This window comes from Lonchura striata, chromosome 1 (genome assembly GCF_050655825.1).
Source record: "Lonchura striata isolate lonStrDom1 chromosome 1, ASM5065582v1, whole genome shotgun sequence".
NCBI lineage: Eukaryota > Metazoa > Chordata > Aves > Passeriformes > Estrildidae > Lonchura > Lonchura striata.
Window position 1 is genome coordinate 46,794,019 of NC_140703.1, and position 72,089 is coordinate 46,866,107.

General features: G+C 34.6%; 1 protein-coding gene across 50 annotated transcripts; it reads right to left on the reverse strand.

Moving 5' to 3' along the window:
* Positions 1-3,428: 3,428 nt before the first annotated feature.
* Positions 3,429-43,149, reverse strand: LOC144248885 (uncharacterized). Of its 50 annotated transcripts, none has more exons than XR_014954110.1 (6): positions 42,501-43,139; positions 39,560-39,688; positions 31,922-35,785; positions 25,738-31,803; positions 21,365-21,547; positions 9,845-13,004 (listed from the first exon to the last, which is right to left on the reverse strand). XR_014954110.1 is itself a non-coding variant. In XM_085576152.1 (6 exons), the coding sequence occupies exons 3-5, from the start codon at positions 27,194-27,196 to the stop codon at positions 21,480-21,482; spliced, it is 276 nt and encodes a 91-aa protein (XP_085432278.1). In that variant the 5' UTR covers positions 27,197-27,239; positions 31,707-31,768; positions 42,501-42,804; the 3' UTR covers positions 9,845-13,004; positions 21,365-21,479. The 50 variants fall into 50 exon arrangements, 10 of the variants coding, with proteins under 10 accessions (XP_085432278.1, XP_085432270.1, XP_085432261.1 ...); XR_014954127.1 differs by having other exon boundaries at positions 31,922-34,286; positions 42,501-43,136; XM_085576152.1 differs by lacking the exons at positions 31,922-35,785; positions 39,560-39,688 and having other exon boundaries at positions 25,738-25,870; positions 27,122-27,239; positions 31,707-31,768; positions 42,501-42,804.
* Between the last annotated feature and the right edge of the window lie 28,940 nt (positions 43,150-72,089).

Genomic DNA, 72,089 nt, shown 5'->3' on the forward strand with positions numbered 1-72,089 from the left:
GCACATGGAGCTACTTAATTTTTAATGATCTCTTCACCTGAAGTTACCATGAATATGAAAATTTCATGTATCTGCTTCACTTCCTTATATGGGCCTTGAAAATATCTTCTTCATTCATCTCAATGTCTACAACTGGAGTCAACACTTCAGTTATGTCATTCTCTGTCTGGAAAGTTTTCCAACACTTACAACTCTTCAGAAAAGTTGAACCAATATTTTTTCCCCTAGCTTCATTCAACTCAGTGTCCCAAAGCCTTACAGATGACAGTGTCACTCTCCTTGAAGCCCTATAGTACAGTTATAAGAACAAACAGGGGTAAGCTGACAGACTAGTCAGTCTGTCTCAGTTTCCTAATGTAGATTATGTATCTTGAACTATGCTGCTAAGACTCCCACATGGCCAAGAGACTCCCACAATGTCTCCATGACTATTCTGTTTTCTGGAAAAAAATGGAGAAAAAGAATGACTACTTTTACATTAATTACTCAGGGTAATTAATCATTTTTTATGTTTCACTTTAAACATAAACCAGACTGAGAACACAATGTTTATTAGGTTCTTATGTGATCATGAGCAACATGGTGGTTTCCCTAGAAATAAACATGCCAAGTTTGGCCTTTCCTTACTTAAAGGAAAATCTAATATCAGTTTAAAATATTGAGGAAGGGAAAAAAAAAAAAACAAACACAAAAAAAAAACCCAAACCAAAAACCACACAAAACCCCCCAAAAAATGTATCAGGGGAGGGGGCAACCCCCCAGAAATTTTGCAAACGAAAGATTTAGCTGAGAAATAGTTCAATTCCTGAAATAAGAAGTTGGTTGAGGCTGAGGCTCTAAAGTTTAACATCTGGTTCAGCATATTATAACAATAAATTCTAGAGAGGATATAAATGCCTAAACTAGCTTCCAAAATTCCAGAAGTTTATCCTACCTTTTGGGTGAAATCTTAATCTGTACAACAACTATAACAACAATTATATATACACAGCTTCTTTGCAGCATAGCAACCTCAAAGTATATGAAATTAAAATCAAAAGATAACTTGAATGAAATATAACCCTGTGTCTAGAATTTTAAAAAGTCAGTTATTTCTATTTCTCTACAGATAATGGCAGAGATAAGCAGCAATGTAAAAAGTGTACTAGAGAGATGTATACAAGAGCTAAAATTGGGATTAAATAATTGCGGACAATAAAATTTAAAAAACACATGAATATAAAATCTAATTGAATTCAAATAACTTAAAATCTCAACAGTTCAGATGACAGATCTCTTGAGCTGTACTTTTTTGCATTACAATTCAAATGACTTCATTTAGTAATGTAATTTTCAGGTGATTGAACTTGTTTGCTTTAGAAAACTGAGTTTGTGACTGAAGGACACATCTTTAGAGTTTTGTGTTAACTGAGTATAATAAAGATGACAGAAACTGTAATCATGAAGGAAGGAAAAAGAAAGAGAGTTTATGATTGACATTGATAGTATTTGGATCTGGAATGAAAATATTTATATCTGTAAACCCTTGTGGCTGGCTAGGTTTTTGTCAGAAGTAAACAGCAGAGTGCAAATTTTTTAATGAATATGAAAAATGGTGCCAGAAATTGTAAAAAATTAGAAACAGAGTAAATAATGTATGATCTAAACTCTCTCTGCTCTGTTTTGCCCCAGTAAATTTCAGGAGTTGCTTACACCTGTTGTCTTGTATTTCAGAACTCCTTATTTCCTGCTCTAGATATAAGAAGTATGTATGCCTACAGAACTGATTCCTGTTTTCATAAATCTCTCTGACCCTGTGATGTATGACTGAATTGTGATACTCCTCTTTACTGCTATAGCCAATACAGTAAATACATAGCTGGGGAAACTTGTTTTTCTATGTACTTAAAGTCTCAAAGGTAAAGTCCTTTCATTACCACACCCACATTGTGCAATGCACTTTGTATAGTTCCAGGGAACCATTGACATAACAAAAGGACATGTACAGAACCTGGTTAGGATTGCAGCTAAGTGAATTCCATTAGAAACCTTTTTGCCTGACTCACATCCTTAATGTACAATTCCTCTATTGTACACTATTTTCAACATTTATATTTTATGATGACTATGGGTGCTACTAACTTTTGCTCGTAATAAAATATTTAGTCATTCAAGAAGCTGAAGAATTGAAGCAAATAGTTTTCATAGCATGTCACTATTTTTTTATTTTTGGTGGTGAAGACTAATATATATATATCTATAAAGTTTCTATTTATGTTTCAGCTGTGGATAAGTGTTGCTTGTGTATGTAGCAAGCAGCAGTAAGTGAGCTGTACTTTTTATTCTACAGATGGAGGGCAGAAAACAGATGAGAAAATAAATACTACATAAATAAAAATAAATAGAAAACACAGCAGTGGTGTATTTTTTACATTTTCTTGCCTCTTGGTTCTTTCTTTTGTGGAAAGTACAGTCACTTTAATGAGCAAGATCAAAGCTTGTAGTAGGGATTTTCTACAATGTTTAAATTCAGTCTAATGATTTAAGACTGAGCAATTATGGTGAGAAGGGGGATTTCAGGGAGTTTCCTTTTAAGGAATTAAACTGCTAAAACTTTCAGAAGAGAAATTTAAAGCACGCAAAAATACAAAATCAGAATGAAATCTGCTGATCGCAACCTTATTTCTAAAGAAGACCATTTAGGCCAGCATCCATGGTTACCATGAATGACAGCTTTTAGACTGCAATGCAGGTATCTTAAAATTATTTTCTAAGTGTAAAGATTAATATTTTTACTTTCATAAGAAAAAGACAGAAATTCTAATAGAACTACTCTTCTGAACTGTTCCTGACCATGTGTAAAATCCCTTGTTCTGTAAGACAAACATGGATCTGCGGTGTCAATTTTTTCAAGCTGTATACCCCTTAGCAAGTTACCATTACAGCATAAAATAACATTTTAATTCAGGGAAATGAGTGCCCTGTCTTTTGGCCAATACTAAAATGATAAGGAAATACAAAAGTTCTTTATCATCTTGTTTGTTCAGTAGCAGAGATTTTGTACCATGTTGCCGCACTTTCAGGTTTACACTAGACTTTCACAATTGCATTGTGTCAGGGACACCATGGAACCTTTCTCTGGACTTGAATGGTGTGGTCTCAGCTAGAATTGATGATTTTGCAGCCAGTGGTAAAAAAAACTTAGACATGGGTGCATCACAGCAGTGCCTGCATGTAAGCCAGGCATTTAAACAGGATTTATGCATATGTAAGGTAGACGCTCAGGCATTTAAATCAGATGACTCCTAATTAAATGCATTATATGAATCTAATTTTTTTGTTTGTTTGATTTTTTTTTAGTTTGTTTCTGAGAATGAATGAGAAGATTCTGAGCAAGATAGGTAGCATTCCTGTTTGCATTTCTGAGTGTCCCACTTGGAGTATGCACATTCACCATCTATTCACTGTCAGGAAAACATGACCACTGAAGTTTGTAATAAAAGTATTTTTAGGGGAACAAAAGCCTCAAGGAAGTTCATGAACTGCCAACTTAGATATTCTTTATTTTCACACCAGAACTGAAGTACTTAAGGGTTCGTTTTAAAGCTTCACAATCAAGTGACTCTTTAAACTTAGAAGATCCAATTCATTAACTAGCACATATTAAGAGGATTTTTGTTCTCTAAGTGGGTGACCTCTATTAAAGCCTATAAATACTATAATGAAAGAAACAACAGAGGTCGAACTACAATCTGAATATTAAGTTGCATGTCTTCCTGAAACTGACTTTTTGAAGATGTTTAACTGGAGGATCTTGTAGAAATATATATGTAGCTAAGAGATTTGCATTTCACAGTCACAGACTAGTCTGAGTTGGAAGGGGCCCACAAGGATCATGAAGTCCTGCTTTAAAGTGAATGGTCCGTACAGGCATCAAACTCACAAACATGGCATTATTAGTAGCATACTCTGGCCAACTGGGCAAATCTCAGGGTTTCTTCATGTTCTTGTGGCAGTGCTAAAGCAGAGTGAATAAGAGAGTGATTTTTTTCATTCATCAATCCTGCAAAAAAAAAAAAATAAAAGTCAAATAAAAAAATAGATTAAATTAGAGGAATGCTAAATGAGTAACCTATGCAAGGCAAACAAGCAATCCCCACCCAGAAAATCCTCTCTGCTGTTTTGAGACTTTTCCAAGATATTATTTTTAGATATCTCTCTCAATTCAATAATATTTCAAAATATTTGTAAATACACTTTTTAAAAAAAAACACTTTTTTGAATAAATGAGGAAAGAAATCTGAATGTGACAGTGACTCCCTTCAAGTCTGAAAACAAGATGAGTTGTAGTGCTTCTATAATTCCAACCTGGCTATTTTCCATAGAAGTAGCTGACATTCCTTCAAGTCATTCCAGATAAAAAATAGTTGATTGTGACAGCTCATGCTGACATCCATTGATTAATGTATTTGGACACAGTTAGACCTTTGTGACTTTGTTTTCCATCAGATTGAGATGGAATAAAACAATTAGCACTTAAGTGCTCACAAAGGACAAAAGAACCTAGACTCATCCTAAAGAGATGCAACTTCCCAAAGATGTTGAAATCCTAAACAATGTTTTAAAATGATAGCTTCTATAAAGACTACTGGCAAATTTTCCTTAGATAAAGAACATCCCAGGGTCAGATTTCATCAGATATTATTCCAAGTACCAAAAAGATGGTACAGGGTCATCATTCTCTAAAAAGACACAAAGGATAGAATTTTCTCCATCAAATTAATAAACACAACTCTATTGCTGGCTTCTCTTAATTCCAAGAGCATTTTATCTTTTCAGGAAAAATGAATGGCAATTATTTCAAAGATTATGTGTTAAGGAAGATATTGTGTTGAATAAGATGTTGATTACATGGAATTAGCTTTAGAAAGGACTCCTGTGAGCTGTGGCCATAGATAATGACAATTATATCATCTTTCCAGATAGAGATGTTCTGTTATGAAGAATGATTTATGTTTTCATTCTCCAAATTCCACCATTTGTGCATTCCTTCCAGATCCCAGGTTTAAACTTGGAATTAAGGTCTAAAAATGTAGACATATTCAGTAAATTGATTGATTGCTAAAGCCTCCTGAATGCTTCCCTCAGGATCTAGGCATTAATGCAAAGTAAAATTTATAAATGTCTAGATTCTAATACTATGGCAAAGTGTTTGCAGGGATTTAAATTTGGGCCATATACTTCTGACTCAAATTTTCTAGAAATCAGTCAATAAAGAAGAAAATATTGATTTAATAAGTCCTAAAAAGATGTTTACATGATTTCCAATTTCTACTAATTTTTATTTTTAAATAATCATTGAGTTCTAGTGATAAGGCAAGTTTAATCTAGAAAAAGAAAAAGGGAAGTAAGGAAGAAGATAGCCAAGATGATACATCGGAACGAACATTATAGAGAATTTAACAAGAGCAGTGATTTAATGGTAAGGAATAGATGGATGCTACCTCACTTGAATATCCTGAAATGCTGAAGTACATTAAACAGCAGAAAGCTGCATTGCTTTTGATTTTCCTTTTTCTTTCTTTTTTGTTTTAATGACCAGAGTTTTGGGTGACAGATTGCAAGCTTGAAGATATTGCAAATATTATGTGATGTGGCTGTCACAAAATGCATTATAAATGCTGTTGGTGACTGCAGGGAATGGTAGCTGCTGGAGAAGGTGCAAGCACACAAACTGGATAGTTTCCTGATATGTGACAATTTCCAAGATAATATTCATGCCATATGAAATTGTTCTTCAAACTGATGAAGGTGAAAACAGCCTAAACAAAATGCATGTTCTAAAGATACTAAGGAATGGAATAGAATCCTTTTTTGTGTCTAGATACACTCCAATAGCGTGTCTATGGTTTCCTACATTAATTTATGAGTTTAGCTAGGATGTTGTAGAGATATGATGGTAGATGTGATGGTAGCTAGAAAGAACTATTTTTTCTGTCAATGTAATTTTGGGTACAGAATTTGATTGTACAGTAAATATCAATTACCAGATGTACCAAATAAATCTTTCATTATAAAACATCTTTTGTATTTGATTTGATATGATGTAACTGCAGCAAAATCATAAGATTACATTATTTCACTGTTAAATAGCTTTGTTTTATACTTCTGGGAATAAAGTTATGTGGTAAGACTATCTTACTGATGTACTTTAAAATGTTTGTCACAAGAAAAAGTAATTTTATTAAGAAAGGGAGAATGGCAGCTTGAGAGGGGGAAAACTAAAACTGTACAAGTCATTCTTATGCCATAAGATCTATCAAAAAGAAAAAGTTTCTGAAAGCTGATGTCTGAAAACTGAAAAAGCTTTTTTTGAGTTTGAAAGTAGCACCATGCAGCTTTAGAAAGGTTTCAATTTTGGAAGAGAAACAGAAAATGATTTCCCCTTCTCATGATAAAATATAGAAAACAGAATCTTTGTCCACTGAAAAATTAATTTGCCTTTTATCTGAAGTAAGTGAAGCTGAGTCCAAAGTTCATTACAACAACCACCATTAATATATACTAGTGCTGATATGATAATTCCAAAAATTATGATTTCTGGAAGTAAGATGGTGTGAAGTATACAACTTTGCCTCATACATACAGGATTATGTCTTGCAATGGCAGGGGGAAAATGTCCTTGAGGAAAAAATGTACTCTGTCTATCTCAAGATCATTTGTCAGCCAATGATTAATATAAAATTCTAGGCCTTGTTTTTATTAGTTTGAGAACTCCTTTTCACTGTGCTGGTCATGACCTCTGCTAACATTGGTAAAATTATAACACATCATGCCACATTCTCCTCTGCATATCGCAAGCATTTTTTAAATTGATTTATCTATTTCCAATAGTTTTTAGAGAAACATACAGAATTGGAACAAAGCAGAAATTTTCTGGCCTGTGGTAATTAAAAATAAAATACATGTATCTCAGGCCCCAGGTAAATATGTTTGAATATTTTCACCTTGATTAACACCTTTGCAGAGGGATGTAATAAACTGTGGAATTTGGAATAATGTATTGCAATTTTGCTTTTTCAGTTCAGAGAAAATTACTATAAAATTCAATCTTTCTCAATAGGAAATTTAACACATTGCAATTGACAAACTTTAAAGAAAAGTCCAAGACATTAAAAAAAAAAAAACCCACAAAATTTACCTGTAATAATTTTAAGTAAAACATACTACTAAGTTAAATGATATGTTATTTTTGAGGTTTAAACTATATTTGAATAATATTAATATCCAGCTATACTCTTCCTATTGCTGCTACTGCATCTAGGAATAAGTGACCAGGAATCATGTCTCATGCAAGTAAAATATCCAGACCTTTATCTTGTATATGCCTCTTTTTATTCTGAAATTTGTATGACAGAGTAAAAAAGTCTGTGAAAGCAAAGAGAGTAATTGATTTTCTAACTTTGTATTTATATAAAAACTAGGGTGGTTTGACTAAGTTATGGAAAGACCGTATTTGCTGAGGTATAATGGATGTTTTTTTTCTGAGATATGGGTCTCTAATGCTTTTTAGGAGTTGTATATTAGTCCATGCCTGTCATTCACTCTTACGTCTTATGGAGAAGAAGCAGTGTCCTTGCTGGATCTCAGGAAGGAAGATACAGGACCAAACAGTGCAAACAGTAAAAAAGAAAAACAAAAAAAACAAACAAACAAAAAAAAAAAACCAAAAAACCACAAACCAACAAAAACACAAACAAACAAACAAACAAAGGCTTTAACAATAAGACAGGAAGAGGAAGAAAAATATGGAGAGCAAATAAATTTTACCAAGTTTTACCTCCCTTCAGATTCTGAGAACTTGACTTTGTGCAGCATCAGATGGACACCGGACCAATCCTCTTGAAGCATACTGTGCATAGCCTATCCATGAAGATGTTTACCTTCACCCCTGCCATGTCTCCTTACATCTGATGTAAGTAAAATTTATGCATCTTGTCTTGACAGGAAGAAATCTGGTCTTTTCTATGCCTATTAGAACATGTCTAGCTACACATATATAAGAAATTCACACAGGAACAACAGTTCAGGATGTCCCAGCACATTCCCTTACTGTTTTATATAGGAGGAGTTGTACTCTGGTCACACATGGTTGTGCAGGCTTTTCAAGCTCTAAGTACAAGCCCCAATAGACCAGATATGGGTTGCTCAAGGTCACTAATTCCTCAAATATAGTAACTTCCTCAAGACTTTTAATACAGTCTCATTGATGGTTTTATAAAGATAAGGACTTGTAGACTTATATTCAAAGTGTCAACTCCACTGTTTAACTCCACTGGTTTTGAAGACTTGTAGTTCTTTTAATGCTCAATTTGGGGATGAATGGTTGTCCTAATATGAATTTTTGGTTAGCAAAATCAGTGAGCCTGATCAGTCAGAAAAGTAGAACTGTCCTTCATTTGTAAGTCCCATGAAATGCCAGTGTGCCTGAAAGTGGAAAAAAGTTTTACTAAAAAAATGAAACAGTATTGATGCCCAGTTCTGCTCATGTCTCTCTGCTTAATGATTCAATTGCTATTCTTGTTCTTCTATGAACAATGAAATAATAAATCTGTCCACATAATGAAATCCAGACAAACCAACTTCTGTTCTAAGAAATGTTAAGACTTTGTTAACTTCTGACCATTTTCAGGCATCTGCTTACTATTTGTGATTCTGTCAATGAAAAAACGGGAACTGGTAGATGTCTGAGTCTCTTTTTTGTTGTTGTTGTGGTTTGGGGTTTTGGCGGTGGAGTTTGTTTGGGTTTTTTTGGGTGGATTTGTTTTGATTTTTTGTTTGCTATGTTTTGTTCATAAAGAATCATAGAAAGAAAGGCAATGTAGAGCAACTTCCCACTCATATGGGAACTACTGCCATTACAGGACCAGTTCAGCTTTAGCTTTGTCTAATTGACTCCTGAAAACTTCCAAGGATCAATGTTCTGCAACTTCTTTGGGCAACATGCTCAGATTTCATCCAAAGTCTTAGTACAAAAGTCCCTTTCTACTGTCCAAATGTCCCAAGCTGGAATCTGTAGGTGTTATCTATCATTATATCATGTGCTACCAAGAAGAGTTTGCTTGCATTATCTTGGCAGCTCTTTCAAATTGTGGTAGGAAACTATTAAATTATTTTGAACCTCCAGTGCCTGAAAAATATGTCAGGTATTCAAGTCCCCTGACAGTGTGCATGATCTGCTGACGATAACCACTGAAATGTGGCCCAATCTGTGGTTTGCCATATTCCCAATTAGAATGTTTTACTGCTTTATAGTTAATGTGTTGTGCTTAGTGACAGGACTAAGGGCAATGGTTTGAAACTGAAGGACAGCAGGTTTAGATTAGATATTAAGAAGAAATTCTTCACTCAGAGTGGGGTAAAGCACTGGAACAAATTGCCTAGAGAAGTTGCAGATGTCCCATCCTTGGAAGTTCAAAGCCAGGACGGGACTGAGGAAATTGTTCTAGTGACCGGCATCCCTGTCCATGGCAGGAGAATTTAAAATAGATGATCTTTAAGGTCTCTTTCAAACCATTCTGTGATTCTGTAATATTTTTATAGAAATAAATTCTAGTGGTGAATTATTTTCTTGAAACAGATTTATACACATAGAATATAAAAATTAACATTTCAGTAGTACTAATGTCTGAAACCAAAATTAAACTTTATCTAGCAGTGTAAGATAGCTTGGCAGTGTTCTGTGGCTCTTCATGTCAACACAAGAACGAGCCTGTAAGATTTCTTTGGTATATTTATACAGGTTTTAATGTATTTCTTCATACAATAGTGCAAAGGTTAGTAACACACTGGCATTCAAAATAAAGTCAAAATTTTAGTAGAATTTAATAACATTATTTAGTTACTTTAATTTAAATCACAAATGTACAGTACATCTCTGTATCAGATGTCTTTTTCTATTAGACTTTTTCTATGTCTAGAGAATGTACAACTGAAAAAAACCCAAAAAACCCAACAGATATTTGTTCAAAAGAAACATTATTTTTTAAACCACTCAAAATGTTTTAGAAGATTGATCTTGGTTTGTGACCTTTCAGCATCATGAACAAAGTCCAGGTTTATGGCATTTGATTTCTGCTAAATTGCTTCATACTATCCTAACAGCCAAATAATAAAGTGTGTATTCTGGCAAGGTTTTTGTTTCAATGTTTGCTCTCATTTAAAGTGAAATACATGTACTCAAGGAAGCTCCCTGAATGCAAAGGATCTGGAAAACATTAAACTAAAACAAATATTTTATGAACAGTTTTTAACGAAATATTTAATTGAACAAGTATTACCATGAGTGATAGCAGTAAGATGTAGTTTTAATAAGTATGTATTTTTGACTTCTGTATACATTTGATGAACTCACTGAAAAGCTGATAAATGCAGTCTTGATAAGAAGTGCACCTCATTTCACACACTTGACCCTGTCAGCCTACTCTCCTGTTTCTGCACATTAATTACCCATCTGCGAAAGAGAAAGAATAAAATATCTTTAGCTTCTAGGTCATCAAGTACATTAATATTAAAATGATTTATATTATGTTTTTCTGATATAGAGTACAGCAATATTAGGAATTTAGATGGACTATATAATATATTTGAAATCTAAGAAGCTGTCATGATTTATGATTGTTGAAGGGCTGGTGGCATTTATCATTTCTTTTTTTTTAAGAGTGGGTGCAGTAAAACTTCTGACATTGATGAATGATATTGAATTAGGTGTAATGTCAATTCTAGATAAGAAGGTGCAATACAGTACAAAGAAACCTGCAAGCACGATATCATGGTCAAACCTAAGTGCTCTTTGAATGTCCACTTCAATTAAAGTCCATTAAAATAAATAATTTTTAAAAGAGTCTTTAAGTATTTATTGCAGTAAACTCAAAATCTATTTGTGGGGGAAAAGAACACATCATTTCTATGGACCCAAGAATTTATTGACAGGCCAATATATATTTTAACAGGATGATAAAAATGCTGCAATTATTATAAACCCTGTAACAATAACACTATCCTATTCACAGTCCTAATCAATATAGAAAAGGTATAAAAATAATACTCTAATATTATTATAAACACTAATATCAAGTGCCAGATTCGGCCAAGGTAAGTTTGGGAAAGCCCCGAGTGCCTGCAGTATCAGGTCAATACAAAACTCATGTTTTTTTGATTGTTAATGGTGGACTTACTTGCCTGTATATAACAAGATCTATGTGGACCTATTTTTATACCAGTCCTTGCAAGCTTGTTTACTTCCTCATGTGTCTGGGCAATCACCTATCCAATTTTAATGTTCAGATGCCCATTTTTGCTGATATATTCAGCTTTCTTTCAGCAGAATTTGCATCTCATGTCTTTATTTATTAATAGTAAAGTCAAGTTTAGATGAAAAAAATTGGAGAGAAATCTAATTATTTTGAAAGAAAAAGAACTCTAGGGGAAGTTGAAAGACAGCAACATTTCAGCAATGCAAAGGATTATAAATAATTTTGTTGTTTAGAGAATTAATTTTGACAGAGCACGTAGACTGTTTTCCCCTGTACAAGTCAATAATATCATACTCCTTTACAAGAAACTCTCTGCTAGACTTTTTGGCACAGACTGTAATGAAGAAAACAGCCTGGTATTATTTTAGGAAGACATAATCTCTACACAAACTTCCCCAACTTGTCTTCCTTAAGATACCAAACAACTGACCCAGGAAAGGAGTCTTTTCACTGTTAAATCTTTCTCTTTGCTAATGAGAATCTCATCTATTTTCAACAACTGTAGTTCTAATGTAATTTTTAATGGAAAAAGACCCCCAAACATTCAAGAAACCTCTTTTATATAAGTGAGTAGCAAGCAGCTGCACTGTCAGGTTTATCCGTGCATTAGCCCTACTTTTGTCTTGGTTTAGAATATGAAACTGAACAAGCTTTGCACATGCTGTTCAAGAATATAGTTCAGGAACAGGCTCATCTGTTTTCTTAGGCAGGTTTCTCTCTCTCTATGTATTCTTATTGAACTTGTTCTACAGTTTATGGCCAGCTGAGCACTAGCTGGATAAGACATGAACCTGTTTCTGAGCACATGACTGAGACCTTTAACAAAAAGCTACAGAATTGGTGCTTTTCCTAGACTATTTCTAGTGATATGAAAATTTAATTAAATAACTGGAGCAGAGCCAAGGTCACAGTCCTAGTTTTTTGCACTGAAAATTTAAAAGGACATTTTACCAGTTTATAGGAAGCCTTAATTCATTATAAAATGAAGAACAAATAAGTGGGGTCCTTCTTTGGCCAATATTCAAAATAAGTAAACATACATTTTACATAATAGTGTCTGAGACTGGTAGAGTGAGATCATACATTGCCTGATGCTTTTTAACATTTAGGATGTATATATTGAAAAGTTTATTTCCTAACTAATGCAAGAAATATATTCTTATGGCAAAGAACTCAAATCCAAAGATCTATTTGTGCCATCAAAGACCTTAGGTCCCCCTCCCCAGATCACCTTATTTTTCATATTCTGTGAATGCTAATTTAATCCCAGACTACATATTTAAGCTAAAGAACAGGTTTCTATTTGGAAAAAAAAACCAAAAACCAAACCAAAAGCATAAACAAAAAAACCCAACCAAAACCAAAAACCAACCAACCAAAACAAATCCAAAGCAATTCTGTATTATTCTTATGACTGGAACTCTACATATTCCTTAAATCTACACAATCCTCCAGTGCCCTTCTAGTCATCCTGGCACCCTTAAACACACTTTACCGTATATGTGTTTAATTTTCTGCTACGAAAACAACACTTGTGTTTACTCAGTACTATTATTTCAGACATTCTGCAGTGAGAGAAATCCATAAGACATTATCATTACATCTGAGACTTGTAGCACACCACTGTAACATAGATGTGGCCTGTTTCCTCCAGAAGATTCTGGCCTTTGTCTTGCAGGTGTGAAGAAATAGCCAGTAGAGTTCATGCACCTGAAAGTGTAATTTAACATTTTAATTCAATTTAAGAAAGAAATCTGGCCAATTAGCAGACATTTAAATGAGGAAAGAAGTGCAGGCATCCTTATATGCAAAAGTATGTAACTGACACTAATTTCAGTATCTTAACTGGTCAAATATTTGCCAAAATATTTACAGAACAAGACACCAAATGATCAAACCCATTTCAGGGATAATGCTGCAGATTCTTTGATGGATGTTTGTGTTTATGGAGTGATTCCCCTGTGACTTGACTGCCAGTGTTAGTAAATCCAATCATTTATTTCAGAAATTATATCAAAGACTTCCAGGTCCATTTGAGCTCAATTGAATGTGCAGCCTCTAATTTATTGATTTATTCCTTGATTTTTTCCTAATTTTTAAAGGTCTCTTTGATTTGAGCTAAACTGTCCCCAGGTGCAGTTTGGGAAATTTTATTCCTTTATCTTGTCTTTCAAATTTTGGTTAGTTGGTGTTTTTTTGGCTTGTTTTTTTTTTTTTTCTTTTTGTAGTTGTTGCTGTTTTTGTTTGTTTGTTTAGTTTTTTTATTTAGTTTAGTTTAGTTTTGTTTTTAGGGGTTTTTTGGGTATTGTTTGGTTTTTTTTTGAGGGTTTCTTTTTATTTGTTTGTTTGTTTGTTTTTCCTTTTTCATTGGCAGCATGTTTGCTTCAGCTTTTTTTTCCCTTTCTATTAATGATGGTGAAATTATAATGTCAACTAAAAGACTGCTCAGCTTTTAAAGAATGTGAACCACTGGTCATTAAAATGATTTTTCAAGTTTTTAAATTTAAAAAGAATTTTAATGCACTTAGAACTTTTCTGTTTGTAACCTTTTGCTCTGAATATGGACTGCTCCTCAAACAAAATATTCTCTTTCATTTTAATATTCCAGAGAAGACCAGGAAAATGCTGGACATTCCAAATTTCTTAATTGCACTTTTTACAATGACAGGATCTTAAAGGGGCCATGATTTACCTTCCCATATTTCTTATTCTTTTTTTAGTTCATCAGATCCAGAAGAATGTAACCAAAAATAACAAAAACTAAAAAGAAACAACAGGTTTCTAAACTTTTTTACATTCTTCTTTTTTTTTTTAATTTTCACACCATTTTATTAATATTTAGCATATTTGGCACAAAGGTACTTCCTTGATATAAGAAAGCAGCATGTTTTTGTAACCAAAGATTATAGGAATTTTTGTGTGTTTGCTTGCTTGTTTACTTTTTTTTACATTGCATAAACCAACATAAGACTATTGATTGATGTGTTTATGTTTAATACTTTTAGGAGGAATGCTTGAGAAGTTCACGAAATCAGACCTTATTAATGAAAGGAAATGGTATAACTTTTGCAGTTTCACTCCTCTCCATAGTATCATTTATTTAAATTTATCAGCAGTTTATAACAGCTGCCCTTGAACTTGTAAGTAGGTCATAAAGTGACAGACCACATGTTGAAGACTGCGTTCATCACTGCACCTTGCTCTATCTGTTCTGTTGGAAAGAATAATTTTCCAGCATTATGATTCAAAGCGTTCACAAGTATTATATTGATTTTTGAAAGAAAATCAGTAATGAAATACTGAGCTACAACTCCAACACAGAAATCTCAGAGCACAGAATTAAAGTTTGAATATGTGCGCTTGATTGCCAGAAACCTGAAATAAACTTTTTTAATTACAATCATTCATGTATGCTGATATTTTTACATAAGGGCTAATCCATAAATCAACATATTCAATTCAATATATGCTTATTGTCTTTATCTAACACTATAGCAATATCCACATTATACAACTTTTAATTAAAAGGCACAAATATGTGAACATATGTAGAAGGGAGGTTTCAGTAAAGCAACTAGAGATGAACTTTTCAATTATTATTAGTCATCTTTTTAGTCCTACATTTTTCTAGAAAAAGCATTAGAAACACTGAAGAAAAAATTGATTTTACTTATTTATTTAGAAAGATGAATTTTAAAATACACCAATATAACTTTTCTATGAAGAGAAGCGTGTTGTGGTTTAACTGAGTTGTCTAAATTTAAAATATAGTTGCCTCAAGCATCTTTCTTTTCCACAGACTACACTTTTAAAGCATCTATCTTGATTTTGAAGATAGGTACTTCAAATTTTAAAAAATATTTTTTCGATGGTTGCAGATAGCTGAAATGAGTTCTTCCTGCCCTGTGTCAGTATCAGTATTCATGAGGTAAATAAGAAAACTCATGATGTGTAAACACATGATTGTGAAGCACAGTAAAAATAAAGAGATTGAATTCTGTGATAGAGATTTGCTCTCATTTATGAAGTAATTTTGATATTTTTAAATAGAACTTCAATATAATTGATTTTCATGATCTGAAAAACATAGCGAAGAAACCTTAAGCGATGATCAAGGTTTAAAAGTTGTGTAAAACCTGGACATGGACGGCACAGAGATATCCCGTGTCCTTCAGGAGCTTGTGTTTGAAACAGATTGAATGTTCTAGCTACAAATCCAAGATTCCTTAACACCTTTACTTTGGAAAAATGGATTTTCAACATACTTTTAAGCAACAAAAATTACATTTTCATTGTGCAAATAGAATAGAAACCTGAGTCCCAGTTTATAGTTACCTAAATTTGGATATGTGTAAAGCTGTACCAAATGATTAAAACACAAAGTAAGTTAAATTATAGTGTATCAAAACTACTGATAAGTAAGTTTCATTTCAACAAAATGATAACATTTTGTGGTAAATTAATGCTGTATTTGAAGGTAATGGAAACTTAGATGGAAGAAAGCAGAAACAATGCAAATCTTAAAAAGTAACTTGAAATGCAAGTCTTTCTTTTCTATCCATAGAATGAAAAACTTAATTTTTATACTCAAACTCACTTAATTCAAGACACATGTATATCCTGTCTCTGTACACTAGCTACTACATTACCTAAGTCATATTTCACTGGTACTTCAGAAGCACTTTCATAGTCTTCTTTCTCCTAGTGTGATTTTTGAAGAATTTCACAAGTATAACAACCACACTTCATCAGCAATTCAACAGGAAAAGGGCTGAGGTTTGCAAGTTTTTTCTATTTTTATTATTTTTAAATCTTCCATATCCTGTCACATTAGAAATACTTAGATGCTGAAAATTGTAGCCTGTGGCCCTACTTGTGAGTCTATTATGGATTGAATTTTCCAATTATTCATACTGCAGAAACAATTAATCAAAAACACACCAGTGTAAGAGATTAATTTCCTTCTGAGTAAACAGAAAGTGGCAAAAAAAAAAAAAAACCAACAAAAAAAGAAATTGTGACTTCACACTGTAATGGGTTTTACTATCCCAATCATTTGTTCTCTATTACTGCAAAAGAATTTTATTCCTACCAGTCAAAAAACCCATTTTATCTTTAAAGTTTCAATGTTACAAATCAGTTGGTCAGTAGCTATAATATCATTTCCCCATTATATTATTTTCCCATTGCTAGCATTAATTAATAGTTTTCCAATATTATATTTTATACTCTAAAATATGCAAATTCATTGGGTATATCCACTTTCTATAATATTCCCAGACTTGTATAACCTCTACTAATCTGCCTCATTTATTAATAATAATAGGAAACAGATCCCTTCTACCTCAGGTCTCAGCTGCCTGGGAGAACTGAGAACATTAGGAACATTCACAACAGGCATGTGCTGTAATCCATCTGCCACAAGCTCATGCTGTCAGTGCTAGATGAGAGGGATGTGACACATTATATTAGCTTCCAACAATTTCTCAGTCACTGTGGTAATGGGGAAAAAATAAAGTGGAGTGCATAGCCTCTTCTAGATGTATTCACCACCTTAAAAATGCAGCATCATCTGTTTTGTATGATTTCACTTTCAGAGTTAAAATCAACTTGGAAAAAAAAGAGTGTAAAAGTTTAATTGCTCTTCTAATTTTTCATGATTTCTAATTGCTTTGTGTATTCCTATATTTGAAATAAAAAAGTTGAAAATTCATGCTTTTCTGAATTACCTAACCTAATATCCATTATTTGCACAACGCAATGTGAAGATGGACTTCTATGGTTAAATTTATGCACTGTGGAAAAGGTCTTCTAAATTATGTGTCCTGGGAAAAGTTTTATGCCAGTGAGGTTTTATAAAACTTTTTAAGGTATCTTTTAGGATAAGAGCTTGCATCCATTGTAATAAATCTCCTTATATTGTTTTCAAGTGCAATTACAATACACACAGCACAGATATCTGTGTGTGAATTTGTGTGTGTGTGTGTGCACATGAAAGCATGTCAATAGCAATAGTATCTGAAAAGTATTTTTTCTCAGGTGGTAATTTACCTAGTAGATAGCATGGGACTTATTTTTATAATTTGAACTTAACATTATTGTTATATTCAAGTAAAAAAAATATAAAGTGTTAAATCATAATTTAATTAATAGATTTAAAAATGAACTTTATGTAATTCTAATTAACTGGAAACTCATGAAAAATACTTTAGCAAGTAGCAAGCACTACACAACACACAAGCACACTGAACAGTTGATGTACATCTGCTTCTGTGCTTAACTTTCACCTGCTGGGGCAAAAAGTTTAGATCATGTAATAAGAGTACAATTTTGATGTAAGAGAAAATAGTCAATTCACATATTGAAGTTTTTTTGTTTTTAAATATAAATAGCAGATAGGCAGTAAATTGGATTTCATTCTCTTCCTTTGAATTTTCTGTTAATAGTATGAACTCCACCTCCTTTCATTATTTTTATTTTTTTCAAATATAAAAAAAATTTTTAGTCTGCTGGTGTGATTCTGATTTAAAGATCACCTACATAATTTTTACATGTAACTTCATAATGCTTTGCAAATTATTTGTAGAAATTAAAGCCTTACCAGCTTCAAAAGTAAAAAATATGTAATTTCAAGTGACATTTGACTTTTTAATTGCTCTTTTACTAAGTCATACTGTGTGAAAAATATTAACTTAAGGTGCAAATCCACAGATAAGACTGAAACTCAAATTTGTTGCCTCTCACTTTTCATCCCTTCACAACACATTTAGCAAGTGTGATGGAGATGATTTTGATGTGACATATCCTGGCAGAAGTGTTAGATAATAAAGGTCCCCTTTCATTTATAAACCTGACTTTATGTATTTTTCCATTGTGAAATTGTCTGGCAATTGTGAAGAGTATGACATTGATACTTGTTCAATTATAACATATTCCATATTTCCCAGTTTAGGTATTTAATTTACATTTGCCTCTTGACATTTGCAATTGCAGATTCCTCATGTTTAGCTCATGAGCATGAAAAAAATTATATCAGAGAAGCAGACTATTTTTAAAGCCCATGCATATAAAAGAATAAAACTATTATGGAGTTAAAGTAAAATCAAACAAATTGCATCATTCCTATGTGTCGCACATGCATACAACTGGGATTATATTGTTTGCTCAGTACTTTACCTGCCTAATATTTTAAGGCATCATTTAATAAATTGAATATTTTCAGTAAGTATTTTAGCCATTTTTTGAGATAGAAAATTAATTACATTTCTTTTGAACTTCAGTATTCCAAAAGGAATTTTAAAGTTTTTGATGAGAGTGGGGCACAGGCAGTGTGTGGCCATTGGCCTCTTCATCCTAGTCCCTCTCTCTAAGACAACTTCTTGTTTCAAAAAGGTCCAAATGAATGAGCCAGTCCTAGTCATTGATTCAAATTTTCTGCACTTATAAATAAGTATGCTACAGTAGGGCCCTTATGACTTGTACCAGATAACTGGATCTCTTTTGCCTCTTTTATCCTTGTTCTTCCCATTTCCACAAATGCCTGAAAAGCACTATCATGATCTTGTGGATGAGTTCTTAACATTTATACTGATAAGTGTTAAAAACTGAGTTTATGCACCAAAGCAAATACCTAACATCGTGACTAATACCTTCTCACTTCTTGTTTTTCTGAATGAGACTTCTTATATCAGTCTGCAGTTTCTTTTATATTTACCTTGTGAAATGTCTGTGGGAAAAGTTCACCTTTTTATTCAGTGTTTGTACAGCTCAAGGGAGACTTAGACTGTGACAAGGGCCCCTAGGCAACACAGCTGTATAAAAGGCAATTCAGGAAAGGGAGCATATTTCAATATGACACTTCTAAGAAAATGGAAATTCTACAAAATAATAGAGGAGACATCACTACCAATAAAATTGTGAAGTCTTCAGGGAATAGAGAAACTCAGTTCACGTCAATTATGAGTACTGCACACCATGGATGTAGGCAGAACCTTGTGTCAGCATAACTGAGTCTCACACCTTTCTATTAAAGGTGTATATACATGAGTATTGGTGACATTTATATTTTGCCTAAATCTTATTGTCACAGATGACTCGAGGTGACAGGTAAGTCCCCACACAGCTGCCTGATTACTCCCCCCAGTTTATTGCTGGGCATGATGTTATGTGCTGTGAGAGATCTTTTTGGTCATTTGGGGTCAGGTGGCTCAGCTCAGTTCCTGCCCATCTTCTTGCCAACCCACAGTTCAGTTTTTGGAGGCACAGGGAGACCTTAACCCTATGTAGGCACTGTTCAATAGAGGCTAAAATGATCATTGTAAAACTACATCTAATCACTATCCTAAATATTCTGTCCCTTTTCTAATTCTACCAAAAGGTCTACAAATTAAGTATATGTTTTATGGTCACCTTTCTTATAAACTTTTTGTAAAGGGTGTTTTACAGCACATTTTAAAAATTACTTTATCTAAAATTCTCTTACTGTTCATTAAGTTCATGGCTGAAGTGAAATTATTAGGGGGAAATTATCTTCAAACCAGACTATTGATAAACTGTGATCTATAATTATTTTGGGATCATTTTATGTATATGAAAGTGAGTTTTTTTCACATAGATATTTAGTTAATGGACCTGCTCTTCTGTGAATTATTTTATTTATTCTGAATGTGCAATAGGTTTCAAACAGTAATTATTTTGTCAGCAAACACTTCTGCATTAAAAAAAAGCAAACTCTAATAACATTTTGCTGTGTTTTGCTAGAAAGATAAGGAAATAAGCAAACTAATACATAGCAAATTACATCCAGTTACACATTTCCTATTCTCACTGCTTAAAAAATAGGATTTTTTTTCAAATACAGATACATTTTTTTATATTTATATTGAAGATTTCCATATATTTTGTTTCAGAAAATGCTAGTTTTATGTTGTCACTCACATATATAAAATCCCACCTGTCTGAGAAAATTCAAGATATGATGACAGACATTTTGAAATACCAGCCTGAAGTATGTGTATGCCAAAGCATACAGCAAAAAGAAAACTATTTAATACATCTTAGAAGTGAAAGTCTAAGTTCAGTCTCTTACAAAGGTACTTAATACCAGGATAAGAAACCATCTGGATGTAAGAAATGCCCACATTAAAGCTATAAAATAGTAAATAATACAGAGAATGATACGTAGAGAACATGTGGTGAGAGATCATTGAGGAGAAGTTTTAGTTACACTTCAGTAGAGTCTAACAATTGCACAGCAAATGATTCCTGGCCTTTGTTAAAGCAAATAGACTGGACTCCTTTATTTATCAAAGAATGTAAATAGAGAAGTCCATTGGACAGATGGAAATCCTGCAGCGTTTGAAAGACTGGAAAATTCTATAGGGCTTTTAGTGATATACCTGATAATATTAATGGGCCTGGCACTGAGATACAAAATAGCCTGAGTGAAAGAAATTCTAACTCTTCTTGGTCCCTTAGACAACAATAAGGTTGAAAGTGTTTGTAGATACGTCCAGCACTAGGAGCACAATAATTTAGAAAGAGATCCATACACCAGTTTTGTGTCTGTATGACACAGCCAATGCAGGAGATATGGAAGAGCAGCATGGGTCAGCTTACTTGCAAAGGACCACTTTTAGCATGTCACAGTTATAAGGTGTCAGGGAATATCAAAACAGTATCACTTAATATGTTACTGGAGCTGTTTCCTTCTTTTTATCTTTTCACTTCATGAATTTTCAAAAGTATGCTTTTTGCTATTCAGATTATCACAGTTTAAACCTCCGCATTTAAAACAAATTAAAAAGATGTATACTGCTTTGAGGGGTACCACATATCTCTGATTAGGATTAATCATAAATGCAAGCTCACCCAAATTTCTGAGCAAGATCATTTAGAAGTTTCAGGCTCTGAAAAACCTTTTATTTTTAACTCAATGTTATACGTGCCTATCCTTTAAAACAGACAAACCCTTTAAATTTCATCCCTAAACTTTCATTTAGTTCTAAAAGTAAAATAGCCAGTTATTTTTAATTAAGTAGAAGTATAACAGTAATTACAGCACAAATTACATTTTCTTCTAGCACTTTTTCTTCACTCCATCCATTTGTTTTCCCTTGTCTTTACCAATATCGCCTGCTTTCAGTTCTATGGTACATTAGGTTCTTGCATCTCAAGTTCTGTCACTTATCTTCCTGTTTCACACACTGCCAAACTCCTGAGGCTTGCAAAACCAATGGAAAATTCCTTATTTTCTAAAAAAGAAGTAAGCAGAAGTAAAAATAACATATCAAATTTCATTTGAGCAGTGGTTCAAAGGGAAACTTTGAAATCAGATTCAATTCTGACATAAAAAATAGAAAATATTTTCCTTTTTCATAGTACTATTTATAAAAATATAATATTTTTTCAATATTTACCTTTACAATAAGATTCTTGTGAATTAAAGTCTTTATGCTAGCTGCCTATACTTTATCTAGTATTAATAGAGACAATAACTTCCAGAATTTTGTTATTCTTATTTGCAGAGAGGTGCTTAACATATCTATTTTAGTGTATGAAAAACACATTAAAAAATTGTTCTTTAGTGATAGTAGAAATATGGAATAACAATAATTTAAGCCATACTTTATTAAAAGTCACAGGCTGGACTGTGCTAAGATTCTCATGGATGTATATTTTTGTTCCTTAGAAAACAATTTTGTTGTAATTAATCTTTGCTTTTATTTTTGCTTTTTTCTTGCATAATAATTCCAAAGGCATATTCATATTTGCCATAAATTTTTTTTCAAAAACTATAAATTCAGTTCCTTTTCTGCAGGGGTGCATGCTTTTTGTACCCAAAAAACTGTTTCATATTCTGCAGTTTGCAAAATGACTGTGTGCTTGCTAAAAAGTCTTATACTAAGCCCTCTACAAGATAAAATAGTGCCTTTTTAACTTTTAAGACCTTCAACAGTAGTTGTCTGAAGAATTTAGATATTAATCCAAATTTTATAGCAATTTTGTGTAACTGTTCAGCAGCAAGCAGTAAATATCAGTCACTAGCAACATCTGAATTTAGGATACTTTGGGTTATTGTTATTGACAATTGTAAATAAATATATTATCCATAATCTATACCACCAACAAATCCAGTTAATGTGCTTTATCTTACTGTTATAGATGCCTCAACCAGAAGCAGAATTTTAAAAATGTTAACAAATTCTTACTATTTCTAAGGAATCTGAAAACAGTGATACAACATCTTTATTACAATGAAGAGATGAAAGGTTAGGATAGCAATCATAAGATCCAGAAGTAGAAAAATTAGTAATACAGACTTTGAAATAAAGAGTAGGAGATACTTCAAAGACCAAACCATTAGTTTTCATTCCTTTTCTCCTTTCTTGCTTGACTAAGTCCTGCTTCCAGTCAGGAACATAAACTCAGATTAATTTCTGTCTTTGACAGAATACATTTGTAATCTACAGATTACATGATCCAGTTTAGGAGCTATGGCAGTGTCCTGGTTTGTAAAATAAGCTTGTATTCTATTTGCCATCTGTTGGAGGTTGGGCAGGTTTGTTACCTCTCCCAAGAACAATGGTTTGCTCCAAAGAGGTAATGGTTTGTTAATGGGCCATTGACTGACTCACTGCAGGGCTGGTAAGGTAACGCCATCCCATTGTGAGATGCTCCACCCAGAGGGGGAAGCCAAGCACTCTTTTATTGTATAAAGTGGTACCTTTTGGGAGACAAAGCAGCTCTCTCTTTGTGGGATTCCCAGAGAAGCAGCTCCTTCGGCAGGACTCCCGAGAGAAGCGGCCGGAGCGCGGTGAGGCGGCGGCGGAGGAGCTCGGAGGCAACCCCAGCGCAGAGGAAGACCAGCCCAACTGCCACCAGATCTTCAGAGAAAACTATACCCTTTTAAAGATCACCACTTCAGCTGCAATTCATCAGCCACTGCAAGAGGAGCAGCTGTCATTTCAACTGGACTGCTACCAACACCCCGACTCCTCAGGGTGTCAGGTTGTGGACTTTATCACTAGTTTTGTTTGTACCAATTGCATTTGCCTTTTAAAATTGTTATTTAGTTTCTCCTAGTAAAGAATTGTTACTCCCATTCCCATATCTTTGCCTGAGAGCCTTTTAATTTAAAGATCCTGGTAATTCGGAGGGAGGGGGTTTACCTTCTCCATTGCACAGGAGGCTTTAGCCCTCCTTCGCAGACTCCTGTCTTGTCAAACCAAGACAGGCAGTCTGCATTCTGTTTCTTTCAAAACTTAATTTGCACCTATATTTTCAATATCTAGGATGAACTATGAAAAAAATGAATAAGCCAAACTCTTTTTGTGTCTGGCAGAGAGCAAACCAGCGTGTCTAGGGTTCCTGAACCAATAGACTCCCAGCAAACACAGAGATAGTCTTCAGCTCTCTAGAATAATTTCAGATTTGGTGAATACCCTTCCTGGTCTCCAGCTTCTCCACTCCAGATGAATGTATGTCTCCAAGTCTTCTGTCCAGTCTGCAGTTCTATGCAGATGATTTGGTGTTCTAGAACATCTAATGGCTGTTCCTCCTCCTGTGCAGCTTGGAACTTGAGTTCATGTCTCTTCAGGGGCTCTGTAAGGATCCCGTCCACTTCATTTTCATTTCTCCTGGTGCTCCAGTCTGTCCATCTCCTCCAGAAGTTTTTTTGCTTGTGGGTTTTTTGTTTATTTGTTTTTTCTTTTTTGTTTGGTTTTTTTTTTGTTTTGTTTTTGTTTGTTTGTTTGTTTTTGGTTTTGTTTTTGGGGTTTTTTGGGTGGTTTTTTTTTGTTTGCTTGGTTTTTTTAGTTGTTGGTTTTTTTTTTTTTTTTTTGGCTAGGCGGTCCAGCTTTTCAGCCAGAACACAGATGCAGGCATGTGGACCATTTTCACTTGATTCAGTGGGAGACCCCTGGGCGCCCTGGAGCTCGGGCTTTGAGTGGAAGTCTCCAAAGTGCAGGGATGGTAGGTGCTGTTGAAGCTTGTGCTTTGTGCCCTGTTGCACATTACAACATGTTGAGCAGTCCTGTGCTGTCCTCATTTGCTGCTGGATCCCTTCCATATGCCCTTTGCACAAACTTCTGTACAAACTACTGCATTTGTATTTGCTGTGCTCCTATTTGTTGGTCACCCTCACTTTAGCCTGCAGGGGTATTGGCCAAGTGTGCTAGGGATGCAGATTTTGCTTTGGCTAGGTTTATCAGTTTATGAATAGCAAAACATCAGGCAGAGAAAAAAGCACTCAGAAACTACTGCAGACAAAGATATTTCTATTTTTTTAAGTAAAAATTACATGTTAGTGTTCGCTTTTAACATGCTGGCACAGATCAGCATATTTGTTTTATGTTTAGCTCTGCTATCTAATCCCTCATTGCTTAACATCTGATTTGGAGATTTCAGATTTCCCCTTTGGAACCAACTCAGACTTGCCAAACCTCAGAAAAATCTTTTTGAATATCTGACTGCAGAGGGAGACACCATGGAGTGCTTGAAACTTCAGAATCACAGAATCATAGAATTATTGTTGGTGGGATAGGCCATCTGCAAATCATGCAGTCTGATCCCCTCTTCCCAGAGCAGGGTAAATACTGCAGGTGGCCAAAGGCCCTTCCCTGTTGGGTTTCAAGGGACAGAGACTCCACAACATCTTGAGGCACCTTATTCAGTCTTTGACCACCCTTGTGGTAAAAGTGTTCTTATGTTGAAATGCAATTTCATTTATTTCAGTTTGTGTCCCTTGACTCATCCTGTCACCTGTCAGAAGAGTCTGGCTTTAACTTCTTTGTTGCCCCTCATCAAATGTTTTTGCAGACTGAGTCTCTTTTGCAGACTTCTCTCCAGGCTGAACACTTCCAGCTCTCTTTTCTTGACTATGGCTAAATCCTCCATCAACCAGCTCTAGGATGTTCATGTCTCTCTTGGGTTGGACAGCCTGGACCTGGACTCAGGACACTAAATGCAACTTCAGCATGGGGAAGGAGCACCTCCTCCCTCACAGGACGTGATGAATTGCTGCCTCAACCTGCTGAAAGTGCTTCTCCTAATGCAGGCCAGAAGGCTTTTTGCCACAAGACCATTTTTCCATGATTCCATTGCCATCAGATTGGATAAAGAAGTTAGCCCCTGGAAGAGCTCTGGTGGGCATAAATCTTGTTTTCAGTCTTTGTTGTCAGGAAATATATATTGTGAGCCTATGGGAGGGAGATGAAGAAGAAAGAGAGCACCCATAATCTGGTATCTGCTATCCCTGCATAACACAAGCAGGGTGGAGGGACAATTCCAAGAGTGATTCCCCACCTGACAATGTGGTTACTGTGGTTACTTTAAATCCCCTAGGTGTGCTCTACGTGCCATGTGAGACAGAGAAGGAGAGGTTCATTGCACAACGTGCTGAGGAGTCATACTGGTGCATGAGTAAAATGAGTAGGGTCCTTACCGTGTTGGGGCTTGTGCCACATGGCGTGCAGACAGAATATAAGTGTGGCAGGGTAAATTGCCAGCCTAGGCACAAGCTGCACCATGTCACCTGGTTCCAGTGCCAGGCATTTAGTGAACTCATGTAGATGTGTCTGTAGAAACAAAATTCAAGTGAGCATTCAAAACATTTTATCATTACCATCTTCCATTTAGTTGTATGTTTCTTCAAAGAGTGAGCAGGTCCTAACATAACTTTCAAGGTTTAGTCAACAGAAAGAGTTTTCTCTAAAAATATGAGCATAATTTATTTTAGATGCCATCACAAGTTTCTGAATGGAAAGACAAAAATATTTATTGTAGATAAGATTACTATTATATTGAATTAAGTGATTTGCTGTACCCTGTGGTACCAAATAAAAGAAATTTCTTTTAGGTAAAACCCATTTCTTTAAATGGAAAAAAAAATCACAGTGAGTTATAAGAAACATTCTTCTATGGAAGGTGGTCAGTAGGCAGAATATCTAAGAAGCAAACATAAAAAACCATTTTCAGATAACCAATTAATACACTCATTTTGGATGAAGGGTACTGGTAAGCTGGAAAAGCTCGAGTTTGTTTATAGTCAGTCATGCTAGCTAAATGCCAGAAGGGAATTCCTAACTGAGCATACGAATTTCTTCCTATATTTGCTATGATTTATATCTTATAGAATTGTGAGGGTTTTTGTTTGTTTGTTTCCACATAAACAAGCAATGAATAATTGTTCTTTTTTTATTTTTAAATTTCAGTCCCTATGGATTGATGTGGCTAAATTACTTGGCAAGTATCCCATTGCCAATTCAACATGGCTGTGTATTGTACTATTGTTTCTGCTTATGAAAACAGAAAACAGATCTCATGTCAAAAACATGCAATATTTAGACAAGATGTAAACAACCAACTGTGATTTATTGGAAATGCCTTTCACAAGAATAATCTCAGGCATCCCATATGTAGGTGATTAGAGAGAATATTCATCTGGCTATATTACTCTTAAGTTTATGTATTTAATGTGTATTTTTCCACAAGAATTTTCCCACAGCCAGTTCCTACGTATGCATTCAGTCTAAGGTGAAGGGCTAGGCATTTCATACAGATATTACAGTGTATGAAAATTCACATTAGTATGTATTAGTAAAATGTAGTCTCCATTTGAAGTCAGAAGGAAGAGATCTGCAGGACTACATTTATTTTTGACTAGTCTGAATCTATGATCAACTTGGCAATATACATTAATGTCAGCTTCTGACCTTGTGCATGCTGATGGCTGTTCTTATTGTGCATCAGTCCTGCCTGCTATGTGAGAATACTGAAGATGGATCACTTTTTTTTTCCAAGTGACTAAAGCACCTTTGGTGGAGTACCTCTTTCATGCTGGCTTGTCCACTTAGTGATGTGTCTTCAAAGTGCTTTTTAGCACAGCTGGAGATGTAGTCCATGTTAACACAATTTCTCTGGTTTTTGAAATGTGGGACAACCTATCTGAAAAAATAGATCAGAACCCTTCAACATTTTTAAAAGCATGTTTCAGGAGCTGGGAAGGAGTCTGTAGAGGTGAAAAAGACTTTGATTAAGCTGATTGCCTATTTTTTGATATTTCTTATAAAGCAGCTCTTATGTATTTACAGTAGCATTTTCAGTTCTACAAATAAAAATTATCTAATAACTTTATAAGCCAGACAATTGTTTGTGAGGATGTAAAAATCCTGTCATCTTTAATGAAATGTTAACTGATGAAATAAATATTACATGCTAATGGGCTAGAGGGGAAAAAAGCAAGATCCTTCCCAAAGCAAAAAAATGTCTTTGGCACATTTTTTTAAAATTGGAGTTAAAAAGCAACTCACATATGTATTTGAGCATCTGAATGTTCACATTAGTATACTATATAGTTATATTTTGCAGTATTGTTTTTTCATAATTAAGAATATATAAGTATAACAAAACCAAATATTGCATAATTGGAGACACATCAAGGCTTATGATGCATAATTAGTTCTTGGTGCATTTCTAACTATTTTAAAAAGCTAATAGGATTACATGGACTGGAAATTCTTCTTAAAAATTGATCCATATAATGTTTCTAGTCTATGCCAGATGTGTAGGTTGTCTCTATAATTATTTCAATAAGAAATCTGAGGGAATAATTTGTCTTTATGAGACATATACATCTTTAGACAGATGTTCAATTTTACATGACTAAATCTAAGTAAGATACAATTTTATCTTTTTTAAAAAATATATTATTAACTCCAGCCCTTCCCACTCCCCAGAAGTTAATTTCTTCACAGAGCAAAATAGTGTTCAAAAAGGAATTTTAGTGTCATAGGGAAGAAATTATTTCTAAGTATGATTTCTGTCTCACTTACTGAAGAAGTTGTATTTGCAGTAGCAAATATGGTAGGGGACTACCAGGAGAAAATAAAAAGTACTTACAATTTCAGGTTTGACAAGCGAATTAGCAGTTTGCTTGGAAAGAAGCAAATTCCAAGAACCAAAATGTGTTCAACACAGAAAACTTGTTCCTACCACCTCAATATAAGCACTATTTGATCATCTCTCTAGATTGCACTGCTTGCCTTACTGGAAGGCTCATTGCTGCTACCAGTGCAGGCAGTGCATATTATGTGAGGCTTGGCAGATATTTAGTGTTATTGACACAACACATATTCTTTGCCTGGTTCAGGAGTATTACTCCACACTTGGTGGGATCTTAGCCCAGGAACTGGAAACCTCTGCAGCTGAAGCACAACAGTGTCCCTCTTAAGGCATGTCTTCTGAGTCAGGGTATTTAAGAGGGATCCAGTTGATGATTCCTGAGACTACTGCAAAATGGCCAAATGAACAGAAAGACTAGTAAAGAGGAAGATTTGCTTTGGTGCCTTAAGAGAATTCAAATGCTCAAATGAATATCAGGCTCTTATCGTGTGCTGCGTGGTCAATTTGGAGGGTGGGACTGAAAAATAGTGGAAAATTGAAATGTTTGGAAGTAATTATATACAGTTCTATTAGCATATCAAAATAGTTTCAAGTTGGCCTACCAAAATTGTTTGATAATTTTAACCTTGTTTTCTCTGTTATTAGCAACTAAAGAAAGCAATTAGGTATAGTAATACCTCTTGGGCTGACCAGGCAGTATTGAGTTATACATGAGTAATTTATAAAGGAATTTTTGTGTTTAATTATAATATAAAAATTTAAACATTTTGATATCTTATAACTTAGTCATGGGATCAAAAGCAGGACAAATTTTTGCTATCAAACTTGAAATTAAAGTACAACAAACATTTAAAAATCCTGTGTAAGAATCTCTGATCCTGTTGAAGCAAAGATTTGCATTTGTTGGGTTGAGAATGTACAGAGAATAATTTCACTAAAGAGTATATAATCATCTACCAGATATAGAAAGAAGAGCACAGTGATCTGAATTTTCTTTTTGTTTAAAGTTTTTGCTCTCCTAACAGGGTTATTATCTAAGCAGCTGACAGAGTTTCAATTCATGTTTTATGCTTTTTCTATACTGTTTCTTTATTTACTAGCAAACATGTATATATTTTTATATATATACTACATTACCTGCTTAGAAATATAGACACAGATGTTCAGAAACAATATTTAAAAATGACTGATATTATTTTGGTTGATTAGGCTATGTGCAGGCATTTTGTAATATGATTACAAAGATAATTACAGAATAATTTTCTTTTTAACTATAATTAGCCTGTATTTCAAGTTAATCATGATACATCTTGCAGAATGTTTACATTGTAAAAAACATACACTGATAAGCTTCAGATCTAGGAAAATAGCTAATTAACCTGTACAAAAAATATGAAAAGTTTCTGTGTTCTTGTTCTTTAATTATAGTATCTTTTTTATTTTTGTTTTCCTGTGAATTGCTGTAGATACTTTCCCCTGGAGGCAAGTGAACAGTTAAAAAGCTTTGAACTCAGTGTTTTTAAGGCTTTTAATAGGATTTTCCAAATATCCAAAATTAATATGTGCAAAGCAGGCTTACCAGGCAAATTCTCTGCAACCCCTGGCAAAAACTCTCAGGGGTTTTGTGTACATTTTGTAAACTGGTGTAGACTAAAAAAAGATCAACCACTTGACATTCTTTGACTGTACAGCAAATTATTCTGCAAGAGTTCTCTTGTCACTCAATGTAAAACGCTATCAATTCAATAAATTTTCTTCAGTTTCTCTAGATGCAAAAAATCTCAAAAAAATTGTTTGCAGATTCAGGAAGGGGTTTCTGGTGAAAGCTTATGTTTGCAAAGAATACAGCCCATTTCCTCAGTAAAAAAATTCCTGAAACTTGTCTCAAGTGATTATTTTGCCTGGTTTTCTTTTGCAATCATAAAGAAAAGGAAATTGTCAGGTTTACATATTTCCCATAAATGTATGGAATGCCAAAAATACTGAAAATCGGCAGTTTTGATTCTGTGATACCAAACCATGGTTTGTTACCATGATTTTGAAGTCAAACAGAACAACTGAATACAAATTATTCATACTACTCTGCAGCAATGTTCAGGAGGAAGAGAGCAGCAGGCATCACATATGAATGCACAGGCACGGCTCCAAAAAAGGCAAAAACTGTTTCAGAATCAGAGCTGATGTCTTTTCTAAACAGGAGGCTGCTGTGGTTAACTTGGCTATTACCTAATTTAAACTGTGAGTCATAGAAGGTACATGGCCTTTACATGCTTCTTGCTGTTGCAATGGATCACTCATGCCTGGCTGTATGCCACCAAAAAGTGGTATCAGCAGGAAGAGTTACTCACTGGCATTCAGCTCTTCCTTCTTCCCTCTGTTATGATGCCTGAGCTCTATGGCAGCACTGCATAGGAGCCAACAAGTTTGAAATAAAACAAAGACTGATTTTACAAAGCCCATGAATCTACAACCCTTATTACCATGGAGCAGAGCCATGAGTTTCCCCTCTATTTTGAATAAGGTTATAATAGGGAATAAGACCCTTCTTTTTCAAATAGAGGAAAGATGATTCAATTGCCTGGTTGACAGATCTAAGCATAATTGTCTCCTGATAAATTCTGTACTCCTTCATCTGTCAATTTATTCAATTTCTGTCTTAAATTTTCATTAACAAAAACCTTTGACTTATTCTCATAAGGATGAATAATAAGGATAGAGACAATGACTAAGACACTCTTTTCCCACATGAAACAGTTTTCCACAACTGTTAGACTTGCCAGATTTATTGCTAATAAACTTCCACCTGTATGACCACTGAAAAAGTAAACTGGAGATGAGGAAAAACCTGTTGCCAGCTGGCCTTTTTTTCTCCTACACATAGATATTACTAACATTTCACTCTAAATTCCACTTTATCAGAGATCTTGTAATGCTGGTAATACTCTACCTACTGGTGCTCTTAACCCTCTTTTAGAGAGAAAAAAGGAAATATCAGGATACAAAATGATTCGGATAAGGTCACCCAGGAGGTTAATAGCAGACATGAAGCTGTCATCTGGTGTCTACTGCAAGTGTCTGCATTAGAGTTTTAGTTCAGATTAAATATGGTCCAGTTCATGTGATCAGATTAGAACTCATCATAACGGAATCCTCTAAAGTTACACAGAGTTAGCCATAGGGAGCGGCCATTTCTCTGTAAAGATTCACTTCTATTGCAAATCAGAACATGTTAACATATTTGTTGGTTCCATGTACTCAGACACACCAAATAAAATCACAAACTTCCCTGTATAAATGATGATGGCAACAACAATAGCAATATATACGTGTGTACATATACACATACACATACACATACACATACACATACATATACATATACATATACATATACATATACATATACATATACACCCCACTCTTTTTGACATGCAGGGTATCCAATATACTAGGTTTGGGCTTTTTGTTTACTAGTAGTCAATTAGAATATATAATCTAGTGTAATCTTACCTTTTCCTTCAGGATTGTCTCTGATGAAGGTCTAGGAAATGTTGTTCTCTGGTCTTCCTTTGCTAGTAGAGAAACAGAAACTTCCATAGAATGATTCCTAAAATTTTAAGAGCTATCTCATGAATTGTGTTCTACTTTCTTATTTCCAAAGCACAGAGATCTTTGCAGTGATTAAAATATATCTATGAAGGAATAAAGAAAAATGTTAAAATTACCTTCTTATCTTCTTAACATTTTGTCTGTGACTTGCAAAGCTTTGAGACATTTACATGAGGATATTTCAAACTATGCATTTTTGCACCCTAAGCAACTGTTACTCAGCCTACACAAATTTGAAATTTTAAAATCAGCTATGCTATTAATATCCAAGCTATACTGATATGTGAGGTTTGTGTGGTTTTGGTAGTGGCAGGGCTGGTCTACAGGGTGGCTTCTGTGGGAAGCTGCTAGAAGCTTGTTCCCCTGTGTCTGGGCAAGCCAATGCTTGCCAGGTCCAGGACAGACCTGCTGCTGACCAAGGCTAAGCCAATCAGGAACTATAGAAACATCTCTGTATAATATATTTAAGGAATAGAAATGCTATTTGACATACATAATTATGGCCAGAGAAGAGCAGAGTGAGAATATGTGAGAGGAACCACACTATAGACACCAAGGTCTGTGGACAAGGAGGGGCAGGAGGCGATCCAGGTCCAAGAGCTGAGATACCCCTGCAGCCCATGGTCAAGATAATGTTAAAGCAATTGTGCCCCTGCAGCCCATGAAGTTCCATGAGGATGCAGAGAACCTCCTTCATTCTGTGGAGGAGGCTTGTGGAGCAGGCAGATGCCTGAGGGGAGGCTGTGAACCACAGGAAACCTGTGCTGGAGCAGGTTCCTGGCAAGGATCTACAGAGAGGGAAGCCCTGGCACAGGTTTACTGGCAGGACTTGTGACCCTGTGGGGAACCCACACTGGAGCAGGCTTGTGCTTGAAGGACCATGCTCCAGAGAAGAGTGATCCACATTGGAGCAGTTCATGGAGAAGTGTTGCCCGTGGGATGGACTCACATTGGAGAAGTACATGGAGATCTGTCTCTCATGAGAGGGAATCCACAGTGGAGCAAGGGAAGGACTCCTCTCCCTGAGCAGAAGCAGCAATTTGTGATGAACAGACCATAAAGCCCACTCCCTGTCTCCCTGCACCACTCCGGGGAGGAGGTAGAACTTGGGAAGGAGGGAGGGTTGGGAGGAAGGTGTTTTTTAAGACTTATTTTACTTCTCATTGTCTTGCTTTGATTTTGTTGGTAATAAATTAGGTTAATATCCCCAAGCTGAGTCGATTTTGACCATAAGGGTAATCAGTGAGAGATCTCTCCTTATCCTTATCTCAACCCATGAATCCTTCATTGCATATTCTCTCTCTTGTTCACTTACAGAGGGGAGTAAAAGAGCAGTTTCGGTGACTGCCTCAAATCCAGCCAGGGTCAACCCACTACAACTGAATATTAACTTTAAGAAAAGATAGAATATACATCCATTATTAGTTTGTATAAGTTCTGCTAATTAAAAAGTGGAAAAGGATGTAATATTTTAAAACATTTAAATATCTAGAGTAAATTTCAAAGTTACTTTTAGTGGAAAAAATGTCCTTTTAAGACAAGTTTTGTTAACTTCAGAAAACACATAATTTCCTAAATTAATTTTTAAGCATACACAAGTTAATTAAATGGAAATGTTTTATTCTATATCTTATACAATATTTTACTTGGGTAAATAATTTTATTTTAATTTGAAAATTTTAAATATTTGTGCATGAGCAACTGTGACAGACTGATGCTGGCCAAACGTCAGTGCACCTATGAAAATTATTCATTCTTTTTGGCTATAATTAAGCAGAGGAGGGGAAAAGAAGACTGATGGTGTGAGATAAGGCTTAGGAGAAAACATTTGAAGGGCAAAACAGGCCCAAAACATTAAAAGGTATAAAGAAACAAAGAATTATTAACAGAACTAAAATAGGATAATGAGAACTTAAATAAACCTTTAGAATATCTTTCCCTCCACCCCAGCCTTTCTTTTTTTCTCACAAACAGCACAGGGAGACAAAAAATGGGATTTTTAGTCAGTTTGCCACTTTTTAAGATCTTTCTTCACTTTGCTTAAGGAGAGGAGTCTTTTTGAAGATGTTGTAAGGTCTTCAGGAAACAGTAAAAATATGTTAGATAAATGTCAAATAAATGCAAGTAATGAAATTTATCAGATCACTGAAAAAATGTATTATGAAACTAAGGTTTCATGAAAACAATAGTCACTGAAATCTGCATAGAGTGAAAAAGATGTCACTGCCAAAAGTGAGTAACACATTCAGCACAAAGGGAAAACAGTGGCAAAAATTCAGGAAAAAATGTGCTACTGGCTTTACTATTATTTATAGACTGACATAAATTCTGCTTTTGCAATTCCATCTACCCACAAAAATATTTGTCAAAAGACTGACTAATTCACTAAAGGATACAAATAACTGCAAAGAGAAGAGAGCTATGTTATTTCCTCTTCATTTGCCATTTCATCCTTCTGAGAAGGTTATCCTCATCAAGAGACTGTAACAAGATTAAATGCCATCCCTCTTAGTGTTAGAGACAGATGTGACACATTTTCAGCTTGTAAAGAAAATGGGCTGACCGTTTCAGCGGGATAGAGATTCCCTGGGGGACAGGATCTATTAAAACAGTTGACAAAATAAAAGATTTGATGGCCAGAAGCGGAGGCGCACAAAGTACGTGCAATATGCACCATTTTTCCTATGTGCAGAATCGTGTTGGCAGGAGGCAGTGCCCGTCCAGCCGTCCCAGTACTGGTATGCAATAGACAAAAGGAAGGTTATGAGTCTGGGCAAAGCCTGTGCAGCTGAATTTCACACAGCTGTGGGTTACTTTTGACCCTTTCTAGTGAGGGTATTCCAGCATGCATCGGGCATTCCAGCATGAAATTTCTTGTCTGGCAAGGTGAATGATGTACACAATCAGGAAGAAATGTATTTTTATAGAGGATAAGTAATAGTTTATTTTAAATAATTTATTTAAATAATATATGAAATATTGTAAGAGGTGAAGTTCTTAAAGTAGATTACTGATGCACTTGTTTTAGCCTTCCTTTTCTGCTCATCAGAGTATGTACACATTTCTTCATAGGAGATAGATCTAGGATAAAAATTCAATAGATTTAGAAGAATCAGTTTCCCTAAACCTAAATTTAACCATATATAAAGCATGAATTTACCTGGAGATCTTCATTCTGGCATGTAAATTAAAAAAATTATTAAGATCATTATTATCTATTTATATAGATAATAATGACATACAATATATTAATAATGTTGTTATAATGACATACAATATATTAATAATTATTGTATAAAATATCATAGTGGAAATAACTAAAATGAATAATGTCTTTTATGTAAATTATATAGAGAAAAGTAGATCCACATGAAAGTGAAGCCTGAGCTGTTTACACTTTTAAAGATTTATGTGTTACAATGAGCATATTCCTGCTCTATGGTGCTTTAACTATTACTCTATTTCAGCCCTGCATCTTCAGCTATGGAGTTTATGCCACTATAATTTTATGACCAAAGTGTTATACTGCCATCCGACACAAGACCTCTAACCCTGTAACTGAGGCTTTTAATTGTGTGTCGGAAGAGGTAATATGAGGCAGGGCTTAGAACATTGAAAAATAGTCCGAGAGCAGGTGCCTAGGTTTTTATATAGCTGACAAGATGTTTTAGCCATTAGCCAGGACAAAAATCCTGCCTGTTTAAATTTCCTCTCTGACTGATGGACCATAATTAAAAGATTCAGTCCCGCACCTATTGAGATCAGTGAAATGACTACCAGTAATTTCAGAGGCCAATGAGTTAGGACCTAAATTCTCTCCTGCTCTCCTGGGACAAAGGGCCATATGGCAAGCTGACTGCTCTTGCTCACAGTCCTACCTTGGAGAGAGAAAAAAAGGAGATGTGATCAGACATGGGTACTCTGCACCTGCTCCTTTCTTTTTCAGCATCACTTCAGAGTGGAAGCTGCTTTCACGGTTGCTGATTATAGGAAGTGAGAGAAAGAAAGAGAAATAATGGCTAGATGTTTCTTTTCAGTGTCATCACAGTAATTTGCATTTTATTTGGAGATACAGAATACACAGCTCAGATTTCCTGGAAAAAAAAACATAATTCTTAGTTTTGCCTTGTTGTAATTTCTGAAATGTTTTATTTTTGGTTTGCTTCTATTGACTTAAAAGATTTTAGATTTTTTTCTAATTCTAATGCTGAGTTATATGGTATTTTCTAATTCTACAGCTGCATATTTTAAATTCTGAATTTGCTAGTGTTTTATTGCTTTGAAAAACAGCATAATATATCATGATTATGATAGTAGAGTTTTTAAATGGCTAAGAATCTATGAAAAAAATCACTCTGTTATACCTGATGACTCAATTTCTTCTTTATAAGCAAGATGTAAAAAGTGATTAATCATAATTCAAGAAAATACTAGAGTTTTAATATTTAAATGAAATCTAATGCTTTGAGATTTATGTATGTAAAACAAAGCAAATTAGTCACGCAGTACTATTTTCTGAAATATATATCCTAAATCCCACAAATTAAATATTGTAGGGCAAGATACTCTTAGGATTTTATTATTCTACCTGTTGAATCAATGTTGTATTTGATTGATATAATACAGGTTTGAATCAGCATAATAGAAATAGCAACATAAAAATCTAGGCCAGCTTATATTTTAGATTAATTTTGTTGCTGAAACAACACTTTGCCAATTATTACAGGGACTCAGATTACTTTAATTGAAAGCTGCTAGTGAAAACACAAATTTAGTAAGCCAAATATAAAGGCACAGAAAGTTTAGATATCTGTATTTCCTTCACAAAGCTATTACTTTTCTAAGCTTGCACAGTTTTTAAAAAAACACAACAATTCCCCCAGAAAGAACCCAAATCAAATCCAAAATTAAGCCATAGAATTATACCTTAGTAATAGGCATAATCTTGAAGATATGCAACAACATGAATTTAAGGAAGTGATACAAGACCCACAGGGCAAGAAAATACTGCTAAAACACTGTAGGGTAAATAGTTCTATTTAAGTATACCTTTAGGTGTGGGAGATGCAGAACCTGCCTGCAGCACCTTTCAGAAGCGCCTTTCAAAAGGAATTTTGTTTCAGGCAAATTAAGTCGTCATTTAAGTTTTGAGCTGAGAATAGGAACCTACAATTTATCTACCAGCTTTGTCCTTCCTTCATCTCATTTTTTCTTCAGAGAACCTCATACTAAAAGCAATGAGAAGACTCTCCTAGCTTATCCACACTGTCCATCTGAGATGTAAAATGCCTTGAAATTTGTCAAAGATAGTGCATGAATCAAACACATGAAAAGTCACCCAAATCTTTGGAAAAAAATTAAAGGAAAGGAAAAAAAATATGGTAAGTCAGTGGTATGACATCAAAACGTTTGCAGAATATTCTGCTGCATCTTTGAATGAAAATTATAAGCCATTTTTTTCTATTTGGATCACTCTTTAGAAGTAGAAGTATGTATTTAATCTCAATCTCAGCTAAAGTTAGTAGCAATTAAAAAAAATAAATTAATTAACATATTCACATTACCATACCAGTCTTCAGTTTTATTTTTGAAACACTGCTCCCAGCTATTTTTATTTAAAAATATTAGAAATTACACAATTACAAGACAAATAAACTTACAATGTAATGGGATTCCTGTAGTAATTGATATATCTAAATGTCAAGCCCTCCTAAAAATTTTTTACTATGATTTGCTTATCCTTTTTTTTCTGTTGAAAAGTAGAGAAAATTAATATTTTATGAAAGCTTTATTATTAGGTTGTTCAAAATTCAACTTAGCATTTGAAGCACCTTATGTGCCTTTTGTCCAATTGACATATCAATGTGACTCTAACATATCCTTTCTCTCTCCATCAGAGTATCTGTAGTGAAATTTAGGTCAGCTGTAACAAAAAGTTTCTGCTTTCCTGAGCCATAGGATCTGTTCATTCTATTGCAAATAATGTCATGCTCACATGAGTTGCAGGAAAAAACCCTGTCCTGTAATTTTTTTTTTTTTTAATTGTGTTTTTGTTCTTTGTTTTGCTCTATATACCTGAGTTTCATTTTATAATTCCCAAAACTTTAACTAAACTATAGAGAGATATGCAAACTCTCAGTGCAACTCAATGGAACAATTTTCAAACATTTGAAATAAACTATCAGTAATCTTTGGTAAAAACACATTTCTTTCTAAGTATATGTGACATTCACCTTGCCAGACAAAAGATTTCATGCTGCAACTCCTTTCTTCTCACCTTTCTCTGAGTGGGCAAACTCTTCAACTAGTACCTCTGAAATAAGCATCTAAATCATGCCCAGTAGGTGTTTTACTGATATTACTTATAACACATATTTGAAGAGCTAAAAAATAGTTATACTCATTTAGACAATCTAAATTAAATTTAGGTCTGTATGTGTGCAGTTAGATAACAGACTTATGCAATTAACATATTTGAATCCTATCATGTTCAGTACACCAAGAAACTTCTTATATACAACAAAGAGTGCAAAGAAATTCTGAGAGTAAATATTTATATGTATTATGAACAAATTTAAATAAAAAATAATTACCAGAATAATGCCACCAGTGTCTTATTAATGACGAAGGTATGTGTCACTTCTGTAACTAAATTTCAGTGTTCAATCATACTCAATAACCTCTTTTCAATTAGTAAGTCTGTCAGATATCAGTGTCAGAATGGAGGTTTGTTGTACAGCAGCCTTGGTGAAGTTATGTAGATAGAAATATCTGATTCTAATACATTTATTTATTTATTTACTTATTTTTCAAAAATCTTCCTATTCTGTTTCATCCCTTTATTGATATGGCAATTAATCAACATTTATGTAGTTAGAGAACCCTTCATAACTCAGCCTCTAAAGACAACAAATAAATTATGCTTATTCTTGATTTGCTGATTCTTCAGGAGCTATATGAAAGGATGGGCCTTGACTTCCTCTTTCACAGTTGACTTTATATCAGATGTCCAACGGGCAAAATATATATTATATGAGTGCACATATAAATCAATCCTTAAAATACTTAAATTATGCCACTGGTGCTTTTATTTCCATGTAATTATTGAATTAATGCTCATTTTTTAATGACATCTGATGTGTCCTAATCATATTAATTATTTAACTTTATATTCATCTTCTCTTTGCATGCATGAACCATAGAAAGAGTGGCACCTGAGATACAAAATAGGGGATTTTTAATAGAAAGGTAGAGTTGTGAAATCTGCATGAGATGATGTGCCAGTAAAATGCCAATGGAGATAAACTCATGCACTGTCAGAAACTCCCTGTTGTGGGGGAACTGTCTACAGCACTGTATTTCAGGAGGTACCTCCAAAATCTATCTAAAATCATGGACTGGATAACTAGGGCACTGTTCAAAAAAATAATAGCTGTGGGCCCAGAACAAGGACTTAGATTTGAGATTTACACACCTCAAAAAATTCTCTAATCTATTTTGAAAAGCAAAACAACAAAAAAAAAATCCTAATTAAGCAAGACACTACAACTCTAAGTTTTCCATGAGTCAACAAGGTGTTTACCCTCAGGAAATTCTGAGACAGTTAATCTCTACTTTGAGTTCCCTATTATTATTAGATTCTTAGAAAATTGCAAAACTTTGTAAACTGGGTGGCCTGAGATATTATGAAAATTTTAGTAGCTAAATTTCACCTCTGTCTCAGGTCAGGTTCTTCATGCATGAGCTTTACTTACTGTGTGATATAGACTGATTTGTTCAAAAGTGATTTGAGGACCTGTTAACCATGCTGTTTCTCATTTCCTGTATCCATTAGCTGCTTCATTGGCATAAGCTACTCAGTTTCTGAATACTTCTAGCTGTAACTGAAAAACAATGGAATTTAAGATTTGAAGGAATGAGGAAGTATACAGAGTTCATACATATTGCTGTGTGCTCCATACACCACCAGAACATGTAATTTTATTTGGCTATTCAAAACTGGCAGACAGCTTGACCTTAAATATTGGTCCTTAAGTTCTTTCTTTGTAGAAATGGGACACCATTGGTTTTCTTTTAATGCTGTTGTGAATATAAAGTAGTTGATGCCTGTAAGAACTGTTTTTGTGGTGCATTAGGCCATAATTCCCTGTTTGTGAACAGTGTTCACACAATGTGAGCTGAATAATAGTGAGATTTTAAATTGAACAATGAGTAAAATAACAGTCTACAGCCATAGCTCATCAGTAAAATATAGTATAAACACCAACTAGATAGCAAATGAGATGTATAAACATGTCACTAAAGTCTATATCACAGTTCACATAAACAAGCAATTCTGTCAACACTGTACATTCTGAATGACTGACAGACTATAACAACATTAAGCTTAGTATATGATAGGAAGAGAAGGTTCATAACAGATATATGTTTTAAAGATTTTTCTGAAAAGAAATCAAAACTACAGTCATAGTGGAGTTTAGACTAGTTGTAAATATCTATATGCTGCAGTCTGCACATAAGTTAGATATTTAAATTTCTACCATAGTCAGCAGAGATCAGAGTCTTGATTCATATGCCTAAGCATGGAGGTAGTTGAAACATCTGATAGATATGATTGTTGGAGATTTGGCATAGAGCCTGTTGGAAACTCAGTGTGGCACTGGGATGACAGCCACCGTATCCTTAGGCATCTCAAATGGTATGAGACAGCTGTGACTGGAATGCAGTTAAATAAAAGCAAAAGCAGTTGATTCAACTTATGGAATTGATTCTGGCTTCCCAACCTGTCTAAGTTGAAAAGCAAGAACTGGTCATCTAGGCTTGAGCATCAGCATAAATTAAATCTTCCACTCTCCTTCGATTTAACATACTTATTTGTATACTCTTGCCCTGTGTATGCTTTCTCTGACAATCCTGTGGTGTCAGGAATAAAACATGAGCCAGCCAAGGATTCTTTTCAACTGTTGATTTAGATAAGGCCATCCTGTGTTAGGAAATTAAGAGAAAGGAATTAGATTGACCTGAGCTATTGTATGTCAGTTAGCTCTAGCCTGTATTTTCTGATTTAAAGTCAGGTGTTCTACTCACAATCTCACTGGTCCTTCAGTAAGCATACTTTTTGAAACACCTGCTGTTTCCATGACCAATAGAAGGACCTAGAGATGTACTTTAGATTCCATTCTTTGCTTTCAACACTTAAACATAAATGCTCATCCTAAGCCTTAGTTACAATTGAAAAGGGGTAAGTTAGCAAACACAATCTACACAATCTCAGTAAGTACAATGTATTGGTTTTTGAGGTCAGTTGAGACTACTGCTATTCATATTCACTTTGTAAATATTTGCATAACAAAAATTATTTGGATTCCTCAATGGCAAATACTTCACAAGACCAGGTGCACTGTACAAAAGGTGTTTGTATTTATCAAGAGAGGAGGAGTCTATTGACTCTTTCTACTTAAATAGCATCTACATTTCTTTCAAACTTCCTTCTGAACATGATGCTACAATGCTTTTAACTTAGAGAAAATATGCTAGTAGATAGTACTTAGTTTTCATGAAGGATTTGTACCCTTCTGATGCATGAATTTTCTTGAAGCTTGACACAATTCTAGCTTTTCTCACAGTACATTATGGTATTGAGAAGGATAATGAAAAACAGTCCTAAGGAAAATTAACATTTGCAATTAACATTGGGGGGAATTTTTCTTTGTTTGTTTACTGGAGGTCTTTAAGGTGAACTGTTCATGGCTAAAAAGTGTTTAATTATATTCTAAGAAGCTGAATCTTTGTCTCATGATCCATGTGGATTTCACTGCAGTTTAATATTTATTTTCATCTCCCTGTGGTGGTGAATGGGACGTATCTGTCACTGAAAAACTCATGCATTGAAAGACAGTTTTATAAGTAAAGCAAAAGTTATCTGTTCAAGAAAAGCAAATAAAAAGAAATTAATTCTTGACTTCCCAGGCAAGTGTTTAATCATCTCCAGAAAAGCAGGGCTCCATCACATGTAATGGCCACTTGTGAGGGCAAAGTCCATTACTCCAAACATTCTCCCCCTTTCTTTTAGATATTTGTTCATAATCTTCTATCATTAATAATGATGAAGCTGACCTCTTTCAATTCTATCATCTATTAGAGATGTTCTAGATTGCTTTTTTCCCTCACTAAAGCTTTTCCACATTGTGTAAATGCTTTGATAGGTTTATCAGTATTACTGTCATCAGTCTTCACTACTGAAGGAACATGTTTAAAGGTTTATGTTGGTAGTATAATATAATCAAGAAAGCCTAGGCAATTTTGAGATTTCCCATCTGATCCTACTGTGTTTTTGGTGTTGACTTATTGCATCTGAATTACATCTTTGCCTGCATGCATTATTCACCAATTTATTGCACTGTGAGTTATGCAATTTATGAGGACAAAAGAAATATACCTAATACTTAAAGCCAAGACTTGATGGTCAGTCTAATTTTAATCCCAACTGTTTAATTATCTTTAATCCAGATCTAATTAAATAATAAAATAAATAAATAAATAAATAAATAAATAAATACATAAATACATAAATAAATAAAGCATTCAAATCAAAAATTCAAATAAAATTGGAAAAAAAAAAAACCCAAATTGCAAATCTAAATCCAGACAATAAGCTTCTCTGATGAGTGATTTGGTTAGAATTACTGTGCTTACATTTCATGCATCTACTCCTCTCTTCTGCTGTTGTTACGCTCACTCACTGCCTGCGTGACTCCGAAGCCTGATGATCTCAAGGGTGTGAGGACGTGTTACACCAAATTGTCAGCTTTATGAGCCCTTTCCCGTGAGAATATGGTATTATGGGGAAGTGCTTCTTGTCCACAGGTTCTCTTGAGGTTATTTCCAAGCCTTTTGTAACATTGCCTATACCTTGATCTTTCTCCTTTGTGCCACAATTCCTCATTGTATCTTTATTTACTGTACATGTTGGGGTTTATTTACTTTGGATGCTTCTTCTTTGGATACTTGTTCTCTGTTACTGCTGAATAAAAGGGCTTAGCCGAGCTTCCATGGTTACATTTCTTTTATAACAAATCAATGGCTATTAGTGGTTTCTTTATAGTTCTGGAATCTCTGGTATCATGCCTACAGTTTCAAGGCATTTGCTGTCATCACAAATTTACATTTCTGTAAATTGCTTTTTTAATGTTAGGGCTGAAGTACATTTATTTTACACATAACAAGTGGCTTTTATATGTTAGTTATACTAATATTTCATGATACAAAGAGTATTGCTGCAATGGGACTTCACAAAGCAAAGTTGTACTAAAGTTCAATGAGTCACAGGGTTTAGGTAATTTGTGCTGCACCCAAATGATCTGAAACAAAGTTTCAACCAAGATCAGAGTAAGACCGGACACAGAACACATGCCCAGGCTTAGTCCCGAGGTCTCATCATGGACCGTGGCCTGTTGCATAGAAAATGTCATCTTTGCTGAGTTAGAGGTTCACAGTTCCCTGCATTCAGGCTTGTTATTCTACTCATTTTTCTGTGACACCAGTTAGTGTTAAAAAGCAGAAGATGCTTTCAGGATATTCAATATGATTTGCCCTCTTCCAGTCATCTTGATGTTTTTAAACATCTTGACTGAAAATCAGCTTTTAGATTTCTTTAAGTCTTTCTTGTTAATGTGAGATTTTTCTAGTTTTCATTTTCCATCCAGAGGGACCTTGACAGGTGTGAGAGGTGTGCCTGTGCAAACCTCAAGAAGGACATGAGGACAAGTGTACAAGGTACTGCACACAGGTCAGGGCAATCCCAAGTGCAAACACAAGATGATCCAAGTGTGGATTAAGAACAGCCCTTAGGAGTAAGAGGTGATACTTGACAAAAAGCTCAATATGATCTGGCAATGTGCATTTTCAGCCCAGAAAGTCAACTGCACCCTGGAATGCATCAAAAGAAGGGTGGCCATGAAGACAAGGGACATGCTTCTGCCTCCCTACTTCCCTTTTGTGAGCCCCCTCCCAGAGTGCTGCACACAGCTCTGGGATTCCCAGCAGAAGAAGAACATGTACCTGTTGGAGTAAATCCACAGGAGGGACACAAGGACGATCAGAGGGCCAGAGCACCTCTCCTGTGAAGACAGGCTGAGAGATGGGCTTATTCAGCCTGGAAAAGACTCTGAGGAAACCTTATTGCAGACTTCCAAGTCCTACAAAAATGATGAAAAGGGACTTTTTCAAGTGCATATAGTGAGTACAAGAGGTAATGGTTTAAGCTGAGAAAGGGTATGTTTAGATGAGGTGTTAAGAGGAAGTTCATTGTTGTAAGAGTGGCGAGACAAAGCAACCGGTTGTCCAGAGAAGATGTGGATTTTCCATGCCTGGAAGTATTGAAGTCCAGGTTAGAAGAGCTCAGGAGGTCTGAGCAACCTGGACTAGTGGGAGGTGTCCCTGCCGGCGACAGGATCATCAGAATTACATGATGCTTAAAGTCCCATTCAACACAAGCTGTTGCATGGTTCTGAGTTTTATGATTCTATGTCAGTATCTAACTGTGAAATATGCAGATTATTTTATACTACAAGTTAGCAATCACCCTCTGTCACAACCCAGAAGCAGGTGTGATATTCATTACAAATAATTGACAGGCTGAACAAAAACATCAATCCATGTGACAGGGAACTCCTGTGCTTTACTGTAAAATCATCTTAGCTCCAGCAGCTAACCTTCTATTTAGTGTCAAAAGTGCTGGCTAGCAAGCTCTAAGCTTTTATAATAAACTTTACCAAGTTCCCAACTGTCAGAACAAGGTTCAGATATGATGTAAGGAGTAGAATATGATTGCTGCACTTGATGGGATAAAACAAGAGAGAAGAGAATAATAAAAAGAAAAGGAGAGAAAGGAGGAAAAATACTAGTCCTTAGATCCCATGCCCTTCTTACTGCCATGGATGATCTGGATCTGGAGGCAATGGAAGAAAGAGAGAGACAGAGAGAGATAAGAAAGTTTACAATCAATTTACAGTTTATCTTACTTATGTACGTCTGCTATGTAAAATAATATTTTTTGCAGTATTTGTGCCATAATGTTCACACATGCTCAGTTTGCCCTTTATACCCCTCCAGGAAATGATTTGGGGGAAACTGGAAGCCTGTGGTGGTCCTGAAGCCCCTTTCATTGAGGCACCTGGGACTCAATCCTTCCCTTGATGCAGCTGCACTGAGCAAGGCAAACCTGAGATCCTACTAACTAAAAAGGAATTTAGCTCAGAACAGCACTGCCCTACCTCCACGGGACCCTTCTTCCAACCAGAACTCTCCTGTTGCAACATTGAGAATGCTTCAGACAAATGACGCTGACTTGCTTATGCCTGGTCCTTCATGTTGCCTTCTCTTGAAGTCTACACTACATCTCACCTATTTCCACTTCCAGCAGGGACTTAAATCTGCCCTCAGTTTTAACTATAATTTCTCACCATACCACTGTTTTCATTAACTTTTGTATTGGTTTCTTTGCTGCTTTCTGAGTTCAGTTTTATCAGCTTTAGTTTCCGTGTAGCAATGCCAATTTGTAAATGCTGATACAAGTTGCTGAGCATGCCTTTGCAGTTTTGGTAGATGACCTGATTTTGAAATTGATGCAAATATAATTAGTTTGTGCGGGATTTATTGTTGTCAGTATTTTTTATTTTATGTTGCCATCTGGCAGGCTCTGTATTTTTTTTAAAAGGAACAGGATACTCAAAAACTAGGTCAGAAACATTGAGAACTCTTCTGTGATCACTCATTGTTTTAGATATTGATTCATTTTGGAGGGTCTTGTTGATCATAATGTGGGGGATGAAAAGGTGACAGAACTGGCGTTTGCCCCTTTTTATCCCTTTTTATGCCCTGATGGAAAATCCTTCTGTAGAACTGACATTTCAGGAATCTGGTCCACAAATAAAAACAGATCAAATTCCTCCAAGGTCAGCAGCAAACACTTAGGAAAAGAGTAAAATAACAGAGTGAACTCAGAGTAACACTATAATTTTTTTTTCACATAAAAGTGCTTTTGTTTGCACAAGGGACTGGAGAAGCAAAGGGATACTTCAATCAGTAATCATACTCCAGGAAATGGGCTAGGTAAGCTTCTGGTGATATAAAAACCCACCAGGATGTCATAATCAATACTCAACAGATATTAATTCCTCTCTAGAAATATAATAAATAGTAGTTATGATAATGAAGTATTAGCAGTACTGTTGCAGAAAAGAAGGAACAAATTTTTATTGCTAGATAAATAGAGCCTTCACAAATAAAATAATGTTTTGCTAGTATCTTGAATATTGATAGCCAAAGTGTTTTGCCAAGATATGTCTTGATATTACCTCTTATTTTTAAACAAATCTTTTGAGTGACCTCCAAGTCCATTTGTGTATTCCACTGTCACCAGAAATAAATGCATTTGCTTGCAGAAGAAAACTTTTTTTCACATTGGAGTTGCCATTTTTGCCATGGATGTTCTCACATAGTCTGAAATAGCAATTGACTGTAGTGTCATATTACTAGGACCAAATAGAAGGAAGAAGACATAAACTCAGTAGGTGCATGTTACCTCATGTTTGGAGACACTGACGAATACCCCAAGGGCTTATTTACAGCAACCCATAGTTACATCAAATGTCTTGCTTAATTCCAGCAAGCAAATGTCATGAATGAAAATAAAATGTAATTTGTTAATCATAACTTGCAATGTTTTTATATGCCTCTAACCACAAAAGATCTTAAATTAAAAATGAAAATGAGAAGACATCTACAGTGGAATGACCAGTGGTTGAGAGCTCTGTCTATCTTTAAGTCTTGGTAGTTCTAGGTGACAGTAGAAAGCAGTTGAAGACTTCTGCATTTTCTAAAATTTAATTTATTTTCCCATCAACTGACTGCTCAAAACCTCTAACATCCAAGCCTCTAGGACCAAGAAATATTGTATCTATTTACTGCCCTGATCATACACTGCCTATTCTCATCTTTCCCTTATAAGCTGGGTGATACATTAAGACTAATTGCAGGAAGTAAAAGCCCCAAGTAGCAGCCAGCTTCATGATCACAGTGGCAGCTATAAGGTTGCTTGAATTTATAGAGGAAGCTGTTGAACTGGTTTGCAGTTTAGAAAAACAGTCCTAGTGGCAATAATGTATTTTAAAGCAAGAAATTTAATTTATCAGAAAAAGTCTCATACTATCTATTATTTGTTTCTACCATCCCCAATGCTGTCATAGACACCCATCAGATACCAATCATTTCAGTAGTGGAAAGAGACCAGATGATGCAATGGCTGCTGGACATGCTTTTAAAGGCCCTGTGTGGTTATTGTAAAAGGATACAAATATGTTTTGTGTTTTAGCTGTTTTGTCTTAAGCTGCAAAGAGTTAACACCACCAAGCTTCTGACATGAAAAAAAATAGTAAATACTTAGGAGAACACACAACATGAGTGAACAAGGGTGGCATATATGTAAGTGTGTATAGCTGAGTGATTCATCTCATCTTAAAACAGATCTGCAAAATAATTTGGACTAATTAAGTCCAAGAAGTCTCTTATTTTTCTATTAATTATAAAATAAGGCCAAACAGATCAGAGAAAATACCTGTACAATAATTAATGTTAGGTGATATGGATGTCTCTTCCAGTGTCTGAAATTATCAAAGTGGTTCAAAATATGATTCTAAAACTACAGGGAAGCAGAAAATAAAATTGCTTTCTGGCAAGTTACTGTTCTATTAGTCCTATTTCTCACTGAGGAAGCCAGGTCATAAGTATTATCAGCTGTGAATTAATGACACTGCTCACATAGACAGGAATATGACAAAGATTTAAAAAATATCTTTCAACAATCCTTCCTCTAATTCTAAAACTTATTGGTATATAATGTATACTAATAGTGATACAGTTGCCAGTAAAGCTCACATAAACTTCTCAAAGCATCACAAAAAAAATCCCAACATAAACACAAACAAACAAAAAACTCAGAGAAGCAAACAAAACAAATTTATAAGCACAGAATTATATTTTTATTAGTATGAAAATTAACACACTCACTAGACAGATATCTGCTATAATTCTTAATTAAGATGTGATTTAGATATTCTACAATGCTGATGTCAAGTTTTTGTCAAGGTTTCTGGTTTCTGGGCTATTACATGAAAGATAAGGAGCAATATCTTGTAATCCTTTTGAAGAAAATTATTATGAATATTCAAAAATGGTTTGTGTTCTTCAGCTTAGGTGATATTGCCTTGTTAATCTGATTGAGGTGCAAGAGCTGTGTAAAGACAGGGATTCAGGGTTTTTCTGGAGTCTGTGGCTTCTACTGATTAACTTTAGACAACTTTTTGACCATTTCAGACTATAAGACCTCCTCCAGCGCTAGAAGTGGTAAACATTATGTTTGGATTCTGCTTTGAGGGATAGGCACTAAAACATCAGTACCATCTCTGTAGGATCCCATCTGCTGTTGGTATAACATGTAGAAACAGCTCTACCTGATTTATCCAGTTTAAAAGATAAATGATTGCAGCAATAACAAAAACAAGCAGCGCATTTAAAACATATCCAGAAGAGTTTGAGGCGTGTCTCCAAAAAGCACTGCAGGAGTAGCCCGAGTGCTTTTAGTGTCTAACAGTAAATTGCCCTACATAGGAGCATATATGTGTCCTACATAGGCAATTTTGTGCATGTTAGAGGAGGGAACTTTCTTCTAATTCTGGGGTTTTTTGGGGTGAGCATGGAGGTGAGTTGTTGATTCTGTTTACCTCCAAGTGGTTTTCTTGTTTATGTTATATAACATTTATTACATTCATCCAGTCTATTGAGTTAGAAAATCAGTTATCACCGTGCCTTGGCTTTCAGGCTAAATTTCCTCAGTTATAAGTACAAGCAGAAATTGTTTATAAAGATATGGTAAGTATTACCTTACAAATCATGAAGTATCCAAAGAAAAAGGGTTGACAAAAAATACCACTTTTATTACAACGTCACTCATACCATCTCTCAATTTTAAAAGAAGGAAAAAGAAATGTTAAGACATAGAATATTCAAAAGCCTCATAATGACAGAATATACAGAAATTTAGGCCAGTCTCAAAGAGAGATAATCTTCACCTGGAGAAGATCACATCATTTCCAAGAGTTATGGTCACCATATGCCTAAGTAAATCTGATGTATAATAATATGAAGATAATGAAAAAGTAAAAGTACAAAGGATAGAAATTCTCTGAACCAGAAAATATTAATCTTAACAGTGAGACAGCTTCACCATATGATTTGAATAAGTATTATGTAAAAGTATTGAACTGAAAAGAGGTGTATGGGGGTGTGGTCCTATGAAATCAATTATGTACTAGAAAATACAGTCTCTGAACACTACAGAAATTCAAACTTGTTGATACAGATTCTTCTCTAGTAAGAATTTGCATGATGATAATATATACAATGATTAGGTTATGCCTTCTACATGGGTAGCAGAAACAATTCTGTAAATGTTAGATGCAAGTATTTGAAATTGGCTTCACCTTAAATCAGTCAGAGGATTTTTTTTTTTTTCAGAAGAATGTTTTCAGATACATGTTGGACTTGAATTTAGAAGTGGAACTTCATTGACTAGGAACAGAATTTGAAAGTTTTTTGAATCTCTTCAATACAGCAACATAGTATGGTGCAGATGAAAAACAGCTTCTCAGGTCATAAAAAGCCTTATAAATCTCACAAGATCAACCAAATATTTCTGCCCCCTTGCACATTCAGTGTAAAAACCCTGAATGACATCACATCTCTTAACAAAAATGCAGGAATTAGCTCTATGCTGTTATAAAATCTAGATGCATTTGAAGAGTTAAGAAAAAAATCACTTTAAGGTTTAGACAGAGCCCATAAAGAGGATGCTAGATTTTTTTTCCAAAATATAGCCCAGTCTACAATAAATAGTTTCTCATGAAAATCTGAATATATTACTTGCTACTAAATAATTTCTTCCAAATTTTATCACTTCTAAAATACATCTAATTTCTTAATTAATCACAATGCAGACAACAATAACTTGGTATCTCAGTAGAATGGTTTTATTTAAACTTATTTTGGGGAGTTGTTTATTATGACTTTGCTCTCTGGTTTTACTTTTTCTTGGATGTCTTGAACACTGTGGTGCTACCAACAATAATTCAACTCAAAGACTAAACTGTAATTCTACACAAAATATTATTCATTTGATGTTCTGTAAGCAGTGACTTTGTCTATTAGTCATAAAGAAGAAGAAGTAAATGAAAAAGGAAACAAAATATACTATTATATACCTGACACCTTTTAATTCACTATAAGATCAATGGATAACAAATAGTTTTTTGCTCACACACTTTCAGACAACCCCAAGAGAGTCTTGGTTGAAAGATAGAATACTTGTCTTTAAAATGCAAAATATTTTCACTACTGCTTTAACTTGGCTGAGACTTTCAAGGATACTGTAAAATTAGAGAACATTATTTTAGATAGCTCATTTCTGTGCTTCACTTGGTCCATATGTAATATATACATAAACAACTCAGACAGCCACTCCTAAAATAGGTCACCCAGATATAATCCTAGAATCAAAAGGAACAAAGTCATGAGTAGTCTAAAATGTTGGGATCATGAGCTCCTGTGCCTTGTCCTCATTCATTTGCTGTATGGCTTTCAGGTATAAATCAGCAATTCTTAGAATGATTCGGTTGTGACATAGTGTGAATATTGCAGCATCATCCTAATCTGAGCCTAAAAGCATCCTGTGAAATTTATACATATACACACACACACACACACACACACACATATATATTTGTATGTATGTATATATAAAAGTAATTTCAGGTCAAAGATCATTTTTGTCTAAATCTGAAACTGCACAATCAAATTTTTTATCAGTCTAGGCAGAAATTATTAAAAAATACAAATATTTACTATATTTACCTTGTTTAAGGTTTTTCTTACACCTGAAGTCAGTGGGGGTGACACAACTAAGAAAGTTGAGTTTAAAACACTGAGAATGACACATGGAGATGACAAGAGGACAAATAATTTTCTCCAAAAATCAGGTCTGGCCATTAAACAAGATGTGTTGGTAGCATTTTGTGCTTTTTCACTTAATGATAAAAATATATTATATGTTTCAGTAACATTTATTGTGCCCCTTCTCAACACAGCACAACAGAAAACCCTGTCGGCTTCTATGAGTCTAATAATTGTTTCCTCATACAGCCATTGAGAAATAGTAGACAATCACATACATTAATTTTGCTTCCTTTAAAAGAATCATGAGACTAGATTCTAAGGCAGAAATCATGCAAAAAGTTCTGTGAGTATTCAGTCATCTATAAATCAATGACATTTTATAAATCTGTTAGAAAGTGATAAATACAGGAGAAAAAGAATGTGGGGAGAAATGGGAGTCCTAAAGTAGTTTGACATGAAAGATGGAAGATGTTCAAATTCTATTGGTCTCTTGTCCCAGGCAACTATCACCAGGACAAGAGGAAATGGCCTCAAGATGCATCAGGGGAGGTTGGACAATATGAAGAATTTCTTTATTGAAAATGTGTTTAAGCACTGAAATGGGCTGGCCAGGGAAGTGATGGAGTCACTGTCCCTGGAAGTGCTCAAGTAATGACTGGAGGTGACAATAGTACTACGGTCTCAAGGTGTCATGGTGGTGCTTGGTCGAAGGTTGGACCAGTGATATTGGAGGGTTTTTCCCATCTAAATGGTTCTATGACTGCGATTTGAAGGGATCTCCTGCATATAAGGAAAAGCAACTGTGAGTCATGCAGAATACCCAAGGCTGTAAAATGTTTACAGATGCTAATATTTAGAGAGTTGACTTTAGCCTCACGTACTCATATATGTCCATATTATATTGTGCTTACTACTTTTAAATGCAAGAAAAAAATAAGAAACAAAAAGATAACTATGATCTGACCTCTCGGTTTACCAACTAGTTGTACACTTTGGGACTCAGGAAATTAATTCTCTCCTCCAGGCAGAAACCTGTAGGACACTGCCCCAGACTAGTGAAATCCTACAACACTTCTTCCTTTGGGCTGTGTTTAAATGGCATGCTAAATCTTCACTAGCTTCTATTTTTAAAGCAAATTGTGTTTGTCAACTAAATTGCTACTAAGTTCTCATGTATTACAGGGCAGATTGATAAAGAATCATGGTGTTACACTTCCATCTCTCAACTTTCTTCTGAGTTGCAATCTATTATAGAAAATAAATATCTTCAATGTTTAAATAGGTAATAAATTTTAAATGTGACATCTTTGTACAGTATAAAGATATATTATTTTTAATAATAAAATATACTTATTTTTAATAATTGTTTTAATTATTGTAGAAAAAGTGGCATTGTAATATGACAAATCTCAGAATTATTGTTTCTTCTTTGTTTGAAATGCAGAAGATTTTTTTTATTTAGAAGATCCTACTTTTCTTTCCTATTTTCTTACCATCTCACTCTTCTCCTTTAAAGTGAGCAGAGTTGCTGAGAGCTGAGTTTGATGATAAGGTAGTTCTGTTTGTCAGCCAATAGAGGGAACACTCAAACCTGGCCCTCCTGAAAGATAGCAGTATGAAAAGTTCCTGCCGAGACACTCGGACAATCAAGGCTTTCTTTCTTGTGCTTTGTTAGTGTAAACTATTACGAGTGACCTACTCTCTTTATCCTCTCCAATAATGTAGAAGAATATCAGATCCAACTAAGATCCAAGCTGCCAACGTGGTCTGTAATTTCCAGTTTAGAAAGAAGCTGTATCCAAAGGGAAAGGTAGTGTATAGGATTACCATCTCAAGCTGCATTATGCTACAAAGCCAAGGTTAAATAAAACTTTGTAAAAGACTTGAAACCTGACAGCTGATTTCCAGTATAAGGCAAGATTTTTAAAGTTGTACATAAAATCTTCATCTTAAAAATTAAGTTCAAGTGCCACAATTTAAACTTATTAAACAGGCCTTTATAAGCTTAGCTACCAATACCTGCTATGTGAAAAAATATTTCAGAAAAATATATCACTGGAATCTTTTGAGGTAAAGAAGTACATTGAACATTAGGTTATTCATATAAAAATAAAAACCTGACCTTGCCTTCCATCTGATGTCTCAGTTAATGTGACACACAAAAAAAATATTACTTTTTTCACTTACACTGAAATAGATATTCAGGACACTTCTGAATGCAGCATGACTTGGATGAATTCTGGTGCAGAACTGGCTCAAGAATTCTAGGAAAACATTCACACGATACACAGCGAAGGCTCTTCATGAAACATGAAGAGTTTCATGCTACAAGAAAATTCAGTTTTGGGTTAGTTTGAGTTGAGTTCAAATGACTGTAGGGAATCAATTTCCTTGTCTGGACACCAGAGAAAAGACTAAAAGAAATTATTATGCTTGAAGTTATGCTGTAGGGAGACAGTTCCTAATGTGTCTTACAGAAGACAATTAATATGTTCACTTAAATTCCTCTGAAATGTAAGGACATTGAACTGCAGGATGCAGTCCTGTGTTCGAGACATTTTCTCTGGTTACTTCTGTTTAGTTGACTTTCATTTTGGGTCTTTCTAAGTAAGAGTAATACAATAGAAAAGGCAAATATTGTAAATAGTTGCAAAATTTCCTAATTAGTATCTAATCTCTGTTTTACAATCCTTGTACCATAATTTTTCATATGTCTGAATGTTTGGTTATATATTTTAGTTTTGGTCGTATATTTCACCTCAATAATTTTTTTATGCTTTTCCTGGTATTTTCCATTGGTTCATGCTTGGAAGTCAAGTTAGAAATATGCTGCACATTATTGGAAAACAATGTAGAAATACTTTTAAATCTAGATGCTTATTAAGAAAAGATATTAATATTTATGCCATTGTTATACCAGGGAGTAGGTTTGTAAAGTTATTTATTCCATATTTAATAATAAAGGAGAAAGAAATATATCTGTTGTTAGGTCTCAGAGTTATTTTAATTATGTAAAAGGTCAGCTGATAAAACACTTCATTGCCAGTCTCACTCCCAAGCTTCCTCTCTGTATTTTAATATTCACTTTAACTAGCACTAGCCTAGAACTTCTAGTTCTTTATGACAGTATTCAGTATTTACCTACCTGAAAGACTACAAAGAATAGAATGTGCAGGTAATCGTTTTCTGCTACTTTCCCCCCACTTCCTTACCTAATCCCTAAACTTCAGCCAAAACTTCACTATAACAAAAGAGTTTGTACAACATTAATTTTTTGTTGCTTTAAGTATGAAGAAAAAGTAGGGATTAAACAAAGAAAGCAAAAAGTCTTAATATGTTTTTGCATAAAAGATAGTTATTGTTCAGTTGCATTATCACAATTAAAAAGAAATATGTCTTAATTTCTGCTGTCGTGTATATGTCATTATTTCTTCAAGATTATTATTGTCACCTAGAATTGGTGACAGAAACACATGAAAGTTCCTGTGTTACTGAAGATAGAAAAAAATCTCAGCAGATCATTCAGTATGAATGAACACATTCAAATTTAATATAATGCATGGCTGAGAATTATCTTCACAGAGATAAATCAATATGTTATGCATATTAGTGCCAGAGAGGTCACTGGTTCATATTTTGTTCAAAAGATAATTCTGGAAGGAATATCACTTTTATAGAAATCCTCTAATAATAGTACTGAAAAAGTAATTCCTTGAAAGCCATGTTGAATTAGGTCATCAGCACAGCCTGCTGTGCTGTCAGTTTTGCCTTTTCCCAAAAGACTAACATAACCCATGTGAGGATTTTGTACTTTGAAAAGAAGACTGGAGAGAAGAAAGTGCTATTTAGCACAATTTAAACTTAGCAGCCCTAGACTTCATTTATTCATGAATGTTTAAAAAAGTATACGATGCTTAAGAGACTTTAATGGAGCAGAGCTGTAGTCCTCACAGTACCGAATTTCATGGATACTGAACTTCATACAGAATATAACTGCATGATGAACATGATACAGAGGACATCAAAGTTTCTAGACTTTCAGATTTTAACAAAAAGACCCTATGCCTTATGCGCATAGCTCTTGTAAAAACATATTCCTCAGCAGTTGTACTCATGCTTAGGTTGTGTATCTATTATAACAAGATATAAAAACTCTAGTTATCTAAAGACCAGTCAAATAAGTCTTCTTAGAAGCAATTGATACAAAACTCATACATATGAAATCATCTTCCAGAAGCACTTTTTAATATTAATTCATTTATGTTCTATTCTGAAAGTGCTGACAGGGTAAAACTAGAGAAAGAATATTCACTTTGTTAGGAAATTTATTTTATTTACAGCTTGCTTATATTGAATCTTCTTGCATCTCATGTAACAAGACTGATGCTGATGATATTGGAGTACACCCACAATTAATACTTCTTCATAAAAGGCAGGTTCAGTGCACCCCTTTTGAAATTTAAAAGCCCTCAGAAGCTGGCAGTATACTTTGGTCATTCATCCATTAAAAAGAATTAACTAAATCTTCAAATGGCGTTGATCAATGTACCTCAAAGTGTAACTCTAAATTATATCAGCTGAGGATTTGACTTATTTCAGAAATGGGCATGAATTACTACATAAGGAATTTGCTGACAGAAAAGTATGAGTAGATGAATTTTAATCAATATTAAATCTTATATTTTGGGATGAATTTTTGAGGTAATATATGAATGTCTGAGAAAACAAACCATTCCAAATGAAAACAGACTTTTGCACAGAAAAAGACAATATTATGAAAGTGAAAACATAGCAATTTACAAGTTTGCATAGAGGAGAAGAGGTAGGAGAATAATATATCAACAAATATAAGGAGTAGGTTAAATCACAGTGAGCTGATGACATTTCAAATGCTAATGTTGAACATGCTTTCCTGGACAAGCATTCCCTACGTTTATGATAAGACATTCAGCTTCCTGTATCCATTTCTCAATCCAGAGACAATTTGTTCAGATTTATGATTTCTGAACTTTGCATAAAAATAAAAAGATGAAATATATTCATGATTTGATGGTAGATATATTAGATTATATTAGCCATAACTACATGCACAAGACTATTTTACTTTCTCTTTCTTTACAAGAATTATATTTGATTAAGTCAATTATACAGACAAGTGAATTTCTTTTAAATAAAAAATAATAATAAATTACTATAAACCTTTTTCCTGGTCATTCTGTAATACCAAAACAGAAGAAAATATATTTTATTTAGTATCTTACTATTTTTGGGACAAGATAAGGACAGGGAGAGATCACGCAGTTACAATCACGGGGGAAACAGAATTGACTTGGGGAAATAAATTCAGTACCAATCAAATAAGTGTAGGATAATAAGAAATAAAACCAACACTTAAAAGCACCCCACTCTTCCCTTCTTCCTGGGCTCACTTTTACTCCTCACTTCCTGTACCTCCTTTCCCTCCAGTGGAACAGGGAATGGTGGCTGCAATGAGTCCATCACAGGTTGTCACTGTCACTAAGTCCTCCTCAGGACATATTTGCTAGCCACAGGTCAAATCACACATACTGGTTTGTAGCTATTCTATTACCCTCAAGAGCACATTAGCCATGTCCATACTATATAAAAATTTGCACTTGGAACTGCATTAGATCCCAGTAAGTATAGCTGGAAGATGGAAAATTATTAAGAAAACAATCTCCCAGACAGTTCAAACACTGTGATTTGTTGGCAAAAAGTCAATTAATTACACTTTGGTGAAAAGTAATTTTTACCAAAATTGCAACCAGTGAAAATATTTTTTTCCACATGGGAAATAGAGTGGAAAGAGAAGAGCGTGGACAAAGCAAAAAGCCATATTTTCTCATGGCCACAGATAGCTGATTTCACCACTTCAATGTTGCTTTGGGTTTTCTTTAGCACCTGGGACTACTTTTTATGTCCAAGAGAATAATTTCTTAAGAATTTCTAGTATGTATTTGCTTCCTTGTGGTCTACTTACTCTTTAAATTAGTCTGGCAATTCAGATATTTTAAAAGGTTATTTCAGTACTTAAGGAGAAATTTGATTAGCTGAGTAAATATTGCTAATGTGTGAAGTTTTGAAAATTTTAATTCCTTCTCTGCTTTCGCATTCCCACTCCCTCCCCAGTATATTTATCTACACTGTCTGGATTTTTTCATGATTCAGAAGAGTAACAGTGAAATATAATAGGGAAATAAAGTACTATCAGATTTCCAAGTGTGCTGAAGCTACTGTTGGAAATGCAAGATGTATGAGAGACTTTTTTTTTTTTTAATTTACAGCTTGATTCATAGATTAAGAAGTTATTCTATTTAGATACATTTTTTAAAAATACCACTTTTTCTATGCATATCTGAACCAAACCTAAAACCATTTTTCATACTTTACTGATTTTAATATAAATTGTTTTACATTATTTTCCGTTTTCTGGAGATGCTGTAAAGCTCTCAAGCAAATCCCTCCTGAGAAATTTTATGGTCTGCAAATATCCTTTATATTATGTACTATGCAATTTACATATGAAGAAGACACTTTTTTTTTTCTTTACTTTGTGCTGTGGGATCATAAAAACACAGTAAATTTACAGAACAAAGAAAAATAAACGGTGGGGGGGGGGAAGCATTATTCTATACTTTTGTTTAAGTCTGTGTATTTAATACAGATTTTTAAAATTTAATAGTATACAAAGTTAGTATGCCTTTAAGGTTAAGTGATGTTCAGATAATGACCTCAATCTGATTTGAATACAATATATCAAGACCTGTATTATCTTATATGCATATACATTCTATTTTAATTGAGACTAACAAGGAATTTGCTCTATCTGTATACTCCCATTTTTCATTCCCCTCCCACTGTGAATCCTGCAGAGCTCTAGTTTTCACTGGCTTGTCAATTCTATGAGCTAGATTAAAATAATGAGTCTGACAATCACCTGAAAGTATCATAGAGAAAGTAAAAAGATATTGTGCAAAGTTGTATGGTTCTTCCCAAGAGAGACCTGAAACAATCTGATGAGGATGTGCTTCCCCTGCCATACCTGGCACAGGGACAGAACTCAAACTCCTATTACAGGACTGTAATGCTCAGCTCCCACCCACCCTTATCACCCTTGTGATATTTTCTTCTGGTTTAGAAAGAAAGCCCTTGACTTTAAACTGCTTTAAAATTTTTGATAGATGGATTATACTTTCTTCTGTGATATTATTATTACAAGGACCTGAAGGGAATTCATTATGATTTAAAATCCAAATTTCAACTTTATCATGGTTTGTGAGCATTCTGAACTATTGTCCAGATATAAAGATAAAATATATACAAATTATTCAAAGCAATAATTTTCTGACATTCTTCTCTACCATTAAAGAGGAAGAAACTGAGAAGAACGGGTTAATTTTTCTTCTGTTCTAGTCATCAATTTTCCATAGCATTGAAAATGTTTGAATACGACTCTGACACTAGAAATAAATGTGTCCTTTTTATAAATAGAGAAATGGAGCTGTGGTTCCTGAGATCATATCTCTTGACATCAGCTCATGTGGTGAATAAGGGGATCATAAGAGGAGACAATGCAATCCACTTAAACTCTCTTGTAGAGCCATAGAAATCCTTTGGGGTACAAAAATTTAGTTATTTTTCTCAGTTATCCCAGTCAAGCAAAATATATTACCTCTCCCTGTGAGTCTTACCTCATTTAATTCCAAGTCAAACAGAGCAAAGGGTTTTGCCACTTTGCTCAGGTAAGATAATGGCTGAAATAATGACTGATTGTACCTCCTGACATCTGATGCCATGAATTGTTTATAAATTGCACAGGTTTGCATGCATCTATCATACTGAAAACACTCCCAGAAGAATAAGTTCTGACTATGTGTGGCTTTTTTATCGATGTCAACATCTAATCTTTGTCAGTATGTCTTTCTGACATCATGCCACTTACGCAAAAGTCAGCTTCATTTCATAACCAGATTTTTTTTTAAAGGAAATAAAAATATCAAAAAAGTAAGTAAGTAAGTCTAGAGCTTAAAATACCAACAAAAGTAAGAGTAAATATAGTGCTCCTACCATTACCACACAATGATATCAGAATATATGAAATATCCTACTGGGTCAGACAGTCTGGATCAATCTATCTAGCTAAATATGCTCAGACAGTGACAAGAGGGGATGCTGTTAAGCAAAAGAGCATGAGCCAAGATAACGGCCTGCTCCATCCCCTTTTTATTTCTCCACTATCCAGAGTTCTTGTAATAGGGGCATTACAAAGTATATCCTTGCATAGTCCTTGTCTTAAGTTAACCTTGGCTGTCTTCCAGATATCCATCTGCTGCTCTCACTCTCACTCCTCAACAACAAAGGCAGAGAAAAATAATGAGAAAGAACTCATGGGTCAAGATAAAGACAGAGAGATCACTCACAAATGATAGACACAGTAAAAAATGAATTTCCTTTGGGAAGATCAATTTATGTATAGCAAATTAAAAAGAGACTAAGATAATGGGAAATAAGAATAAAGATAAAACCCCTTATTTCCCACCCCTCCTTTCTTCCAAGGATCTGTGTCACTCCTGACTCTTTCACCCACTCACTACCCTTGAGCGGTGCAGCGGGATGGGGATAAGGGGTTGTGGTTAATACTTTGTTGTGGTTAATACTTTGCTCCTTTCTCTTCATGCTATTCCTCTCTTACAGGATGGAGTACTTCCCATGGGAAGTCCCTCCTTATAGAACCTCTCCCACAAGTTTCAGATTCTGCCAGAGAGTGTTCCTACTCAGGGTCTCTATGGAGTTCAGCTTCTTTCAGGGCACATCCACCACAACATGGTGACCTCCATGGCTTGCAGGGTGAGTATCTGCTTTGGTGTGGCTCTTTCCACAGGCTGCAGTGGGACAATCTGCCTCACCACAGTCTTCTCCATGGGCTGCAGAATATTCACTTTGTTAGGAAATTTATTTTATTTACAGCTTGCTTATATTGAATCTTCTTGCATCTCATGTAACAAGACTGATGCTGATGATATTGGAGTACACCCACAATTAATACTTCTTCATAAAAGGCAGGTTCAGTGCACCCCTTTTGAAATTTAAAAGCCCTCAGAAGCTGGCAGTATACTTTGGTCATTCATCCATTAAAAAGAATTAACTAAATCTTCAAATGGCGTTGATCAATGTACCTCAAAGTGTAACTCTAAATTATATCAGCTGAGGATTTGACTTATTTCAGAAATGGGCATGAATTACTACATAAGGAATTTGCTGACAGAAAAGTATGAGTAGATGAATTTTAATCAATATTAAATCTTATATTTTGGGATGAATTTTTGAGGTAATATATGAATGTCTGAGAAAACAAACCATTCCAAATGAAAACAGACTTTTGCACAGAAAAAGACAATATTATGAAAGTGAAAACATAGCAATTTACAAGTTTGCATAGAGGAGAAGAGGTAGGAGAATAATATATCAACAAATATAAGGAGTAGGTTAAATCACAGTGAGCTGATGACATTTCAAATGCTAATGTTGAACATGCTTTCCTGGACAAGCATTCCCTACGTTTATGATAAGACATTCAGCTTCCTGTATCCATTTCTCCAGGAAACAACTGTTTATAACTGCAGTATAATTTTCCATAGTTTGCCTTGAAGTCATAGGTTGCAGTATTTATAAAGCAGAATATGGCTGGAGATAAGCTCATCTTTTGTATAACAGCTGCATGCACTGTTGGATAAACAAGTAAAAGATCATTCTGGAAACTGTGGTTCTGCTGTCTTCTAACTGATGTATTAACCAGAAAGCTGGTGTTAAGAATTATAAATCAAGGTAAAAAATATTGCTAAAATATCAAAATGTCAAACAAATGTCTTTAATAGGTATTCTGAGTCTCTATGTTTATGACAAATGCAGCATGAAATAGTAACAAAGAACTCTGTTTGAAGGCACATGGTATTTGTTCTGGGCCTTTTGCTTACATGGAGATCTCAAACCATTAAAAAGCTGCTATAATAGTACATTTTACTTTAGTGTAAGGAAGGGGGAAAAGAGATCAAAGGCAACACAGAGAATAATATTTTTTTAAAAATATAGAAAAAGTTTTGAGGCATTTGAGTCCAAATGTAGTCATCTACAATGACAAGCTGATTTATCTGACAGTACAAATTAATGACTGCTCCAGCGTTTAAAACTGTGTGCATCTGGAAACAGCAATAAAGACAGTTTGTAAACAGGAAAGGCAGTGCTATAAAAATAATTCATACTTTTCTTTGTCAAAAATCCTATAAATCAAAAGCAAGGCTATTTATACAAATCCTTGAAACTTTTTTTTTCATAGTGATAATTTTCCAATTAATGATAACAGTAGTAATTCATTGGCCATTGATATTTATTATGTTCTAAAGCATATACATTAAATGTAATGAATTTAAATTAATTTCTTCCTGGCCTTATACATGTCACACTGAAATTAATTGGTCCTGTTCAATAATTGGAATCATCAAGCAAGTCGGGAGATTATCTCTAGGAGAAAGTGAAATTTGTTCTATTATGCTTGTTTTGTGTGGGGATAGAAATTAAATCCATTCATACATCCAATGTTTTTTTTCCATCTAGAAAATAAAACCAGTAGTTAATACCTATTTGAATTAATACAATGAAAATAAGTTGGAGCAAACAAAATTGTGTGACACATACTTCCAGATTTATTCTAAAGACTTAGACTATTTTCCAAAGTTTTCAGTTTTTTTGGCTTCAATAAGAGGCAAAATTTTGAATCAGTTAAGTTTAATAGTTAAGGACTGTATTTTTCACTTTTGCGGGAAAACAAACAAATATACAAACCAATGCACTCTTGGACTGTTTTAGGAGTCAGCATGTCCTGCTTCCTCAGACTGGAAAACAAAATGAACCTCTTGTAATATCACCAATAAATGCTGCACTGACACATTTTTTAAACTATGCAACTGAACTAGATCTGTTGACAGCCAGAGACATTTCAGCTGCTTTTTTTTTTTTTAATTTCTATTGCAGTTGCATAAATCTATACATAAGGCATCATTTAAGCAGCAGCTTTATCTTTGCTTTAAATGGTTGGAGATTACAAAATTGAACTAGAAATCAAGTTTAATTGATTTAAAATGTAAGACCTACAACCTTGAAAGATAATAAAATGATTTAATGAGGTTATTACTAAGCAACTTGGTTTATGGTTTAACACTTTTACTCCAAGCAATTTTGCTAGTAATCACTGACATAGCAATAACGAAATATCATCTGCATGGAAGTGCTGCTGCTTAGCTACTCATATTTTTTCAGACAAATTTTAGCCACATCTCACTTTGTTCAGTATTCAATTGACTAGGTCTACACTATTTTTATAGCTGTTCCTGAGAGGCTGTAAGCACAGAAGGCTCTGAGTTACCCTTTCTTACCATCTGAAAGATTCTCTCTCATGAGTTAGTGAATGAAGGCAGATGAACAGAATATTACATACTCTGGAGGGCACAAATGCTACTGCCGCTTCTGAGGGTGTTCCAAGCTCACTGGATGGAATACTGGTGAAGCTGAAACTGATTGTGGCCCCAACATTTCTTCAATACTCTGTTTAGAGAACGGCACTGTATTGGATCATCCATGAAAGGAACATATTTTTGCTACAAAGCTGAGAGTACTGAGGAAAGGGGAACACTTCAAATAAAATATTCTCCTGCAACAACTGAGGGCCAAGTGAATCCAGTGCTGAAGGGGCCATCAGGCCCCATCAACAGTTCCACAGGATCTATGCAGGAAGATTTGCCTGTCTGTTAAGACACAGTGTGACTCATTTTGCCCATTTGTGATTTACAGGCTTATTTTTCTCTTTTTAAAAAATAAAATTATGTATTAGAAAAACAAAACAACAAAAACCTCCCTACCCTTCCCATATTTGTACACACTTTTTAAGACTGTTTTCCTTGAAACACAGGTCTCCAGGGCCTTATTCACTTTCCATTGCTTTCACATTAAATGTTCATCTCTCTTCAATATTTCTGTCTGTGCTTCAAAGCCTTTTGTGAGACTGATAAATTAGGTAACTTTTTTCTTTTTTCTATTTTACATGTTCATCAGACTCCTAAGAAAAGAAGGCAGTTATCCAACAATTATGGAAACAAGATTAAGGAATTCACTAATATGATGATAAAGTCCTCAAACATCATCATGTCTTGAACAAATTATAGTCACTTCTTTGTTTTCCCCCAGTAAATTATTTTCAGCAATTAACTCAAAGAGATGAGGTGAAATGGTGACAGAGTCTGTCATTATATTTCCTAATGAAAGGAAAATACTTTTGATAAAATTTTGATACTCTTCTGGAAAGTGACATCAAAATTGAGGGAAGATGCCAAATTTCAGTTTCAAACCAAAGATTGTTTAGCATAGTGGTGAAAAGTTTAATTAATTTTTTTAAATGTTATTGAGTTTCCACTCCAAAAAAAAAAATAAGAGATGTTTATAGAAAACTTCATAACCAAATTTTAGTTTCTGAAAATATAATCCAAAAGGTTTATTTAAAGAAGGAATGATGCGCAAAACCATGGTATTTTTAAAATTCTTGCAACAGAATTTAGTACAGGTAAGATAGGAGTGACATCTCATCCAAGATTTTGTAGCTATAAATGATATATATTTAATAGGGATTTTGAGAACAGTGAAAAAATGTGTTTATTGATCATAGTTTGAAACAGGCTTTCTTAAGATTTTTGTTATTGTTTGACTAACACCTGTATGTAAGGGTAATAAAAAAAGTAACATTTGGTGTATTGAAGAAGAAAATGGGCATTTTCCAGTAATAAATTTTCTTTATTGAGGTCCAACTCATTTCTTTCTATTTCTTCTAAAAATTCCATCTTCAATGTCCCAATGAACTTTATCTACATTGAAGAGAATTTTTTAATTTTTTGGGATAGAAGGAAATTGGTCACCAGAATCCTTAAAGATTAAGGTCCATTTTGTGTGTGGCCACACCGTACTTATATGTATTAATAAAATAATAAACAACATATCTAAGCTTTTTATGATAAAATATTAATATATTTTACAGTGTTGTTTTATTGTGAGTCTGATGCATTTTCTGAATTGAATGCTTCAGAATTGCTTATTTTTCAACTTGTGATTCATCAGTTAAGTTAAATGTGACCTTTCCTCATTTTCCTGACTGGTTCTTCTCAAGTCAGTTTTTATTTCCTTCCTCTTTTTGCATTCTTAAATGGTAAAAGGTTTTGATTTCAGATGCTCTTTTACAGAAATGTAATTAAATTTATTTTACCTGGCTTTGTAGTACCAGATGACTTCCTCATTAGTTAATCAGGTTAAATCTAAATTTGAACCTTAATTTAAATAATTCTACAGTAATAGCCTTTCAAGCATTCCCTCAACCAGCCACTAAGATTCTTTATTAATTACAGGCTTCAACTTACCTTGTTTGGGTCAGACAGCAGGAACCAAAGAGCTGACCCTCTTTTGCTTCTAAAAGTGAATGAAAACTTTACCTGCCTCTTTTTCTATATAATCCTTAAATATACCTGAAGAAACACAGAAGATATTTCTTTAAACAGGTTTTGTAATAAAAAAACATTTTATCACAATATATTACTGACCAAAAGCACAAGCCTTATTACAAGCTTTCAACTGGGAAAATAAGTTTTCACAATATGATAAAAGCTATATTTTACCTTTTTAAAATATAAAAATGTGAATGCTTTAATTTCAAATATATCTCAGGAATTTTACTTTTAAAAAATTGAACTTTAAAGAAATATATCTAAGTAACAAATTCAACTTCCTCAAAATAAATATTATCTATAGTTTTTTCCTGTTTAAAGTGAATTAGTTTACTGAGCATAGCTTATCTATAAAATGTGGCTTCCTCCTTGAGATTTGCTCCTTCTAGCATACTTATGAGCCTAGCATATGAGCTTTAGCTTTTCATGAGAGGATAGCTGCTGTATTATTTTTACCTTGAAATGAAGCATTTCATTCCAGTGATGTTGCAAAGATGTAGCAGTTCTGGTCAGTTTTGTTCTGTGGTTTTTTTTTTTTTGTTTTTTTGTTTTTTTTTTTTTTTTTTGGGGACTTTTTCCAAAGTCATTTATCTCAGTAGCCAGGCCAAAGGCATATATGCCACTGGCAGTATTTGAAACCATAATCCTTCTAGCATTTTCCTTGTAATGTTTCAGAATTTCACTGAAAAATCATTCAATACAAAATTTAAAATAATTTATGTAAATAAGTTTTAGGACAAATCAGAGCTGAGTCACACTATTTGCACAGCTTGAAATAAGCAACAACATGATAAATAATTCTTTAAAGCTAATGGGTTGCTTCTTAGCATAAATATGAAAGACCTAAGCAGTCTAAGAATCTTAGGAACATTTTATTTTGTATGAAATCAGTCTTTCTTCCATGAAAAGAAAAGAAATTTACATTTATTTTTATATTTACCTTAAAAACATCAGCGTAGGCATATTGACCTCTGTACGACATGCTGTGAAACTTTGTAATGATTACCACGTAACTGATGTGAGGAAGAGTGTGTAATCAATGAGAAATTGTTACCAAAAATAGAACCCTATATACCTTATCTAAAAGTTTGTAATCTCAATAAAATTGTCTTCTGGTCCAGCTCAGTCATCCCCATCTGTCCATCGCCAATTCCATCCAAGCATCCATGAACCCATGCTCCTCAAGAGCAGAGAAGTGCTCTGGAATTTGGAATTTGGAAAGGGTGAAAGTTACTGATTGTGTATCTTGTGGGTTAAGGAATGAATTCTGATGTGGAACTTTAGTTCCAGCTTTCCTTAATCTATAAAGACAAACAGACTTTTCCAACTGGAATTCAGACTACCAGTTTATATCCAAAGATTTAATTGCACTATTATAGTAGGTCTTCTCTAAATAGAAGATGTGAGGAAGTTCAAAACAGAATGACATTTAATTTGAAATTCAAACCAATGAAAGTATCTCCACAAATAAGTTACTAGCATTTTTATCATGGAATCAGAAGATTTTTGGCACTACTACCCCGGTATGTGACACACACCTATTTATCCTCATTCACTTTTTTTAACAGTGTCATATTTTACCTTAATTTAGTATTTTTAAATAGATGGCATATATCTTAAGAGTTTCAGATATATACAATATAAAGACAACTTCAAGGCTGAAGAAAACTGAACCTCATCTCTTTCTCTTATAGCATTAAGAGGTGGGATTGATGTAAAATGTCTGTAATTATCTTTTCATTTACTCATAAAGCACAAACCACTTCAATAGAGATTTATTTTTTTTTCAATTCCATAAAGCTATTTTAATTCTTTATTCTTTACGAGTAATAACTTCTATTTAATGGTGAAACAGAGAAAAAGTATAAGCATTGTTTCATGAAATGATAGATGATTCATCATAATAGAAGAGAAAATATTTTAAAATATTGGCAATATTTTTCATTAGATGTTCATTGTACACAATGCATTTTTAAAATAAGGCTATTAAGGTTATTTCAAAACCAGTACTTTTCATAATATATGTCTCTTGACATTACTGATGTGTAACAAATAAACTGTGACAGTTTGCAAATCAGTCAACATGGTCATCATAATTTTGATCTGTCGCAAAAATGTATGTATCAACACCATCATTTCCTCTTCACACCTTCTTTTCTGCTTGCAAGTGTAGGCAAAAGAAAAAAAAAATGAAAAAGTTGTATATCTATGAGGTATTTTGTCTACATCAGCAAACAGCAATAATGAATTATACCTGAAGAAACTTATAGACAAATAAGAAGTAAATTTTAGCTGACATTGAACCACCTTTCAGGTCCTGGATACTTCCTCTTGAAGGACACTCACTTTTATTAGGCTACTGCTGAGTAATCACAATGAGAAAATGAGAAAATGCAAATCATACCAATCTAAACCAGCCTGATACACGAGGCCATATTAGTTATGTTTCTGACTAACAGATCTTAGAAAAAGCATCACATTTGAAGAGCATCAAAAGCATTTCAATCAGCAGTTGCATGTAGCTTTACACCAGCTCTGTGTGTGATCATGGCAGCCTGTTTTTGACAGGATTGCTACTTCACTGCATATGGGGTTTAAATTATGCATTTCAATACACATTTTGTGCAAGTAGCCTCAATTCTTCAGACAAAGTAATGAATACTGAAAACTTAATTTTGAGGAACATTCTGACTTTTTTTTTTTCTTTCTCTTTTGTCTGTCTTGACAATCAAGCAATCTGTGCAGCTGACACTACATTAGGAACTGGCCTTTGTTTATAATTCAGTGGGATTACAGTTGATTAATTTCATTTGTGGAGTTCTGTACAGGACATTTTGGGCCAACTGCTTTCATCTTACTATAGTTTTTCATGTGTTTTTCTCAAACACATTTCACTGTATTCTGAAGGATGTATGCTTACAAGGAAGAGTGAAGTCAGTCAGTTCCTTTGTGACAACATATTTGGACAAAAAAATATATATATAGTTGTGATATAAAAGAAGACTGCTCTCATACTTTCTGCAATGCACGTGTTTCAAGCAGTAAAAAATGTTACTGCCATATGTGACTTGTGTGTAATTGATTTGCTTTTGGGACATGGATACAATCCACATAAGAATTTTATTCAGATCAGAGGGAATTTCTTAAAATAAATCTCATATTTGTGTCCAGTTACCATTCTGTGTTACACATCATCATGTGCAGAAATTGCTTTCTTTCCAGACATTATTTTAGACAAGCTATAGCCTTGCCCTGTTGACCAAGTGTTCTTTCGCAGCTGGAGTGCATCACGTGTCCATCTGACTTTATCTCCCATTTCAGTCAAGTAAACATCAGATCCCCAACACCAAATGTTTTGGATTTTAGATCTGCTCCTTCTGATCCATGCTACTTGCACTTAAACTATTTTTTTAATTAGAAAGCAGGAACTTTTGCTGTTGATAATACTGGCAAGCTGGAGAAGCACTCTTGCAAGGATGCATTCCAAAGGAAGGACACTCCTGAAAGATTGTCTGCAGGTGACCAATGCTGAGTTGAGGTGACCCTTAAGGGACTGAGGCCCATGGGCAGCACATGCCAAGGCAGGAACACTAATGAGCAGAAAGTAGCAGTCAGAAAACTCTAGAGCACATCACCCCACACCCCAATTCCAATGCTGCCCATCACCAGGTTGGAGAAAATGGGCCAGAATGAGAGTTACTGGAATAAAAACAAGGAAAGCCGATACAATGAATGAGAATAGGTGTTTGTCTGAAGTTGAATGGTGAGAAGGGAGAGGAAATCTATTTAATCAGGTATTTGTTTTGTTGTAACATGAGGTTTTCCCCCCCTGCCCAGTACTGAAACCAACGATGAGAAATCATTGCTAATTGGAAATAAATTTTATTAAGAATAAATTCCCCGAGTCAAGACTGTTTTCATTGCAATAGTAATTCAGCTAGGAGTGCTTGTCATTAAATGGTTTTTTTGTAATGTATGATTGCATGCAGAAATATTTTTGTGATGTGGTTTGCTTCTTGTTGTTATTACATGCAGCTGCATTTTTGTTACAACACAGCATGGGCATAGCACTGGGAGATTTAAGGGGGCAAATATATTCCTATGTTCCTAATCTATGCAATAGATGAAGGTTAATATATATTACATATACAATTTTACCCTAACTCCAGAATGTTGTTAGGATTCCAAATGGTATCTTTTATTTTATTCTTACAGATTTATTTTCTTGAGCTGGTTCCCTTCTCTAATTACCTATATTTAACATACCACAGGCTTTTAGGGGGAAAATAAATCACACATTAGGCAGAGGTAACCTGAAGCAGTATCTCTCTACAGATATCAGTTAAATTTTTTTTAGTAAAATGCAGAAACTCAGAGCTGTAGATTCTTCTGGACAAATGCTGCATCTACTTTCTTCTACATTTGTAGCATGTGTCAAAGTATAGCTTCATATGAAAAAAAAATTGTTTTGAAACCCTTGGTCTTCTTGTTGGTCATCTTTTATTTTCCATCCCAAGCAACTCTTTTTGCAAACCACAAAGGAGGGCATGATTGCATTTTGGTTGTATTTTTCCTCAAATGCTCATTAGTGACAGAACAAAATATAAGCTTTAACTACAACATATGAGATTGATAAATGAGAGCAGAGATATATTTCCATCTGCCTGACACATTTTAAGAACATTTTTTGACTGAAAAAATTACATTCTGATTAATTGCATTATTCTTTGTTTGGCTGTTTTTTTTGTTTGTTTTGTTTTGTTGTTGTTTTTTTTTTTGTTGTTGTTGTTGTTGTGTTTTCTTACAAAGCTGCTTTTATTTGTATAACATTTACCATATTTCAAATACCTTAGGCACAATGCTGTGTAAATTAGTAAGCTACAGAGGCAGCAGCAGTGGCTGGGGTAAGTCCAGGGGAGAAAATTGGATCAAGCCATACAGGGAGGCCCAGGCTCAGGGACACCTGAGCAGCAGTCCTGAACTCCATCAGGACCCAGAAGCATCAGCAGCAACCAGAAGCAGAGATTGGAGAAGGCTGAGCAAACAGGAACATGGCATACCAGAGAGGGTGTGCCATGCAGGAAGGTGTGACACAGCAGTGATGAGAGTGTGGTGCAGCAGTTTGTAGGGCATTTTGCCCAGTCAGGGCAAGCAGAAAGGGCTCCTCACTGACTGCCCAGGAGGAACCAATAGATAAAGAGACTCAGTATCTGGTGTAGAAGAGCACAAAAAGATACTTTCAGTCTCTGTTTCATTAGTATATTAGTGTGAGCCTATTCATTAGTATGTTAGTGTAAACGTCTGTATAACCAGGTTCCCTGTCTTGTTGAGCGGTGAGTCCACAGTTTCCCCAGTCTTGCTTTGATCACTTGAGTGATGATAGAAGCTTTTGTTCTTACCTCTGTTCTTACCTGCAGTTACCTCTGTAACTGCAGGAGCTGAAGGTCATGCAACTCTATCACCTATATTAGGGATAGTGAAACTATCAAATTGTTACAAATACACATCCCAAGGTTCCTATATTGGTTTACTTAGAATTTACCCTCAAGCACGTCTACACCATATTGCATTGCATGCTGTCTTTTCCTTAACATACTGTGCCTTTTAGAGTTCTATGAATAACTCAGAACTGACTTTTTAAAACATTTCTTGCTGTCTTTTTGTATTAACATAACAGGGAAAAGTTTTCAGCTGTGTTTGACAGAACAGGAAGAGAGGATGAGAAGCAGCTTACCCAGATCTTGAAAAGGTGAAAGAGCAGCTAATTCTGGAAACCATTTCCTGCACATGGATAAAATGAGCTATCTGCATGCCTTCATCAAGGAGAAGCATGCTTGAGTAACTTGATAAACTTCTATAGTGAAATGACTGGCCGGGTAGAAGAGGGAAGAACAGCGGACACTGTGTGCCTGGAGTTCAGTAAGGCCTTTGACACTCCCAGAAGATCTTAGATCAGCTGTTGATGAATGGGATGATTGAACATCCATACAGTGAGGTGGATTGAAATTTAGTTAAATGGCTAGGCCCAAAGAGGTGATTATCTGGATCATGGGGCAGAGTATACCCTCAGCAAGTTTACAGATTCTTTTCAAAACTCCAGATATTATCAGGAGATATTGGATTGGTTGTAAAAAACACCCATTAAAAGCAAGACATATTTGCTAAAATATTGCTTTAAAATTTGAAAAAACCACACAAACAAAAGAAAACATCAAGCAGCACTTATGACAACTCATCATTTTCTTTCCATTACCATTAATGACATAATTCCTTTTCTAAGAGCGGGGTTTGTCAACCCTAGCTCTTACTAAGTGACACTGCAGCAGGCAGCCTTCAGGGGAGACAGTTAAGAGAGTTGTTTGGATGAATATTCATCACGAACTTAACCTTGGCACCCAGAGCAAATGAGAAGCCTGTCTTAAAAGGAAGTTACTTTTAAGAGATGCCCTGCCTCTGGGAGTCTGTTAGTGAAAGGGAAACATGGCCAGGTCAGCCTTTCATTTTATATGTTTTGCCATGTGTCATCACAAAGCAGAACATATATCCTGTCTCAGACAGAACTTGAACAGCCACAAGCCAAATTCCACACAGTGAAGTTTGGAAGAGAGCAGAGCATGTTTGATTTTTATTTTTTGGGTTTTTGGGGGGCTTTCTTTCTTTTTTTTTTTTTTAACCTAACAAAGGAAAGAAAGGAGCAACAATGGTAAGAAGCTAAGCATGCTCAGAGATATAGTTGGGATCAGACATAACAGCTTTACATTCCCACATCTATGCTCAATGATACCTTTAAAAAAAAATACATAGAATGCATGTTTAGATTTATATACTGTAAAGAGGGGGGGGAAAAAGGAATGTGATATGTATTGCAAAACATGTGACATTTTAAAATTCCCTTAAAGAATAGCCAAAAATATTATTGGAACCCTACTCTGAGAGAATTTGTTTGTACGTATGGCATTTAGGCCTACATGATATGAAAGACTTCCAAAGTGTAAGATAATGAATGGACTCTACTGTTGTGGTTACTCTGATCTGTAAAATTCAGTGGAGTGCCAGAAACTGCCAGCTGGAAAGAAGACAGGGGAATATCAACAGGCTGCATTCAGAAGGAATCCTGATGTGTTGATGTAATAGCCAGATAATGAAATGATTTGCCTGCCTTAATATTTCATTTACAAAGAAACCATTTAGCCTTTGAAGTGAAAGACTTTAGAGATCATATAAACATATCCTAGGCTGAAAACAGTCTTTTTAAGAGCATTATATTTGGCTTTGTAAACATTAATTCTAATACATGAGTAGCTAAGGTTGATGGAGGACAGAGAGGTGATTCAAAACAGCTGGAATGGTTCCGTCAAGGGCAAATCCTGCTTCACCAATGCATGGTCTTCTATGATGGCATGACTACATCAGTGGACAAGAGAAGGGCTGTGGATGTCATCTATCTGGACTACTGTAAAGCCCTTGACATGGTCCTCAGAACATCCTTCTCTATTATTTGGAGAGAGATGAATTTCATGGATGGATTGTTAGATGGATGGTCACATCCAGAGGGTAGTGCTCAATGCCTCAGTGTTGGTGTTAAGATCACTGACCAGTGGTGTCCCTCAGGGGTCCATACTGGGTCCAATACTGTTTAATACCTTTTTCAGTGACACAAGCAGTAGAATTGAATGCACCTGTTGATGCACCCTCATCAAATTTGCAGATGACAGCA

Excerpts from the sequence above, each read along its gene's own strand:
- LOC144248885 (XM_085576113.1), bottom strand. The coding sequence starts at position 31,971 with ATGTCTCAAAGCTTTGCAAGTCACAGACAAAATGTTAAGAAGATAAGA. Across the intron at positions 31,804-31,921 it reads AATGTTAAGAAGATAAGAAG|GAATCATTCTATGGAAGTTT; the intron begins GTAATTTTAACA and ends TTAAAATTTTAG. Across the intron at positions 21,548-25,737 it reads GTGGCACAAGCCCCAACACG|AAAATAAGGAATTTTCCATT; the intron begins GTAAGGACCCTA and ends CTTCTTTTTTAG.